This window comes from Mobula hypostoma, unplaced genomic scaffold, assembly GCF_963921235.1.
Source record: "Mobula hypostoma unplaced genomic scaffold, sMobHyp1.1 scaffold_105, whole genome shotgun sequence".
Taxonomy (NCBI): domain Eukaryota; kingdom Metazoa; phylum Chordata; class Chondrichthyes; order Myliobatiformes; family Myliobatidae; genus Mobula; species Mobula hypostoma.
The window spans coordinates 37229-109317 of NW_026948228.1; the positions used below are offsets into that span (position 1 = coordinate 37229).

Below are 72089 nucleotides of genomic sequence, written 5' to 3' on the forward strand. Positions count from 1 at the left end.
GTGATGTAGGGGTTGGAAGGGTTTTCACAGATGGCGAGTGCTGTCGGGGTCGGAGATGTTTACAGAAACGGGGAGTGATGTAGGGGTTGGAAGGGTTTTCACAGATGGCGAGTGCTGTCGGGGTCGGAGATGTTTACAGAAACGGGGAGTGATGTAGGGGTTGGAAGGGTTTTCACAGATAGCGAGTCCTGTTGGGGTGGGAGATGTTTACAGAAACGGGGAGTGATGTAGGGGTTGGAAGGGTTTTCACAGATGGTGAGTGCTGTCGGGGTCGGAGATGTTTACAGAAACGGGGAGTGATGTAGGGGTTGGAAGGGTTTTCACAGATGGCGAGTGCTGTCGGGGTCGGAGATGTTTACAGAAACGGGGAGTGATGTAGGGGTTGGAAGGGTTTTCACAGATGGCGAGTGCTGTCGGGGTCGGAGATGTTTACAGAAACGGGGAGTGATGTAGGGGTTGGAAGGGTTTTCACAGATGGCGAGTGCTGTTGGGGTCGGAGATGTTTACAGAAACGGGGAGTGATGTAGGGGTTGGAAGGGTTTTCACAGATGGCGAGTGCTGTTGGGGTCGGAGATGTTTACAGAAACGGGGAGTGATGTAGGGGTTGGAAGGGTTTTCACAGATGACGAGTGCTGTCGGGGTCGGGGATGTTTACAGAAACGGGGAGTGATGTAGGGGTTGGAAGGGTTTTCACAGATGGCGAATGCTGTTGTGGTTGGACATGTTTACAGAAACGGGGAGTGATGTAGGGGTTGGAAGGGTTTTCACAGATGGTGAATGCTGTCGGGGTCGGAGATGTTTACAGAAACGGGGAGTGATGTAGGGGTTGGAAGGGTTTTCACAGATGGCGAGTGCTGTCGGGGTCGGAGATGTTTACAGAAACGGGGAGTGATGTAGGGGTTGGAAGGGTTTTCACAGATGGCGAGTGCTGTCGGGGTCGGAGATGTTTACAGAAACGGGGAGTGATGTAGGGGTTGGAAGGGTTTTCACAGATGGTGGGTGCTATCGGGGTCGGAGATGTTTACAGAAACGGGGAGTGATGTAGGGGTTGGAAGGGTTTTCACAGATGGCGAGTGCTGTCGGGGTCGGAGATGTTTACAGAAACGGGGAGTGATGTAGGGGTTGGAACGGTTTTCACAGATAGCGAGTGCTGTCGGGGTCGGAGATGTTTACAGAAACGGGGAGTGATGTAGGGGTTGGAAGGGTTTTCACAGATGGCGAGTGCTGTCGGGGTCGGAGATGTTTACAGAAACGGGGAGTGATGTAGGGGTTAGAAGGGTTTTCACAGATGGCGAGTGCTGTCGGGGTCGGAGATGTTTACAGAAACGGGGAGTGATGTAGGGGTTGGAACGGTTTTCACAGATGGCGAGTGCTGTCGGGGTCGGAGATGTTTACAGAAACGGGGAGTGATGTAGGGGTTGGAAGGGTTTTCACAGATGACGAGTGCTGTTGTGGTCGGAGATGTTTACAGAAACGGGGAGTGATGTAGGGGTTGGAAGGGTTTTCACAGATGGCGAGTGCTGTCGGGGTCGGAGATGTTTACAGAAACGGGGAGTGATGTAGGGGTTGGATGGGTTTTCACAGATGGCGGGTGCTGTTGGGGTCGGAGATGTTTACAGAAACGGGGAGTGATGTAGGGGTTGGAAGGGTTTTCACAGATGGCGAGTGCTGTCGGGGTCGGAGATGTTTACAGAAACGGGGAGTGATGTAGGGGTTGGAAGGGTTTTCACAGATGGCGAGTGCTGTCGGGGTCGGAGATGTTTACAGAAACGGGGAGTGATGTAGGGGTTGGAACGGTTTTCACAGATGGCGAGTGCTGTTGGGGTCGGAGATGTTTACAGAAACGGGGAGTGATGTAGGGGTTGGAAGGGTTTTCACAGATGGCGAGTGCTGTCGGGGTCGGAGATGTTTACAGAAACGGGGAGTGATGTAGGGGTTGGAAGGGTTTTCACAGATGACCAGTGCTGTTGGGGTCGGAGATGTTTACAGAAACGGGGAGTGATGTAGGGGTTGGAAGGGTTTTCACAGATGGCGAGTGCTGTCGGGGTCGGAGATGTTTACAGAAACGGGGAGTGATGTAGGGGTTGGAAGGGTTTTCACAGATGGCGAGTGCTGTCGGGGTCGGAGATGTTTACAGAAACGGGGAGTGATGTAGGGGTTGGAAGGGTTTTCACAGATGGCGAGTGCTGTTGGGGTCGGAGATGTTTACAGAAACGGGAGTGATGTAGGGGTTGGAAGGGTTTTCACAGATGGCGAGTGCTGTTGGGGTCGGAGATGTTTACATAAACGGGGAGTGATGTAGGGGTTGGAAGGGTTTTCACAGATGGCGAGTGCTGTTGGGGTCGGAGATGTTTACAGAAACGGGGAGTGATGTAGGGGTTGGAAGGGTTTTCACAGATGGCGAGTGCTGTTGGGGTCGGAGATGTTTACAGAAACGGGGAGTGATGTAGGGGTTGGAAGGGTTTTCACAGATGGCGAGTGCTGTTGGGGTCGGAGATGTTTACAGAAACGGGGAGTGATGTAGGGGTTGGAAGGGTTTTCACAGATGGCGAGTGCTGTCGGGGTAGGAGATGTTTACAGAAACGGGGAGTGATGTAGGGGTTGGAAGGGTTTTACTGAGATGGCGAGTCCTGTCGGGGTCGGAGATGTTTACAGAAACGGGGAGTGATGTAGGGGTTGGAAGGGTTTTCACAGATGGCGAGTGCTGTTGGGGTCGGAGATGTTTACAGAAACGGGGAGTGATGTAGGGGTTGGAAGGGTTTTCACAGATGGCGAGTGCTGTCGGGGTAGGAGATGTTTACAGAAACGGGGAGTGATGTAGGGGTTGGAAGGGTTTTCACAGATGGCGAGTGCTGTCGGGGTCGGAGATGTTTACAGAAACGGGGAGTGATGTAGGGGTTGGAAGGGTTTTCACAGATGGCGAGTGCTGTCGGGGTCGGAGATGTTTACAGAAACGGGGAGTGATGTAGGGGTTGGAAGGGTTTTCACAGATGGCGAGTGCTGTCGGGGTCGGAGATGTTTACAGAAACGGGGAGTGATGTAGGGGTTGGAAGGGTTTTCACAGATGGCGAGTGCTGTCGGGGTCGGAGATGTTTACAGAAACGGGGAGTGATGTAGGGGTTGGAAGGGTTTTCACAGATGGCGAGTGCTGTCGGGGTCGGAGATGTTTACAGAAACGGGGAGTGATGTAGGGGTTGGAAGGGTTTTCACAGATGGCGAGTCCTGTCGGGGTCGGAGATGTTTACAGAAACGGGGAGTGATGTAGGGGTTGGAAGGGTTTTCACAGATGGCGAGTGCTGTCGGGGTCGGAGATGTTTACAGAAACGGGGAGTGATGTAGGGGTTGGAAGGGTTTTCACAGATGGCGAGTGCTGTCGGGGTCGGAGATGTTTACAGAAACGGGGAGTGATGTAGGGGTTGGAAGGGTTTTCACAGATGGCGAGTGCTGTCGGGGTCGGAGATGTTTACAGAAACGGGGAGTGATGTAGGGGTTGGAAGGGTTTTCACAGATGGCGAGTGCTGTCGGGGTCGGAGAGCTTTACAGAAACGGAGTGCGATGTAGGGGTTAGAAAGGTTTTCACAGATGGCGTGGGGTTTTTGTTTCTTTTTAAATCTTTTGATTAAATTTTCAAAATTATAAACACAGTAAAAATGTTGATACAAAGAGGTGGGAATAATCTTTATAAGTATGTACAAAAAATATTTTAAGTAACATGGGTATAATAGACTTCCAAACTCATAATGTAATTAGATATATAAAAAAGGAAATAAAAAGAAATATGTATAAACAAAGAAAAAAACAGAAAAGAAAAAGAACAAAAAACTAAATATTATCCCCCCCCCCAAAAAAAAGAGCAAAACATGGCTAGACCATTATCTTGAATCAGACACGTTCAGTAATGTCATCAACTCCGCTCCTCTATTCATATAACTTAAGTTAATAAAAAGGATTCGGAAAGATCATCATATGAAAATGTTGCATTAGAGGTTTCCAAGTTTCTTCAAATTTAACCTAAGGATCGGAAATATCACCTCTAATTTTTGTCTAAATTTAAACTTAATATAGTTTGAGAAAACCATTGGAATATAGTAGGAGGATTGGTTTCCTTCCAGTTCAATAAAATAGATCTTCTGGCCATTAAAGTGACAAATGCTATCATCCGACAGGCTGAAGAAGACAAAGATCTATGTTCTAACATTGGCAAACCAAAAATTGCCGCAATAGGATGGGGTTGTAAATCAAGACATAGAACTGTTGATATAATATCAAAAATATCTTTCCAATATTTTTCCAAAAGAAGACAGGACCAAAACATATGCGTTAAAGAAGCCACCTCAGAGTGACATCTATCACAAATAGGGTTTATATGGGAATAAAAACGGGCTAATATATCTTTGGACATATGGGCTCTATGCACAACTTTAAATTGTATTAATGTATTCTTAGCACATATAGAAGAAGTACTAATTGAAAAAAAAATATCCCATTTCTCTGTAGGTAGACTAAGTTGAAGTTCCCTTTCCCATTCATTTTTAATTTTATCGGATATACCTGGGTGTAATTTCATATTTATATCATAGATAATTGCTATTAATCCCTTCTGAAAGGGATTTAAACCTCAAATTTTATCAATTATATCAGTAGGCGTGGGGTTTTTGAAAGCGTCTCCAACACGGTAGAAATATTCTTTAGTTGTAGTACCAAAATGCCACTTCTGTCTGTAACAAAATGAAACCCGTATTGTATCGGAGTGTTTTGCTAACAATGTTCATGAAACACTATGCCGAATGAACCTGAGTACCTGACTGTAGACAGCAGTCGCTACACTGTATTTTATCTGGCACTTCATTGTCTGTTCTCCAAACCTGTCCAAGTCCTTCTGCAGACACCCGCTTAGCTCTAAGCTACCTGCCCCGCACCTACCCTCCAACAGATTTCCGAGACAAGATTTTCCCTCCAGGAAACCATGATGACTTTGCCCGATATTATTGTGTGCCAGGTACCCCGAAGAAACATCCTGAATGGACTCCACCCACTGAGGTCAGAAACTGTCATATAATTTCCTTCCTTCTGCCTACCTCACTTCTTAAAGAATAGAGCGACATTTGCAACTTTCTAGCCCGCCAGAGCCATTTCCCAAGTCTGGTGATTCTTGAAAGGTCATTACCCATTCTTTAAGATAGACACGAGAGTGAACGTCTTCCCTCAGAGTTGGTGAGAATGTGTAATGCGCTGCCAGAGCAAGTGGCAGGGGCGATTTCAACATTTAAGCAAAGTTTGGATGGGTGCATGAAAGGAAGGGAATGGAGGTTGCTGGAACTAGGCAGATAAATACTTTAGCACAGACTAGATTGTAGTGTTCTATGACTCTAATCCCTTCACAAGCTCTTCAGCTACCATTTTCTGAATCCTGGGGCATACACTATCTGGTCCAGGAGCTTTATCTACTTCCAGGCCTTTCAGCTTCCAAAGCAAATTTTCTCCTTAGTAATAGTACCTATACCCACTTCTACCCCTGTGTACATACATCTATTGAAGCTTCTGGACACATCTTCAGTGATGTTCCTGGAATCATCGGGTGTTTCGGGTCTTTCAACATCATACAACCTCCTCCAGGTGACCCAGCCGGGGCTGATCAGACCCCAGCTTGTGTCCAGATGGCTAGCTACTTATGACTCCATGGCTCCCCTCTTTTGAGCCACAGCCATCTTGAGGCCCTCTCTGCCGCATCGGTGGTACTGTGGATGGCTCTCTCCCTCGATGCCCAAAATGCTGAAAATGCTGAGGCTCTAACAAAAGAACGGGCTACAAATGCCCTACAACCAACCTCCACTGGGAGACACCTCGCTCTCCATCCAGCCTGCTGACAGTTGCTGACCAGTCCTGCGTACTTGGAGAGCTTCCTTTCAAAGGCCTCTCGATACTCTTGAAGTGTTGACATTTTTTTTTTGTGGGGGGGAAGATGAGAAGTGAGAGTAAGAAATGTAATGGGGGGGGGGAGAGAATTAAGTAAAATATCTCCTAAGAATATATTTTCCTTAACGAAACCTATTCTTTCGGAAAAATATCTTGGTTCCATTCCGAAATGGAACTTTACAAAGAAAAATAAGAACTGAAATGACAAATTTAGAAAACAGTATCTACACTGAAGCAGTTAGATCAACACTACTTAGGACAGAAGCAGGATGAGGAGTTGCAGACATTAAAAACTTACACAACAGTCAGATAAAACTCCAAAGTATATACCTTCTTCAAAAATAAAGCAGGATTCAGCACTCCATGCACGCATATGCATTTGTGAAATGATGTACATACCAGAAAACTTAAATGAGCGGCCAACTCAGAAAAAAATCAATCATCACTATCATAGAAAATGTTAACCAGTGGAATGATTATGACCCTCCATGGAAGACACGCCAATGATTTGAGCAGACTAGATGTTTATCAAGGAAGCATCGAATGCCCGACTCAAAGTGGGAGACGTCTTTACAGAAATAGAGGTTCCTTGCAGAAATACAGGACAGGGTGGTTAACATAAAAAATATCAAAAATACATTAAAGACTAACAAACAAGGTGATGAATGCAGAAAATGCCATGAGAAACCAGACACATTCCAATGCTTTCCGGGATATCCTGCAGCAGTTTAACTCAATCTGATTACTTACAAATGTACAATCAAGTAGCAAATATAATTCACCAAAATCTTGCTTTAAGCTCATGAATAACCACCATAACTTCATAAAGACACCATAAATTAAAGCCTGATCCAGTTTTAGAGTCAAAATCTTACAAATTATAGGTAATCAATAGATTATTATAGAAAGGACAATCTGTCATAACCATCTGGATATAATATTACAGGATAAACAAGCAGGAACAGCTTCCTCAATAAATAAAACCATTCCCAACACACACGCCCCTTGACCAGTGGAGCACCTCACCACAGGCATTGTTTGTCATCAGTCAGACAAACAAATTATTTTCTCTGTCAGTCATCTTTGAAATGCTACTACACTGTCATTCGTTGCCATGACCTGCTGCTGATTCCCTTCTCCTCATCATACATTCTTACCCCGACCACCATCCAGAGCCCCAAACTCTGCCCTGTGCAGACCCGCCTCTGGTTTCTGACACTACTTCGTCAAAAATCCAACTGATGGTTTCCCATTCTGCTTACAGTGTGTAGAGGGCAGCACTGTTTCCGAACAACACTTTAGAAGCAGGGAAAATGACCCATAATGTGGGAATGAATCGCGATTAAGGAGGTCAACTACCAATGTCATTCTTCCTCAGCCCAGAGATTAGAGGGGCGAAGAACATCTCAGACAGAACTGCAGTCAGCTCCACTTCTTCAGTCTGCAGAAAATTCAAGGGAAACCTCTTCACCCACAGAGTGGTGACTGTTTGGAACCCATCACCACAGGGAGAGTGAGAGGGGAAATAAAGGGGAGGATTTAAAAGGACTGTTGTGGAACAGAATCACTGGCAGGGTCCAACCGGCCTGAGTTGACTCTCTACTCTACACTAGGTGTGTTATAAATTCACTAAGTACCGGAGACAGAGTTTAAAATAAAGTGATTTATTCGTCTCAGGTGCAGAAGATTAAACTCCAGTCCCATTAAAGGTGAATATGCAGCAGAAGAAACTCCTCCCATGTCCAGAGACCAGGGTGCAGAACTGGGTGTGGTGATCAGCAGCAATAATTGCAGAGTTCAGCACCGACAGTCACTCTCGAAATTGCATTCAGCAATGGTGATGGATAAATATCCAGCATGCAGCTTATTGAAACTTTCTCCCCAGTGTGAACCCGGTAGTGTGTCATAAGTATAACACGCTGTAAGTTTCACTGCTCATGTAACGGCCTCTCTGTAATGTTTCACTGTTGAGGTAATGGTTTCTCTGTAGCAGCAATGTTTAGGTTACGACTAGAGATAACAGGCTTTTGGTGTGCGGGGCTATCCAATGACAGAAATGTTCTTCCTTGTGAGTCTGGAAGAAAGATTTTCATGGTCATTTGCTGGGGAGAGATGAGAAGACGCGAATAAAGAGAGTGGGCCCTTTTCTTTGTTTACTTCAGTAACCCTATAGTCAATGTAAAAATTATAAAGCTCAATTGTTTAATCACATATTGTGTACTGTTTGTTATTTTGGGGTACTGATTTGTAACAGGGGACACATCGCGCAGCATCCACCCAAATGAGGTTTCTTAAGTTTGGCCGGGCTGGGGGTATTACCCCCTATATTAATCTGCTAGCTGAAGCGAGAGTTACATAAGGTTAGATGACTGAGTGACTCACTTCCCACATTCAGAGCAGGTGAAAAGCCACTGCCCAGTGTGAACCTGGTAGTGTGTCATATGGATAGATAACTGAATGAATCTGTTACGTACATGCAATGGTTTAAATGAACCAGCAGCAGTAGAGCACACCTGGAGTCTGGTTTTGATGTTAAAAACCATTATATATTAGTAACTACTTAATATAGTAACTTAAACCAAGTAAATCAAATGTTAGTAGTTATGCATAAATATGTATGTAAATATAATTCACAAAATCATTAAAGCTCCGGTAGCAAGAGTTAAGGTCTTACGATGGTAATGCAAGGAAGTTCAATTCATTCCAAAGAATTGTTGTGAGAGAAAGAGACGTATTTTAATCCAAGGTGAAAACCACAATAGGAGAAGAACGAGTAAACAGGTGACGTTCATCTTCCGTCATCAGGTTCCAAATCCACTTTCGAGTCAGCCAAACATAGCTTATCACTAAGGGGACCATCTTCGAGGGTAAGCTACCACCCAGGCAGGGGTAGACACACCGGTAGCCTCCACAGGGTCACCCTTCTACACACCATGATAGCCACTGATCGATTCTTCTGATCGATCCTCAACCCACCCTTGTGAGCACTCAGAAGTTCCCCCAGTGACTCTTCTGTTACTGGCCTCCTTTCATTGACTGTTTGCCTTAACTGGTGTTCCGCTGTGTGTCTCTGGGACCTTGCTAAAATAAACACGCTGTGAAGCAACTGTGAACATCAAACTGTCCATCACATAACTCCACTTCTCTCTCACCATAGCAACCAAGAAACAGGCAGCAGTACTGCATTAGTTTCTCTCTCTCTCTCTTAAAGGCACAGTCCATGTCCATCACAAATCCTTCACCACATTCACAGCAGGTGAATGGCCTCACCCCAGTGTGAACTCAATGATGCACATTTTGTTGATTTGGCTGAGAAAATTTCTTCCCAAAGTCTGAGCAGGTGAATGGCCTCTCCCCTGTGAGAAATCGCTGATGTTCCTTCAGTTGAGATGACTGAATGAATCCCTTCCCACAGTCTGAGCAGGTGAATAGCCATGTCCCTGTTGGGCTGACTGGTGTGTCAGTAGGTGAAATGAGCAATTGAACCCCTTCCCACAAACTGAGCAGTTGAGTGGCTACTCCCTGGTATGAACTGACTTGTGTCTCAGTAGATGAGATGACGAAGTGAATCCCTTCCCACAGACTGAGCAGGTGAATGGCCTCTCCCCGGTGTGAACTGACTGGTGTCTCAGTAGGTGAGATGAAGAAGTGAATCCCTTCCCACAGACTGAGCAGGTGAATGGCCTCTCCCCGGTGTGAACTTGCTGATGTACCTTCAGATGAGATGACCGAGTGAATCCCTTCCCACAGTCTGAGCAGGTGAATGGCCTCTCCCCAGTGTGAACTCGTTGGTGTGCCTTCAGTTGAGATGAATCAGTGCATCCCTTCCCACAGTCTGAACAGGTGAATGGCCTCTTGCCAGTGTGAACTGACTGGTGTCTCAGTAGAACAGATGACTGTGTGAAACCCTTCCCACAGACTGAGCAGGTGAACGGCCTCTCCCCGGTGTGAATTCTCTGATGTACCTTCAGTTTACTTGACATAGTGAATCCCTTCCCACATTCTGAGCAGATGAACGGCCTCTCCCCAGTGTGAACTTGCTGGTGTCTCTGTAGGGTGGACGACTGAGTGAATCCCTTCCCACATTCTGAGCAGATGAACGGCCTCACCCCAGTGTGAACTCGCTGATGTACCTTAAGTTGCGATGACAAAGTAAATTGCTTCCCACAGTCCAAGCAGGTGAACGGCCTCTCCCCAGTGTGAACTCGCTGGTGTTTCTGTAGGTTGGATGAGTGAGTGAATCCCTTCCCGCAGTCTGAGCAGGTGAATGGCCTCTCCTCGGTGTGAACTTGCTGATGGACCTTCAGTTGAGATGACTCAGTGAATCCCTTCCCACAGCGTGAACAGGTGAATGGCCTCTCCCCTGTGTGAATTCGCTGGTGTGTCAGCAGGTGAGCGAACCGTTTGAATCCCTTCCCACAGTCTGAGCAGGTGAATGGCCTCTCCCCAGTGTGAACTTGCTGGTGTCTCTGAAGGGTGGATGACTGAGAGAATCCCTTCCCACAGTCTGAGCAGGTGAATGGCCTCTCCCCAGTGTGAACTCGCTGGTGTGCCATCAGTTGAAATGACACAGTGAATCCCTTCCCACAGTCTGAGCAGATGAATGGCCTCTCCCCAGTATGGACTGACCAGTGTGCTTGTAGGCTAGCTAACTGTGTGAATCCCTTCCCACAGTCTGAGCAGGTGAACGGCTTCTCCCCCGTGTGAATTCGCTGATGTACCTTCAGTTGAGATGACAAAGTGAATCCCTTCCCACAGTCTGAGCAGGAAAATGGCCTCTCTCCGGTGTGAACTCGCTGGTGTGCCTTCAGTTCAAATGAATCAGTGCATCCCTTCCCACAGACTGAGCAGGTGAATGGCCTCTTGCCAGTGTGAACTGACTGGTGTCTCCGTAGAGCAGATGACCGTGTGAATCCCTTCCCACAATCTGAGCAGGTGAACGGCCTCTCCCCAGTGTGAACTCTCTGATGTACCTTCAGTCTATATGACTTAGTGAATCCCTTCCCACAGTTTGAGCAGGTGAATGGCCTCTCCCAAGTATGAACTTGCTGATGTACCTTCAGTTGGGATGAGCAAGTAAATCGCTTCCCACAGTCTGAGCAGGTGAATGGCCTCTCCCCGGAGTGAACTCGCTGATGTACCTTCAGTTGAGATGACTGAGTGAATCCCTTTCCACAGTCTGAGCAGGTGAATGGCCTCTCCCCGGTGTGAACTCGCTGATGTACCTTCAGTTGAGATGGCTCAGTGAATCCCTTCCCACAGTCTGAGCAGGTGAATGGCCTCTCCCCAGTGTGAACTGACCGGTGTGTCAGCAGGTGAGCTAACCGTTTGAATCCCTTCCCACAGTCTGAACAGGTGAATGGCCTCTCCCCAGTGTGAACTTGCTGGTGTGCCTTCAGTTGAAATGATTCAATGAATCCCTTCCCACAGTCTGAGCAGGTGAAAGGCCTCTCCCCAGTGTGAACTCGCTGATGTACCTTCAGTTGAGATGACCGAGTGAATCCCTTCCCACAGTCTGAGCAGGTGAATGGCCTCTCTCCAGTGTGAACTCGCTGATGTATCTTCAGATGGGATGACCAAGTAAATTGCTTCCCACAGTCTGAGCAGGTGAATGGCCACTCTCCGGTGTGAACTGACTGGTGTCTCTGTAGGGAGGATGGCAAAGTGAATCCCTTCCCACAGAGTGAGCAGGTGTGTGGCCACTCTCCGGTGTGAACTGACTGGTGTCTCAGTAGGCGAGATGACAAAGGGAATCCCTTCCCACAGACTGAGCAGGTGAAGGGCCTCTCCCCAGTGTGAACTCTCTGATGTTCCTTCAGTTGGGATGACGAAGTGAATCTCTTCCCACAGTCTGAGCAGGTGAACGGCCTCTCCCCAGTGTGAACTCGCTGATGTACCTTCAGTTTAGATGAACAAGTGAATCCCTTCCCACAGTCCGAGCAGGTGAACAGCCGCTCCCTGGTGTGAACTCGCTGGTGAGCCATTAGGTCAGATGACTGAGTGAATCCTTCCCCACAAGTTCAGCAGATGACCAGCCTCTGCCCAGTGTGAACTGACTGGTGTGTCCACAGGTGGGAAGGCCGACTGAATCCCTTCCCACACACAGGACAGGTGAATGGCCTTGTCCAGTGTGAATTTGCTGATTTACCTTCATGAGATGAGCTTGAATCCCCACAGTTTAAAAAGGTGAACAGCCTCTCTCTTCTGTAAACTGACAGGCATGCCAGTCGGTCAGATGATCGAGTGAATCTCTCCTCACAGTCTGAGCAGGAAGGATGATTGAGTGAATCCCTTGCTCCACTTCTTATATACGTGGACAGAGAGAGCAAAACTGGCGCGTTTTGTTTGAGATTCCCGTAGATAAATTCCTTGTCGTTTTTAACCTGAAAAAAAGATTTATAAAATCCATCAATGAGTGAAGGACAACATTTCAGATGAGATCACTTGAGTTGCCAAAGTGTGATCTGGCATCACACTGTAACAGTGAGGTTCAACACAAGTTGCAGAGAGAAATCATCTTCTAACTGGGCACAGTACTGGTATCTGGAATGACCAACAAACTCTCTGACTCTCTTCCTGTCCCTATAAGAATGGGGCATTTCTGCCATCTCTAGTCTGTGATTTGGTTCAGTTTAGCACTCACCATTGGTATTATTCCCTGTTCCCACTGAGCTGCATGGGTGCCTGGCCCCACCGTAACTGAAACACTCTCACACAAATAGCCTTTGTTGACATGCAGCTGGGATTTTCTTTTATCTACTGTCAATGTAAAGTGCCACAGTTTTATAGCCATGTAAACATTTCCTGCCCAGATGAATAGTTGGTCTGCACAGCTGTTAAAAGGAATTACACAAATATTAGTATTATTTCCTGTCCTTGTCACAGAGTCATAGAAAAGTACAACACAGAAACAGGCCCTTTGGCCCATCTAGTTTGTGTTGAACTATTTAAACTGTTTACCCCCGTACCCCTACCATCCAGGTACTTATACAAACTCTTAAATGTTGAAATTGAGCTCACATGCACCAGTTGGGCTGTCTGCTCATTCCACACCTGGATGCTCATCTGTGTGAAGAAGTTTCCCCTCATGTTCCCCTTAATGTTTCACCTTTCACCTTCAACCCATGGCCTCTGGTTGTAGTCCCAACCAATCTCATTGGAAAAAGCCATCTTGCATCTACCCCATCTATAACCCTCATAATTTTGGTACACCTCCATCAAATCTCCCCTCAATCTTCTACATTCCAAAGAATAAAGCCCAGACCTGTTCAATCTCTCCTTATAACCCAAGACCTCCAGACCAGGCAAAATCCTTGTGAATTTTCTCTGAGCTCTTTCAAACTCTTTTACATCTTTCTTGTAGGTTGGTGACCAAAACTGCACACAATACTCCAAATTATGCCTCACCAATGTCTTGTACAAAGTCAACATAACATCCATCTCCTCTGCTTAGCACTTTCGTTTATGAAGGCTAATATGCCAAAATCTTTTTTTTCCATCCTGTTGAACTGTGACACCACTTTCAGTGAAATATAGACCTGTATTCCCAGATCCCTTTGTTCTATAATACTTCTCAGTGCCCTACCAGTCACTGTGTAAGACCTACCCTGGTAGGTCCTACCAAAGCACAACACGTCATACTTGTCTGCATTAAATTCCATTTTCCATTTCTCAACCCATTTTTTCCAGCGGTCCAGATCGCACTGCAATCCATGATAGTCGTCCTCGCTGTCCACTGCACCACTAATCCTGGTGTCATCCACAAATTTGCTGATCCAATTAACGACACTATCATCCAGATTACTGATATAGATGACAAACAACAACAGATCCAACACTGATCCATGTGGCACTCCACTAGTCACGGGTTTTCAGTCAGAAAGGCAACTATCTGCTACAACACTCTGGTGATGAAGTTTTAAGGGTATTGGGGGATGTAAGAAACGATTCTTGGACTCTTGTAAATAATGGGTTAAAACTAAGTCCAAACTTATGTGTGCTCTGTTCCAGATAGTGCGCAAATTTCTGTTCTGTCCTTCACTGAGGAATCTGTTTGCAGCTTGTTTAGATTAACGACTCACAGATGTCTCTTGGGAACGTTATGTAGAGTTGAGTTCTCATGAGACACAAATTGAACAAAGTGTCTAACGAAAGAGAATAACTGATAAAGATTGGACAGAACATTCATTTGTAATTAAAACCATGATCTAGTGGACTCTCTTATCTAAGAAATTAAGTTTTGCTCCAACAGCCTTGGTGGGACCAGTTGAACTAAAGTGCTCTTCATTTTGTTGGTTCTATAACCGTAACGTTTCTGCATGTTAGACTGAGATTCATCATGAGTAGCCAGAGGGAGAGGAATTGTGTCTCTCTCATGCTTGGCTCCGAGCTTCTCGCCGGCTGAGTTTGAATAAATAAACTGGTGAAAAGGATAAAGTACAGAACTGTTTGTAGTGTGGTTATTCATCCGGCGAATTTAAGTTTACACCATAAAAAGTATCCCATCCGGATACTTCACACCTTTGCACAGCTACTCTCTTCTTTTGACTTAAAGAAATAGAAGAGAACTGTGGACACATCATGGAAACAAGCCTCCCCTCCATGGACTCTCTCTATACTTCCTGCAGCCTCAGTAAATCAGCCAACATAATTAAAGATTCCCAGAACTCCAGACCAGACATTCTCGATTCTCAACCACCCATCGGGTTGAAGATAAATGAAAACAAAAGAATAAAAACATACCACCAGACCTAGGGACATTTTGCATTCTGCTGTTATAAGCAAACTGAATATTCCTCAGCATTATAAGATGGACTCTTCACTTCATAATGTAACTCAATGTGACTTTGCAACATATGTCTACCTGCAGTGGATATTCTCTGTAACCAGAATGCTTTGTTACACTCTGTTAATGTTTTACCATTATCTACTGTTGTAATGTGTTGATCTGAGAGGATGGTATGCAAGACAAGATTTTCACTGAACCTCGGTACATGACAGTAATAAATGATTCCCCACTTTAATTGTGTGGAAATATTAGACAGACTGAGCTTCTCCTCTGGAACTTCCAGAGGGAGATTTCACTGAAATGTACATATGCTTGAGAAGCCCAGAAAAGCAGAAAAGGCTTCCTTCCTGCATTAATTGGGTTATATACCGTGAAACATTGGCTGCCCTTCGGCAAGTTGTAACAGTGGAATGAAGTCAATGAAAAAAATCCCCAACCACAATGATAGGACGTGACAGATCTGGATCTCTCTCTCTTGTCTGAATGGAAGAAAGATTAAACAGCACAAACACGAGAAACAAACCCACAGACATAAGGCAGTGGTCCTCAACCACCGGTGCGCAGTCCACTGGAGATGAGAGAGAGTGACGGTGAAGGACACAGAGAGACAGGAAACAATATAATTTGGTGATATGAGTCAGCTGCACCTTTCCTCATTCCCTGTCACACAATGTTGAACTTGAACATGCCCCCTACACCCTACCCGTCGGCCAATATTAAAAACCGGTCCACAGTGCAAAAAAGTTTGGGGAACCCTGACGTAAGGAACCGCACACACGACGCCAGACCCTGGCGTAGCAAACCCATGCATGACATCAGGCTTGTGACGGAGGGAGGGAAGGAGAGGGGTAAGACTTTTTGTTCCATGGCTCTCTTCCAGTGAAGGTGGGACCTGTACAGAAAGGACCACAGCAAAAGAGAAGGTTCCCAGGAAACTGAAGATCTGAAGGCAGATAAGTCACCTGGACCTGATGGGTTATGCCCACAGTTCTGAAAGAGATGGCCAGAGAGATTGTGGAGGCATTAGTAATGATCCTTCAAGAATCACTTAATTCAGGAATGGTTCTGGAAGAATGGAATATTGCAAATGTCACTCCTCTCTTCAAGAAGGGAGAGAGGCAGAAGAAAGGAAACTATAGGCCACTCAGTCTGACAGTGGTTGGGAAGATGTTGGAGTCGATTGTTAAGGATGTGAGTTCAAGGTACTTGGAGGCACAAGATAAAATAGGCCGGAGTCAGCATTGTTTCCTCAAGGGAAAATCTTGTCTGATAAATTTGTTGGAATGCTTTGAAGAAATAATAAGCAGGGTAGACAAAGGAGAATTGGTTGATGTTGTGTGCTTGGATTTTCAGGCCTTTGACAAGGTGCCACACGTGAGGCTCCTTAACGAGCTCTGAGCCTATGTTATTACAGGAAAAAGGTTGTGGCTGATCGGCAGGAGGAAATGAGTGGGAATACAGATAACCTTTTCTGGCTGGCTATCAGTTTCTAGTGGAGTTCCACAGGGGTCTATGTTGGGAACGATTCTTTTCATGTTATATGCCAATGATTTGGATGATGGAACTGATGGCTTTGTTGCAAAGTTTGCAGGGGATGTAAAGATAGGTGGAGGGGCAGGTCATTTTGGGGAAGCAGAGAGGCTACAGAAAGATCAGGAAAATTGGCAAGGAAATGGCAGATAGAATACTGTGTTGGGAGGTGAATGACGATACACTTCACCAGAAGAAATGAAAGGGTTGACTATTCTCTAAATGGAGAGAATGTACAGAAAAAAAATCTGAGGTGCAAATGGACTTGGGAGTCCTTGTGCAGGATTCCCTAAAGGTTATTTTGTGGGTTGAGTCTGTGGTGAGGAAGGCAAACATGATGTTCACATTCAGTTCAGGAAGACTAAAATACAAAAGTTAGGATGTAATGTTGAAACTTTATAAAGCTCTTGGATTATTCTCAGCAGTTTTGGGCCCCTTGGGCTCCATTGGAGAGAGTTCCAAGGACGTTTATGAAAATGAGTACAGAATTGAATGGCCTGTCACATGAAGAGCATTTGATGGCTCTGGACCTGTATTCAGAGGAATGAAGGATGATTTCATTGAATCCTATCAAACGGTAAATGGCCTTGATCGACTGGATGTGGAGAGGATGTTTCCTGTATTGGGAGAGTCCAGGACCAGAGGATGTAGTCTCAGAATAAAGGGGGCAGTGGGACGTCCTTTTAGAAAGGTGAATGAGGGGGAATTTCTTTAGCCAGAGAGTGGTGAATCTGTGGAATCCTTTGCCATGGGCGGCTGTGAAGGCCAAGTATTTATGGATATCAAAGGCAGAGGTTGCTAGATTCTTGATTGATGACAGTTTATGGGCAAAAGGAGGGAGACTGGGACTGTGGACAATTGGAGCAGGCATGATTAAATGGCAGAGCAGGTGTGATGGGCCAAATGGCCTAATTTTGCTCCTACAGTATATTTTATGGTTTTATGTGGGGGCACCAGAATGACATCACATGTGGGTGAGAGTTTGTATTCAAAGGCTGCTTAATGGACATTCTTAATGATTATCAGGGTGTGAACGAAGGAAACTTAACAGGTTTCATCAATGAATCCAACCTTGTGTGATTTAAAGTCCCCTGCAAGATACCCTGCTCTGTCATGTTGTCCGTAGAGCAGGGTATCTCTGAAGCAGGTGGGGCGGGGGGGGGGGGATGTGGGTTTACGGGACTGGACAGTGGTTGAACAAAATGGGCAGGGATAAGTAGATGGAACCAGGTGGGAGATGGGATCAAGGACAATCACTGATGGTCCTCCAGCAATACACAGATACTGAATTAATAGCACATACTACTGTATAAAAATTCTAAAATGACAAAGTTAGAACAAACAACAAGAACTTTCACATATACTTTGATCCTCACCCAATCTCACTTCATCAACACATCATCCTATCTGGACACTTCACACCTTTGCATGGTAACTACTCTGCCCGTGACTGCGAGGAATTGCAGAGACCTTTGGATATAGATCAGCACATCACAGAAACCATTCTCCCTTCTAGACTTCCCAGTCCCCCGGTAAAGCAGGCAGTGAACTCAAAGATCCCCACAAGCTGGGACATTCTCCTTCCTCACCCAGCTCAATCTGGGAAAAGACATAACAGCCAGAAAGCTCAGGACATATGCGACGAGCTTTAGGAAGTGAGGCGAGTTGGGGGAAGTTAATGGGACTCAGTGGCCAAAATCAGATTTCCCCAACACAATATGGAGGAAGCATCACTACCCATCCGGGGACTGAATAAACATACCACCTGATTTGCGTCACAAAGCAGAGGGCGGGGCAGATCTGCGCACACAGCCTCATGTGATCTGTTGGCGGGACTTCCATTTCAATTTTGCGGAAATAGACAGCCCGGGCTCCTGGTTTGGATCGTTCAATGCAGATTAAGTGAAGTCTACGCATTTTTGACAAGCCCAGATAACTGGGAAATCAATGAGGAGCTGGCCCTCAGTTCGGGGCTCACGGCCAACATCGGATCTCCCCGCTCGGGATCGGTCTCAATACTCACCGATGGGAAAGTGATATCTTCGGCGGCAGACAGTGATCGCGACCCCTCGCTCCCAACCCAAGAGGCGAGGATCCCTTCCCGAGCCCGCAGATGATCGGCTTCTGCGCTGAGCGGAAAGGAAAACACTGAGCATGCGCAAAGTGAATGTTGCGTCATCCGGAGGGCGGGGCCTCTGAAACACGCGCAGATGCTGCCCATCTGCAGTTAAATGGGAGGGGCAAACGGGATCACGTGACCGGTAGATGCTCCCACCGCGGGCAGAGCAAGTTTGTCCAAACTTTTGCTTTAACTCATGCCCTCTAATCCAGGCAATATCCTGGTAAACCTCTTCAGCACCCTCTCCAATGCCACGACATCCTTCCTAGAATGGGGCGACCAGAACTGTATGAAACACTCCCGATGTGGTCTAACTAGTTTTACAAAGCTGCAACACAACTTCCCGACTTTTGAACTCATTGCTTCAACTAATAAAGACAACCATAAACATTTGCCCTCTTAACCACCCGATCAATCTGTGCAGTCTCTTTCAGGGAGCGATGAACTAGGAGTCTAAGATCCCTCTGATCATCAACACTGTTCAGCGTTTTGCATTTAACAGTGTACTGTCTCATACATTCGACCTACAGAGCTGTCAAGATGATCATCACTAATCAAATCTCACTGAGTTTTCTCAGGACGCATTGAATTTATTGCCAAGTGCACAAGTACGGGAAGGTACAGGTACAGAGAAACACTGACTTGTGGCAGCATCACAGGCAAGTACATTCAGATAACACACGGAACACAAATTATATGATTCTCTGTCAGCAACAATCTATAAATATGTTTTATGTCATTAACAATATACAAAATACATTGTGTCCTGATCAATATTAAAATGTGCATTTTGTGTCAATAACTGACTTGGAAATGTTGAATTTGGTCCCTGTCTCCATTCCTCATGTAGTCCACAACCAGCTCCTTTGTTTTTTGTCACCATGAGGGAGAGGTTGTTTTCTTGACACCACTGTGTCGGGGTGATGACTTCTCGTTATTATTTGAAATTGGGCTAATCAATGTAGTGTCGTCAGCGAATTTGATTAGCAGATTGGAGCTGTGGGTGGCGACACAAGTCATGGGTATAAAGAGAGTAAAGGAGGGGGCCAGGGAGACAACCCTGTGGGGTATGTGTGCTGAGGGTCAGAGAGACAGAGGTGAGGGAGCCCACTCTTACCACCTGCCGGCGATCTGACAGGAAGTCCAGGATCCAGCTGCACAAGGCAGGGTGAAGTCCGAGGTCTCTGTGCTTCTTGTCGATACTTCACGCCTTCGTGTGGCTACTGCTCTGCCCATGACTGCAAGGAACCGCAGAGAACTTTGGAGAGCAGAGAACATCAGAGAAACACGCCTCCCCTCCATGGACTCTTCCTACACTTCCCCTGCGTCGGAAAAGCAGGCCGTGTACTCAAAGATGGCAACAACTTTGGGCATTCTTGTTGCAAACCCGCTCCCCCAGCGGGGAAGAGATACAAAATCCTGAAAGCGCGTAACACCGGGCTCAAGGACGGCTTCCTGTCTGCGGTTGTAAGCCAAGTGAATCGTCCCCAGTCCGATAAAATGGACTCGACCTAACAATGTAACCTGACGTGACCCTGCACCATATGTCTATCTGCACTGCACTTTCTCTGCAGCCATAATGCTTTGTTACAGTTATTGTTTTGTCGTATATCAGCTCAATGTACAGTCGTAATGCAGAAAGAAACCAACTTGCAGCTCACATCTCCTCTCATCTTAAATGTGTTAGACATTTCAACCCCCAGGAAAAATATATCGTCTGTCCACTCTATCTCTACCTCTCGTAATCTTATAAACGTCTATCCAGTCTCACCCCAGCCTGCGCCGCTCGGGAGAAAACAACCCAAGTTTGTCCAACCTCTCGTTACAGCTCATGCCCTCTAATCCAGGCAGTATCCTGGTAAACCTCTTCTGCGCTCTCTACAAATTCACATACGAGTTATCAGCGAAAGTGACGTGTCACAGGAATATCGTTTGCCACACACCATACTCAGGCAAGGGTTAACACAAGCGGTCCCCCAAGATATTCCAAAATTCACTCCTATGGATATTATGAAGTGACAACCACACACATTCGTTGTGGTTCCGTGTACCGATGATCAACTCACTCTTCTGGGCATAGGAGAGTTCCAAACCTCAGCTGCGACAAACTGAAGCTATCAGCTTTTCCAATCCCCCTCTCTCTCTCTCTAGACTGGCCGACTGCCTGTCTGCAGATCGCTCTCTCTCTCTTATGGTTAAATCCACAGTCAGCGCCGTCAGCCTGTGACTGACGTCATAGTCCCGCCTCCTCACTCCGGCGCTCTTAAAGACACAGTCACAGTCCGACCGCAGGCTCGCAACAGCCGCAACACAACTTCCCGACTTTTCAACTCAGTGCTTCAACTAATAAACACAACCACACCATTTGCCTTCTTAACCACCCGATCAATCTGTGCAGTCTCTTTCAGGGAGCGATGAACTTGGAGTCTAAGATCCCTCTGATCATCAACACTGTTCAGGGTTTTACATTTAACAGTGTACTGTCTCATACATTCGACCTACCGAGCTGCCAAGATGATCATCACTAATCAAATCTCACTGAGATTTCTCAGGTCCTGTTGAATTTATTGCCAAGTGCACAAGTACGGGAAGGTACAGGTACAGAGAAACACTGACTTGTGGCAGCATCACAGGCAAGTACATTCAGATAACACACGGAACACAAATTGTACGATTGTCTGTCAGTAACAATCTATAAATATGTTTAATGTTATTAACAATATATAAAATACATTGTGTTACGATCAATATTTAAATGTGCATTTTGTGTCAATAACAGACTTCGAAATGTTGAATTTTGGTCCCTGTCTCCATTCCTCCTGTAGTCCACAACCAGCTCCTCTGTTTTTGTCACCATGAGGGAGAGGTTGTTTTCTTGACACCACTGTGTCGGGGTGATGACTTCTTCTCTGTAGGCTGCCTCGTTATTATTTGAGATTAGGCCAGTCAGTGTAGTGTCATCAACAAATTTAATCATCAGATTGGAGCTGTGGGTGGCGACACAAGTCATGGGAATACAGAGAGTAAAGGAGGGGCCAAGGAGACAACCCTGCTCGTATGAGTGCTGAGGGTCAGAGATACAGAGGTGAGGGAGCCCACTCTTACCACCTGCCGGCGATCTGACAGGATGCCCAGGATCCAGCTACACGAGGCAGGGTGAAGGCCGAGGTCTCTGTGCTTCTTGTCGATACTTCACGCCTTCGTATGGCTACTGCTCTGCCCATGACTGCAAGGAACTGCAGAGAACTTTGGAGAGCAGAGAACATCAGAGAAACGAGCCTCCCCTCCATGGACTCTTCCTGCACTTCCCCTGCGTCGGAAAAGCAGGCCATGTACTCAAAGATCCCCACAACCCTGACATTCTTGCTGCAAACCCGCTCCCCCATCGGGGAAGAGATACAAAAGCCTTAAAGCCCGTACCACCAGGCTCAAGGACGGCTTCCTGTCTGCGGTTATAAGCCAAATGAATGGTCTCCAGTCCGATAAAATGGACTCGACCTCACAATGTAACTCGACGTGGCCCTGCACCATATGTCTATCTGCACTGCACTTTCTCTGCAGCCATAATGCTTTGTTACAGTTATTGTTTTGTCGTATATCAGCTCAATAACTGTTGTAATGTATTGATCTGTGTGGATAGTACGTCAGGCAAGATTTTCACTGTAGCTCAGTACGTGATACAAATAAACAAATTCCCCATTTTAATTGTGTGGAAATATTAGACAGACTGAGCTTCTGCTTTGGAACCTTGGAAGGAAACTTAACTTAATTGTTGTCATTTCTGAGGAATGCAGATAAATAGAAAAGGCTTCAATCTCGCATTACGATCTGCGGTAACTGGGATCAGGTGACCAGTGGTGGGTCTCCCATATCAATATCAGAATCAGGTTTAATAGCACCGGCATATGTCATGAAATTCGTTGTCTCTGCGGCAGCAGTAGAACCTAATTCAGAACAATAGATTTTAACAACTATGTATTACAATAATATACATATTAAATAGTTAAATTATATTAGCAGTGCAAAACTAAAAATAAAAAAATGTAATAAACTCTTAGTTGTGTGGAAATTCTGGAGCAAAGCTTAACTAAACTGTACACATTTACGAGAAGCTCAGAAAAATAGAAAAGGCTAAATTCTCACATGAATGGCTCTGTGTTAAATGTTTGACCAACATGGTGACTGAAGGCAGCTGCAGGTTCATGAGGGACTGTTACTGTCAGATTCTGCAGTTCTTGCGGCTGCTCATCGCACCCAGGACTGAACCCTGGTCACTGAGCATTGGAGGAGTCCGTTCTGCTGATGTTAGCCTTAAACTAGACTGGTGTTTAATACTGTGGATCTGTGAAAGATAAATTAGTTCTGTATCAAATCCCCTGTCTCAGGTACTTACTGTATCTACCACACTCACAATGTACACTAGGGAGGCCACTCGGCCCATCTGGTCCCTGCCCATGTCCCTGTCCCATATCAGTATATCAAACTGTATCCCTGCCGTTCCCCTCTCACTCTCCGTGTGATTACAGGTTGTAACTAGTCACCACTCCTTGGGATAGGAGAGTTCCCTTGAATTTCATAGAATCATAGAAATCTTCAGCTCATTACAGACCCTTCGGCCCACAATGTTGTTCCGACCATGTAACTTACTCTAGAAACTGCCTAGAACTGCGATGAGGTGGAGGATAAATGCGTGGCTGAGGGATTGGAGCAGGGGGCAGGGATTCAAGTTTTTGGATCATTGGGACCTCTTTTGGCGCAGGCGTGACCTGTACAAAAAGGACGGGTTACACTTGAATCCTAGGGGGACCAATATCCTGGCAGGGAGATTGGCGGGGGCTACTGAGGTGACTTTAAACTAGAATGGTTGGGGGGTGGGAATCAAATTAAAGAGGCTAGGCGTGAGGAGGTTAGTTCACAACAGAGGGATGGGAACCAGTGCAGAGAGACAGAGGGGTGTAAAGTGAGCGTAGAAGCAGAAAGTACAAAGGAGAAAAGTAAAAGTGGCAGGCCGACAAATCCAGGGCAAGCATTAAAAAGGGCCACTTTTCAACATAATTGTACAAGGGCTAAGAGAGTTGTAAAAGAGCGCTTGAAGGCTTTATGTGTCAATGCAAGGAGCATTCGTAATAAGGTGGATGAATTGAAAGTGCAGATTGTTATTAATGATTATGATATAGTTGGGATCACAGAGACATGGCTCCAGGGTGACCAGGCATGGGAGCTCAACTTACAGGGATATTCAATATTCAGGAGGGATAGACATGAAGGAAGGGGAGGTGGGGTGGCGTTGCTGGTTAAAGAAGAGATTAACGCAATAGAAAGGAAGGACATAAGCCGGGAAGATGTGGAATCGATATGGGTAGAGCTGCGTAAAACTAAGGGGCAGAAGACGCTGGTGGGAGTTGTGTACAGGCCACCTAACAGTAGTAGTGAGGTTGGAGATGGTATTAAACAGGAAATTAGAAATGTGTGCAATAAAGGAACAGCAGTTATAATGGGTGACTTCAATCTACATGAAGACTGGGTGAACCAAATTGGTAAAGGTGCTGAGGAAGAGGATTTCTTGGAATGTATGCGGGATGGTTTTTTGAACCAACATGCCGAGGAACCACCTAGAGAGCAGGCTATTCTGGACTGGGTTTTGAGCAATGAGGAAGGGTTAATTAGCGATCTTGTCGTGAGAGGCCCCTTGGGTAAGAGTGACCATAATATGGTGGAATTCTTCATTAATATGGAGAGTGACATAGTTAATTCAGAAACAAAGGTTCTGAACTTAAAGAGGGATAACTTTGAAGGTATGAGACGTGAATTAGCTAAGATAGACTGGCAAATGACACTTAAAGGATTGACGGTGGATATGCAATGGCAAGCATTTGAAGGTTGCATGGATGAACTACAACAATTGTTCATCCCAGTTTGGCAAAAGAATAAATCAAGGAAGGTAGTGCACCCGTGGCTGACAAGAGAAATTAGGGATAGTATCAATTCCAAAGAAGTAGCATACAAATTAGCCAGAGAAAGTGGCTCACCTGAGGACTGGGAGAAATTCAGAGTTCAGCAGAGGAGGACAAAGGGCTTAATTAGGAAGGGGAAAAAAGATTATGAGAGAAACCTGGCAGAGAACATAAAAACGGACTGTAAAAGCTTTTATAGATATGTAAAAAGGAAAAGACTGGTAAAGAAAAATGTAGGTCCCCTGCAGACAGAAACAGGTGAATTGATTATGGGGAGCAAGGACATGGCAGACCAATTGAATAATTACTTTGCTTCTGTCTTCACTAAGGAGGACATAAATAATCTTCCAGAAATAGTAAGGGACAGAGGGTCCAGTGAGATGGAGGAACTGAGTGAAATACATGTTAGTAGGGAAGTGGTGTGAGGTAAATTGAAGGGATTGAAGGCAGATAAATCCCCAGGGCCAGATGGTCTGCATCCTAGAGTGCTTAAGGAAGTAGCCCAAGAAATAGTGGATGCATTAGTGATAATTTTTCAAAACTCGTTAGATTCTGGACTAGTTCCTGAGGATTGGAGGGTGGCTAATGTAACCCCACTTTTTAAAAAAGGAGGGAGAGCGAAACCGGGGAATTATAGACCGGTTAGCCTAACGTCGGTGGTGGGGAAACTGCTGGAGTCAGTTATCAAGGATGTGATAACAGCACATTTGGAAAGCGGTGAAATGATCGGACAAAGTCAGCATGGATTTGTGAAAGGAAAATCATGTCTGACGAATCTCATAGAATTTTTTGAGGATGTAACTAGTAGAGTGGATAGGGGAGAACCAGTGGATGTGGTATATTTGGATTTTCAAAAGGCTTTTGACAAGGTCCCACACAGGAGATTAGTGTGCAAACTTAAAGCACACGGTATTGGGGGTAAGGTATTGGTGTGGGTGGAGAACTGGTTAGCAGACAGGAAGCAAAGAGTGGGAATAAACGGGACCTTTTCAGAATGGCAGGCGGTGACTAGTGGGGTACCGTAAGGCTCAGTGCTGGGACCCCAGTTGTTTACAATATATATTAATGACTTGGATGAGGGAATTAAATGCAGCATCTCCAAGTTTGCGGATGACACGAAGCTGGGTGGCAGTGTTAGCAGTGAGGAGGATGCTAAGAGGATGCAGGGTGACTTGGATAGGTTGGGTGAGTGGGCAAACTCATGGCAGATGCAAATTAATGTGGATAAATGTGAAGTTATCCACTTTGGTGGCAAAAATAGGAAAACAGATTGTTATCTGAATGGTGGCCGATTAGGAAAAGGGGAGGTGCAACGAGACCTGGGTGTCATTATACACCAGTCATTGAAAGTGGGCATGCAGGTACAGCAGGCGGTGAAAAAGGCGAATGGTATGCTGGCATTTATAGCGAGAGGATTCGAGTACAGGAGCAGGGAGGTACTACTGCAGTTGTACAAGGCCTTGGTGAGACCACACCTGGAGTATTGTGTGCAGTTTTGGTCCCCTAATCTGAGGAAAGACATCTTTGCCATAGAGAGAGTACAAAGAAGGTTCACCAGATTGATTCCTGGGATGGCAGGACTTTCATATGAAGAAAGACTGAATGAATTGGGCTTGTACTCGTTGGAATTTAGAAGATTGAGGGGGGATCTGATTGAAACGTATAAAATCCTAAAGGGATTGGACAGGCTAGATGCAGGAAGATTGTTCCCGATGTTGGGGAAGTCCAGAACGAGGGGTCACAGTTTGAGGATAGAAGGGAAGCCTTTTAGGACCGAGATTAGGAAAAACTTCTTCACACAGAGAGTGGTGAATCTGTGGAATTCTCTGTCACAGCAAACTGTTGAGGCCAGTTCATTGGCTATGTTTAAGAGGGAGTTAGATATGGCCCTTGTGGCTACAGGGGTCAGGGGGTATGGAGGGAAGGCTGGGACGGGGTTCTGAGTTGGATGATCAGCCATGATCATAATAAATGGCGGTGCAGGCTCGAAGGGCCGAATGGCCTACTCCTGCACCTATTTTCTATGTTTCTATGTTTCTATGTAATTACCCTACCGCATCGCCCTCTATTTTCCTAATCTCCATGTACCTATCTGAGAGTCTCTTAAAAGACCCTGTTGTATCCACCTCTACCAGCGTCGCAGGCAGTGCATTCCACACACACACCACACTTTGTTTAAAAAACTTAGCTCTGACATCTCCTCTGTACCGACTTCCAAGCACCTTAAACCTATGCCCCCTCGTGTTAGCCATTTCAGCCCTGGGAAAAAGCCTCTGACTATCCACACGACCAATGCCTCTCATCATCCTATACACCTGCATGAATTTCCTGCATGCTTCTCTCCAGGCTGAATAACACGATGAGCTCACTGTGGTTTCAACGTTCTTCAGAGCTCTGGTCTAAGGTGGTTAAGCTCCTTCTTATAACCATATAACAATTATAGCATGGAAACAGGCCATCTCAGCCCTTCTAGTCCGTGCCGAACTCTTACCCTATCCTAGTCCCACTGACCTGCACTCAGCCCATAACCCTCCATTCCTTTCCTGTCCATATAGCTGTCCAATTTAACTTTAAACGACAACATAGAACCTGCCTCAACCACTTCTGCTGGAAGCTCGTTCCACACAGCCACCACTCTCAGAGTAAAGAAGTTCCCTCTCATGTTACCCCTAAACTTTTGTCCTCCAATTCTCAACCCATGCCCTCTGAAAAAGTCTAACCACGTCAACTCTATCAATCCCCCTCATAATTTTAAACACCTCTATTAAGTCCCCTCTCAACCTTCTACGCTCCAAAGAATAAAAACCTAACTTGTTCAACCTTTCTCTGTAACTTAGGAGATGAAACCCAGGCAACATTTTAGTAAACCTTCTCTGTACTCTCTTAACTTTATTGACATCTTTCCTATAATTCGGTGACCAGAACTGTATACAATACTCCAGATTTGGCCTTACCAATGCCTCGTACAAATTCAACATTACATCCCAACTCCTATACTCAATGCTCTGATTAATAAAGTCCAGCAAACCAAAAGCTTTCTTCACCACCCTATCCCTTTCTTCCCTGATCTTTTTCAATGTTTTGTGTCATTTTCACTCATTTCAAAGGGCTGTGCCCCAGACAGCTGGGTTGTTGCAATGCGCCTCTAAAGTCTGACAGCAGACTAGCAAATGAACCTTCGATGGTGTAGAGTCAGAAACCAATGAGTTACCAGCCTGAATCAGGGCTTTGGGGCTCCAGAAAGAGATGGGACTTAAAATTTACGAAGAGGAGGAAGAGGAATCAGACCAGCAGGGTGTGGCTACAAATGAAAGATCAGAAACATTTTGAAACTGTTTAATTGAAAAAAAAGGTGGTTAATTTCTACAAAATACTGGAGGAAATCAACAGATCAGGCCGCAAATGTGGAGAGGAATAAATAGACAACGATTAGGCTGAGCCCCTTCAGCATGCCAAGACTGAGTACCCCTCTGCTTAGCTGCTGCCTGAACTGCAGAGTTCTTCCAGCATTTTGTGTGTATGTGTCTGCATTTCCAGCAACAGCAGAATCTCGTGTTTTATATCTGCGTTTGGAAGAAGGTTCTACTTTGGCATCAGACACACGGAATGTTTGCTGATATGAAGTGTATTGTTTATGGGAGCTGCTTTCTGCGTTAAAAGAGCTACTGAGTTTTCTACGGAAGAAAAAAACTGAAGTACGGACAACCGGTGCTTACAGAAACTTTTAATGGCACCGTGATTACCCAGAAAGCTCGCTGAAGCGCAGATCGAATGCGCAGGCGTCAGGGCTGCGGATGTTCCCGAATATCGCGCATGCGCACAGTAAACAAAAGGAGTCGGGATGATCGGCACAGGTAAGAGTGTATCTCCGGGGAGAAAATTCAAAACCGACTGAGGGGCAATTGCTGTGAACCCAGCCACCGTGACCCAATCCCGGGACAGTCCTGATCTCTTCCCTTTCTCTCAGCCCCACCATCCGTACACGGGCCCCGGGGAGCTTCCGGCTGATGAGGGAATGGGAACCGATGGATCTCTCAGACAGAGCTGAGCTCCAGCTGTCTAAATGCAAGGATTGGGAACTCGGAGAAAGGGAACAAAATCTTTTACATCAGCAGTTGAGAAAATCACCTTTGTTCTACCTCCGATCACAAACAAGAGAAGGTCTGCAGTTGTTGAAAATCCAAGCAACGCACACAAATTGCTGGAGGAACTCAGTATTAGTACACTTTTCCATAGATGCTGCCTACCCTGCTGAGCTCCTGAAGCATTTTGTGTGTGTTGCTTGTTCCACCTCCTCTTGTTCTGGACTTTTCTAGTCGTGAGAACATGTTTTGACCCATTCACTCTGGGTGTACAAGTAGTTCTCACATCACAAATGTGTGAGACTCCAATGAGACAGAGTAGTTCATATTCATTGGCATTGCCATCACTGAGTTCACCACCGTTAGTCTCCTGGGGGAGGGTTCAGGGGAAATATTTATGTACAATATAGAAACTGGTGTTACCTGTGTGTATTGTGGTGATGCAAAAGTTGCTGGAAAATTTGCAAGTGGGAGGAAGTGGAGTGACATTTGGAAATCTGACTTTTCAAAGTGTAATTTAGCAAGCAAACCACATAGGGACAGTGTGCAAAAGCTCTGGTGAGAAAATCCTTCATTACCCGTTATAAGCCTGCTACATAGGATGTGTGAGAGTGCAGATGAACTCGATCAAGCCCAGAGGGGATCAAAGTTCTTACCGACAGTGATTTGCTAGCTGTGAAAATGAATACCTCTCTATTTAAAATTCACTGTGCACATGTTCTCACTGGGTGAAAAATGCACAGTACAAGATTTATGTGCACACTGGTCTTAACAAATTAAGGGGGACATTGGTGGGAAGGTGGGGAGACCTCCAGTGTCCCTGATGCCCTCACCTACAAGATGTGCATTCAGCTGCAGCTTGTAACCCCGCACTTTAAGGGGCTGAAGCTGGAAATGGATGAGTTCCGGATCATCCAGGAGTTGGAGGGGGTGATAGATATGACATGAAGAGAGGTGAGTTACACCCAAGGTGCAGGACACAGGAAGCTGGGTGAGAGTCATTAAGCGGAATGAGGTTAAATAGCCATCGCAGAGTACTGTTGGTGCTATCCCCCACAACGACAGGTGGACCACTTTAGAAAGTGTTGCAGGGAATTAGTTAGGGCAACAGAACTAGAAGGGGACTAATATCCTAGGGATAAGGCTGGCTATTGCTAGTGGGGGGGGGGGGGGAAAGAGGTTAAACTAAAGTTTCAGTGGGGATGGGAGCCAGAATGACAGAACAGTTAGTGGAGAGGGTGAGTTGAATTCAATTGACTTTATTACTTGTATCCTTCATATACACGAGGAGCAAAAATCTTTATGTTACATATCCATCTAAATGTGCAATGTGCAATTTATAGTAATTTATAATAAATTGTATATACAACAGGACAGTCAATATAACACAGAAATACAATCGTTTCAGCATTGAATTAGTCAGCCTGATGTACTGGTGGAGGATGCTATCCCAGAGAGGTTGTTTTATTGACACCACACAGATGTTGTTCAGACCTCAGACAAAGTCAGCAATCAAATGGTGTGACGACTGTCCTGAACTGTGTATATCACAATGCAGGAAGCATCATAGGAAAGCCAAATAAGCTCAGGACAGGGAATTATGAAATTGTATCCATTACTGGGACTTGGTTGTACCCAACAGTCTGAGGGATTAAGAGGAACAAATTTGTAGAGGGATCGCAGACTAGGCCAAGAAACAAAGGTTGATTTAGGAAGTGATTTCAACTTCCCATATATTGACTGGGACCCCCAGACTGTAAAAGGACTAGATGGGGTAGAGTTTGTCAAATATGCCCTTAATCAGTACATAGAATTCCTGACGTAGAAGTGTGCAATAAGCTATCAGGAAATGATCCAGGGCTAGTGACAGAAATTAGTGTATGGGAACACTTTGTGTCTAATGATCATAATGTCATGAGGTTCCAAGTAAATATGGAAAACGAGAGGTCTGGACAACGGGTTGAGATTCTAAGTTGGAGAAAGGTCAATTTTGGTGGTATCAGAAAGGATCTGACAAGTGTGGTTTGGGACAGGCTGTTTTCTGCCAAAGGAGTACTTGGTAAGTGGGAGGCCTTCAGAAATGAAATTTTGAGGGTGTCCAGTTTGTATGAGCCTGCCAAAATAAAAGGTAAAAGGTAACTGGTGCAGGGAACCTGGGTTTTCAGGAGATATTGAGGCCCCGGATATTTTGTTCCTCTAATGGGTGCTACCAAGACTCATTAATGACTACAATATCATGAGTCCATGCACTGAGCTGATCTGACTTTTTTTTAAGTTGTCTTCTGTTGGTTTCTAAAAGCGTCCCAATAGTTTTTGGTCATTATTTACCCTCTCTTTGGCTTTCATATTGGCTTTGGCTTCTCATTTCAGCCACGGTTGTGTCCTGCCTTTCCACTGCTTCCACTTCTTTGGGATGTATCTATCACTCAGCTCCCGAATTGGTCCCACAAACTCCAGCCATTGCTGCTCCATTGTCACTCCCACCTTTTCCCTTCCAAACAAGTCTGGCCAGCTTCTCTGTCATAGAAACATGGAGAAGTTCAGTACAGAAACAGGCTATTTGACCCATCTAGTTAATGCTGAAAAAACATTTAAGCTTTCTAATGCAATTACCTGCACCGGGACCATCGCCCTCCATACCTCTACCATCCGGGTACCTATCCAAACTTCTTTTAAATGGTGACACCGAGCTCATATTCACCACTTGTGCTGGCATCTCATTCCAAATTCTCATGACCATTTCAGTAAAGAGCTTTTCCACATGTTCCTGTTAAATTTTCACCTCTCCCACATACCCATGACCTCTGGTTGTCGTCCCACCCAACCTCAGTGGAAAAAGCTGCTTGCATTTACCCTATCTATACCCTCAAAATTTTGTATACTAACAAATCTTCAATGTATAATTTCCTTGTTTATGTTCAGAGCCTTTTTTAGATGTATAAGATGATGAGGGGCATTTATCGTGCAGACAGCCAGAGGTTTTTTCCCAGGGCGGAAATGGCTAGCATGAGGGGCATAGTTTTAAGGTGCTTGGAAACAGATACCGAGGGGGATGTCAAGAGAAAGTGTTTTTACACAGAGAGTGGTGGTGCGTGGAATGCACTGCCAGCTATTTGTGTGAGAGTTGTTCAGTTACTGTGGGGCCAGGAACCCATGCAGTTCAATGGGAACAAGGAATAATACCAATGGAGAGAGTCAAACTCAGCCAGGTCACAGATTGGAGACCGTAGAAATGCCCCATTCTTTTAGAGACAGGAAAAGCATCAGAGAATTTGATGGTCATTCCAGATACCAGCGCTGTGCCCAGTTAGAAGGTGATTTCTCTCCCCAGCTTGGGTTGAACCTCTCTGTAACAGTGTGTTGTCAGATCATTCCTGGTCAACTCAAGTGATCTCATCTGAAATACTGTCCTTCACCCATTGATGGATTTTGTAAATCTTTTTACAGGTTAAAAATGACAAGGAATTTGTCTACGGGAATCTCGAACACAACACACTAGTTTTGCTGTCTCTGTCCAAATAATTAAGAAGTGGAGCAAGGGATTCACTCGATCATCCTTCCTGCTCAGACTGTGGGGAGGGATTCACTCGATCATCTGAACGACTGGCATGCCTGTCAGTTTACACAGGGGGGGACCCATTCATCTGATTAGACAGTGGGAATGGATTCAGTCGGTCATTTCAACTGAAGGTGCATCAGCAAGTTCACACTGGGGCAAGGCCATTCACCTGTTCTGTGTGTGAGAAGGGATTCAGTCGGTCTTCCCACCTATGGACACACCAGTCAGTTCACACTGGGCAGAGGCTGGTCATCTGCTGAATTTGTGGGGAAAGATTCATTCAGTCATCTGACCTAATGGCTCACCAGCGAGTTCACACTGGAGAGAGGCCGTTCACCTGCTCAGACTGTGGGAAGGGATTCACTTGGTCATCCCAACTGAAGGTACATCAGCGAATTCACACTGGAGAGAGGCCATTCACCTGCTCAGACTGTGGGAAGGGATTCACTCAGTCATCCACCCTCATGGCTCACCAGCGAGTTCACACTGGAGAGAGGCCATTCACCTGCTCAGTCTGTGGGAAGGGATTCACTGAATCATCCTCCTTAAAGAGACACCAGTCAATTCACACAGGGGAGCGGCCGTTCACCTGCTTAATCTGTGGGAAGGGTTTCACTGAATCATCCTCCCTACTGGGACACCAGTCAGATCACACCGGGGAGTGGCCATTCACCTGCTCAGACTGTGGGAAGGGATTCACCTTCTCATCTCAACTGAAGGTACATCAGCGAGTTCACACTGGAGAGAGGTCGTTCACCTGCTTAGACTGTGGGAAAGGATTCACTTGCTCATCTAAACTGAAGGAACATCAGCGAGTTCACACTGGAGAGAGGCCGTTCACCTGCTCAGACTGTGGGAAGGGATTCACTCAGTCATCCCACCTACAAGCACATCGGTCAGTTCACACTGAAAAGAGGGATTTCACCTGCTCAGAATGTGGGAAGGGGTTCCCTTGCTCATATAAACTGAAGGTACATCAGCGAGTTCACACTGCAGAGAGGGATTTCAACTGCTCAGAATGTGGGAAGGGATTCACTTGCTCATATAAACTGAAGGTACATCAGCGAGTTCACACTGCAGAGAGGCCATTCACTTGCAAAGACTGTGGGAAGGGATTCACTTGGTCATCTAATCTGAAGGACCATCAGCGAGTTCACACTGGAGAGCGGCCGTTCACCTGCTCAGACTGTGGGAAGGGATTCACTTGCTCATCTAAACTGAAGGAACATCAGCGAGTTCACACTGGAGAGAGGCCATTCACCTGCTCAGACTGCGGGAAGGGATTCACTCAGTCATCCACCCTAAAGGCTCACCAGCGACTTCACACTGGGGAGAGGCCATTCACCTGCTCATTCTGTGGGAAGGGATTCACTTGCTCATCTAAACTGAAGGTACATCAGCGAGTTCACACCGGAGAGAGGCTGTTCACCTGCTCAGACTGTGGGAAGGGATTCACTTTGTCATCTCAGCGACTGAGACACCAGTCACTTCACACCGGGGAGTGGGCATTCACCTGCTTAGTTTGTGGGAATGGATTCACTCGGTCTTACTACCTACTGGTACCCCAGTGAGTTCACACTGGGGAGAGGCCGTTCACCTGTTCAGACTGTTGGAAGGGATTCACTCGGTCATCTCAACTACTGAGACACCAGCGAGTTCACACTGGTCCGATCCCCTACTAAGAGTTAAGGAAGAGATTCTCTCAGCCAAATCAAGCATCATTGAGTTCCCACTGGGGAGAAACTGTTCACCTGCTGTGAATGTGGGAAGTGATTCACTCAGTTATCTAACCTTGTGACACCTTACGGGGTTCACACTGGGGAGAAAGTTTCAGTAAGCTGCATGCTGGATATTTATGCATCACCGTTGCTGAATGCTATTTCGAGAGTGTCTGACGGTGCTGAACTGTGTAATTATTGCTGTTCCGCACCCTGGTCACTGGGCATGGGAGGAGTTTCTTCTGCTGCACATTCACCTTTAATGGGACTGGAGTTTAGTATTCTGGATCTGAGATAAATAAATCAGTTCTATTTTAAACTCTGTCTCTGGTACTTAGTGAATTTACAACACAACTAGTGTACAGTAGAGAATCAACTCAGGCCGGCTGGACCCTGCCAGTGATTCAGTTCCACAACAGTCCTTTTAAATCCTCCCCTGTTGTTCATCTCTCACTCTCCCTGTGGTGATGGGTTCCAAACAGTCACCACTCTGTGGGTGAAGAGGTTTCCTTGAATTTTCTGCAGACTGAAAAAGTCAAGCTGACTGCAGTTCTGTCTGAGATGTTCTTCACCCCTCTAATCTCTGGGCTGAGGAAGAATGACATTGGGAGGTAACCTTATTCAGGGCTCATTTCCACATTATGGGTCATTTTCCCTGCTTGTAAAGGGTTGTTAGAAAAAAAACACTGTCCTCTAAAGACTGAAAGCAGAATGGGAAACCATCAGTTGGATGTTCAACAAAGCAGGGTCAGAAACCAGAGGCTGGTCTGAATAGGGCAGAGTTTGGGGCTCTGGACAATGGTCGGGGTAAGAATGTATGATGAGGAGAAGGGAATCAGCAGCGGGGCGTGGCAACGAATGACAGAGTAACAACATTTGGAAGCTGATTGACAGAGAAAATAATTTGGTTGTCTGACTGATGACACAAACAATACCTGTGGTGAGGTGCTCCACTGGTCGAGGAACATGTGTGTGTTGAGAATGGTTTTATCTATTGAGGGAGTTGTTCCTGCTTGTTTGTCCTGTAATATTATATCCGGATGGTTATTTTAGATTATCCTATCAGTAATGATGTATTGATTATCATATAAATTGTGAGATTCTGTCCCTAACTGGATCTGGCTTGAATTTATGGTGCCTTAATGAAGTTATGGTGGTCATTCATGAGTAGGTATTTTAAAGCAAGATTTTGGTGAATGATATTTGCCACTTGATTGTACCTGCATAAGTAATCAGATTGAGTTTACCTGCTGCAGGATCCTGGAACGTGTTGGATTGTGTCTGGTTTCTCTTGGCAATTTCTGCATTTATTGCCTTGTTTGTTTGGTTTGTATGTTTTTTTTTGTTAACCACCTTGTCCAGTATTTCTGCAAGGAAACCCTCTGTTTCTGGGAAGAGGTCTCCAACTCTCAGTCAGGTGCTCGATGCTTCCTTGTCACCATCTCGTCTGCTCAGATTGTTGGGATGTCTCCCATGGAGGGTCATACTCATTCCACTGGTTAATGTTTTCTTCCATAGTGATGATTCATTTTTCTCAGTTGGACTCTCATTTAAGTTTTCTGGTCTGTATTTCATGTCACGATTGCATATGCACATGGAGCACTGAATCCTGTTATTTTTTGATGAAAATATATACTTAGAAGTTTTCTCTGACTGTTGTGTGATTTTTTTTCATGTGTGTTATTCTTCCTCCTTCTATCCAGGGTAGTGTTAATCTAAGTGGGTTTCAGTGTAAATAGTCTTTTCTAAATTTGTCATTTCGGTTCTTATTTATCTTTGTAAATTTTACTGATTGACTTCTTAATGAAAATATCTTGGTCCCATTTCAATGTCAGTATTGATGAGAGGGTTTATTGCCTTTGTTGTATTTGTTAACTATTGAACTCTGTTTGGCAGGTTTTTTTAAGCCTTGAACTAAATTTTGTAAAAGGTTTTTCCAATTTTGCACCACTTTCTATTGTTTTTGCTTGTTGATTTTCAGATATGTCGGTATCAAGAGTCCCGATGAAGGGTCTTGGCCCGAAATATTGATTCCCATCCGTAGATGCTGCCTGACATGCTGAGCTCCTCCAGCACTTTGTGTGTATCTCTCTAGATTTCCAGCATCTGCAGGTCCTTTTGTTTCCCAGATACTTATGTGTTTCTTGAAAGAACAAGCCAAGAACAAGCTGGTAGTGGGGTTGTGTGGCCCTGTTGGTAAAATATTAAATGAAATCATTAGAAAGACGTGGCATAGGGTTGGAAGGTGTAGAATCTGTGGGTAGAACAGCAAATGTAAAAAAAAATCCCTGATGGGAATCGTATAGAGGCTCCCAAACAGTGGGAAGTATGTGGTCCACAAATTACAATGGGAGATAGAAAATGCATGCCAAAAGGACAATGTTACAATAGTCATGGGGGATTGTCATGCAGGTGATTAGGAAAATTAGGATCATGTTGGTCTCAAGAGGAGGAATTCCTGGAATGCCTTCAAGATGCTTTTTTTAGAACAGCTCTTGGTTGAGTCCACTTGGGGATCAGCTGTTCTGGATTGGGTGTTGTAATGAACCGGACTTAATTAGGTCACTTTAAGTTCGAAGAACCCTTAGGGGCAAGTGATCTTAATCTGAGTGACATTAGAGAAGGAGAAGCTAAAGTCAGATATGGAATAAAGAGAATTTAAGAGCAAGAGAGAAGAAATAGTCAAATTTGATTTGAAAAGAACATGGGCAGGGATGAACACAGAGCAGTGATAGCAATTCTGGAAGCAATTCGGAAGGCAGAGGATAGACACATCACAAAGAAGTAGTATTTCTAAAGGTAAGGTGACAAAACTGGCTGATAAGAGAAATCAACGACAACTTAAAAACCAAAGAGAGGGCATAGAGCAAAATTTACTAGGAAGATAGAGGATTGGGAAGCTTTTAAAAACCAACAGAATGCAACTAAAATAATTAAGAGGGAAAAGATGGAATACATAGGTGAGCTAGCCAGTAGTGTTAAAGAGGATACCAAATTTTTCTTCAGGTGCATAGAGTGTAAAAGGGAGGTGGAAGTGGATATCAAACCACTAGAAAATGATGCTGGAGAGTTAGCAATGAGGTGGGGTGCAAGGTGATGGTAGATGAACTGAATATACATTGTACATCTCTCTTATCTGTCGAAGACCCTGGCAGGAATATGGAAGTTCCAGATGTCAGTGGTCAGAATGTGTAAAGTTACGTTACCTGGGAGAAGGTTCTTGGGAAACAGAGATGGTCTGAAGGTAAATAGGTGACCTGGACCACCCCAGAGGTCTGAAAGAGATGGCTGAAGAGATGTGGAGGCATTAGCAATGATCTTTCGAGAATCGTTAAGGAAATTATATCCTCAGAAGTGTTTTCCTTCACTACTCCCCATCTCCCAGTTTCACCTATCACCTACCACTTCTTCCACCCCTCTCACCCCCACACTTCTTCATCTGACGTCTCATCTTTTTTCCCAGTCACGATGAAGGGTCTTGGCCCGAAACATCAACTGTTTACTATTTCCCATATATGCTGCCTGGCCTCCTAGGTTCCTCCAGCTTTTTGTGTATGTGTTGCTTGGATTTCCAGCATCCACAGATTTTCTCCTGTTTTTGATCAAAGAGTGAGGTCATGTAATATAGCAAGAAAGTAGTGGGAAGATAGAGGATTGGGAAGGTTTTACATAACCAACAGGAGACAACTAAAAAAAAAAACACACAGGAGAGATAAAATGAAAAATTAAGGTAAGTGAGCCAATAATATCAAGTACCAAAAGTTATTCAGAGATATAAAGAGTGAAAGAGTGGCAAGAGTTGATATTGTAACACTGGAAGATGATGCTGGAGAGTCAGTAATAGAGCAAAGAAATAGCGGCCGAGCGTAATAAGTATTTTGTGTCAATATTCACTCTGTAAGACACTAGCAGTATAAGACCATAAGACACAGGAGCAGAATTAGACCATTCAGCCCCATCGAGTCTGCTCCGCTGTTCTATCATGTCTGATCCTGGTTCTCACTCAGCCCCATGCACCTGTCTCCTCGGTATATCCTGTAATGCCCTGACTGATCAGCAAACTATTATCTTCTGCCTTAAATGTACCCACAGACTTGGCCCCCACCACAGTCTGTGTCGGAGAATTCCACAGATTCACTGCTCTCTGACTAAATAAAATCCTCCCTAACTACTCTAAAAGGTCTCTCCTCAGTTTTGAGGCTGTGCCCTCTGTTATGGATACAAAAAACATACGAAATATCCTCTCCTCACCCCCAACACCCAACACATCTCCTGTCCCCACTGTGCCCGGACCATTGGCCCCGCTTGCAGGGCAACAGTCTGCCGGTGTTTGCCCCCCAATGTGGTGAATCGCCACCACCGTGGGCTCAGACATTTCCACAGATGAGCCCCTCCTGTCCCCACCGGGACAAACATCCTGTCCGCCCCCTCTCTCACCGTCTTCATCCTTTCAATAAAATCCCCTTCTCCCTCCCCGGGGAACCGGCATCAAACCGACGGGCCGAGCGGTCTCCTCCTACCTCTCAGCGACACATCAGACTCCGGCCGCAGGAGACGCTTCACAAACGCCCCAACTTCCCTCGGAGGGAAATGGAAATAAATCAGAAAGCGGACATTTACTTTGGGATTTGTTCCGCTCTGATGAGGAGTTTGTCTTTTGGGCGGCGAACGGAGTCAGCGGGTAACGCCCTCTCTGCTGGTCCGCCTCCGCGATTGGTTGTAACCGGTGATTGACAACGCTTCGCACCAATGGGAATAGCGCAGTGCCTGAATCCTCTGTTGACAGCGGTGGGGGATGAGGCTGGTCACGTGATTAGTAGCCCAGCCGTTAAACCGATAAAGCTCGAGCACAGCAGCGCGTGGGTGACGTAAGACACCGTGCACGTGAGGGCAGATGCCGGTGTGGGGAGCCCATGTGTGACGTCAGGCGCGTAGGTGCGCCTGTGTGACGTCACCTGTGGGGGAGCGCTCGTATTTAAAAGCACCTGAATGGACGTTTCTTATGATTTCAGTGGGACAACAACATTAATCCCGGGTTTCATCACTGAATCCAGTGTTGTGAGATGTAAAGTCCCCTGTTATGTGTCCGGCTGTGCCGTGTTGTTGGTGGAGTGGGCAGCGTGGTGTTTGTCTCGATTCGGGTCACAACACCAGAATTGCCAGCGGGGTCCACACACAGTGTATTAGTGAACAGAAAACCTCCCGTCCCTGCAGTCTCTGTCTCCTGGTAAACTCAACACCCTGACAATGTGGACCATAGATACCCCTTCCTCTCAGAGTCAGGGAATCACTCAGACAGCTGATCAAAGAGAGGAATTATATTTATTGGTCATTAAAGTTCACCCAGATTCGTTTGGACGGATTTGATGTGGAGTTCGGGGGTCACAGTGAAAGGGCCGGACGGCCGAACTCTCTCCGTTGTCCAAACATCCTTCCAGGTGAGGCGACACTTCACCTGTGAATCTTCCGGGGTCGCCCGTTGTGTCCGCTGCTCCCGATGCGGCTCCTCTACACCGGTGACACCGGCTCCTCCGCAGTTGTGCGGGGTCGGGTTGTTTTTTTGGGGGGATCGATGTTATTTTTCCCTTTTGTGGGAGGGGTGGGTTTTGGGGGGTTGATGATCGGGATGCCGTTCATTTTTATACGGGGTTGGGCTGGGAGTTTGATTGTTTTCTCTCTGAAAGTCTTTTTCTTTCTTTGTTTCGTGACTCTCTGGAGGAGAAAAAAAAAGTCAGAGTTATTTATGGATATCTGCTTTGATAATAAATTAACCTTTGAACTATCCGTCCAGAGCGGGACGTTCCGGTGTCCAAACATTTTCATTCCGATTCCCATTCCCGTTGCGACGTGTCAACCATCGCCTCCTCTTGTACCAAGATGAGGCCACCCACAGGGTCCAGGATCAGCACCTCATATTCCGTCTGGGTTCTCTCTCTCTCTTTAGACTGTCCGACTGCCTGTCTGCAGATATCTCTCTCTCTCTCTCAGCTCCAGCAGTCAGTGTAGTGACGTCATACTCCCGCCTCCTGCAGACTCTCTTAAAGTAACACCCACAGCAAAATGAAACCTGTGATCTCGTAACACTTGCCGCTCACATCTCCTCTCACCATAAATATATTAGACATTTCAACCCCCAGGAAAAATACATCGTCTGTCAGCTTTACCTATTCATCTCGTAATATTGTAAACGTCTATCCAGTCTCACCCCAGCCTGCGCCGCTCTGGAGAAAACAACACAAGTTTGTCCAGCCTCTCGTTGTAGCTCTCTTAACCACCCGATCAATCTGTGCAGTCTCTTTCAGGGAGCTGTGAACTTGGACTCCAATATCCCTCTGCTCATCGACACTGTTCAGGGTCTTGCATTTAACAGTGTACTGTCTCTTTACATTTAGCAGTGTACTGTCTCTCTACATTTGACCGACCGAGCTGCCAAGATGATCATCACTAATCAAATCTCACTGAGATTTCTCAGCTCCTGCTGAATTTATTGCCAAGTGCACAAGTACGGGAAGGTACAGGTACAGAGAAACACTGACTTGTGGCAGCATCACAGGCAAGTACATTCAGATAACACACGGAACACAAATTATACGATTCTCTGTCAGTAACAATCTATAAATATGTTGTGTCCTGATCAATATTAAAGTGTGCATTTTGTGTCAATAACAGACTTGGAAATGTTGAATTTGGTCCCTGTCTCCATTCCTCCTGTAATCCACAACCAGCTCCTTTGTTTTTGTCACCATGAGGGAGAGGTTGTTTTCTTGACACCAGTGTGTCGGGGTGATGACTTCTTCTCTGTAGGCTGCCTCGTTATTATTTGAGATTAGGCCAATCAGTGAAGTATCGTCAGGGAATGTAATTAGCAGATTGGAGCTGTGGGTGGCTACACAAGTCATGGGAATACAGGGAGTAAAGGGGGGGGGTAAGGAGACAACCCTGTGGGGTATGTGTGCTGAGGGTCAGAGAGACAGAGGTGAGGGAGCCCACTCTTACCACCTGCCGGCGATCTGACAGGAAGTCCAGGATCCAGCTACACAAGGCAGGGTGAAGGCCGAGGTCTCTGAGCTTCTTGTCGATACTTCACGCCTTCGTATGGCTACTGCTCTGCCCATGACCGCAAGGAAAAGCAGGCCATGTACTCAAAGATCCTCATAACCGGCACATTCTTGCTGCATTCCCCCCCCTCCCCATTTTAATTGTGTGGAAATATTAGACAGACTGAGCTTCTGTTTTGAAACCTCAGAAGGAAACTTATCTGAACTATTGTCATTTCTGAGGAATGCAGGTAAGTAGAAAAGGCTTCAATCTCGCATTACAATCTGCGGTAACTGGGATCAGGTGACCGGTGGGGGTCTCCCATATCAATATCAAAATCAGGTTTAATAGCACCGGCAAATGTCATGATATTCTTTGTCTCTGCGGCAGCAGTAGAACCTAATTCATAACAATAGATTTTAACAATTGTGAATTACAATAATATACATATTAAATAGTTAAATTACGTAAGTGGTGCAAAACTAAAAATTAAAAAAAATGTAATAAACTCTTTTAATTGTGTGGAAATTCTGGAGCAAAGCTTAACTAAACTGTACACATTTACGAGAAGCTCAGAAAAATAGAAAGGTCTAAATTCTCAAATGCATGGCTTTGTGTTAAATGTTTCACCAATATGGTGACTGAAGGCAGCTGCAGGTTCATGAGGGACTGTTACTGTCAGATTCTGCAGTTCTTGCGGCTGCTCATCGCACCCAGGACTGAACCCTGGTCACTGAGCATTGGAGGAGTCTGTTCTGCTGATGTTAGCCTTAAACTACACTGGTGTTTAATATTGTGGATCTGTGAAAGATAAATCAGTTCTGAATCAAATGCCGAGTCTCAGGTACTTACTGTCTCTACCACACTCACGATGTACACTAGAGAGTCCTCTCGGCCCATCTGGTCCCTGCCCATGTTTCTGTTCCATATCAGTATCTCAAAATCTATCCATGCTGTTCCCCTCTCACTCTCCGTGTGATGACAGGTTGCAACTAGTCACCACTCCGTGGGACAGGAGATTTTCCATGAATTTCAGAGAATCATAGAAATCTGCAGCACATTACAGACCCTTTGGCTCAAAATGATGTCACGACCATGTAATTTACTCTAGAAACTGCCTGGAATTACCCTACCGCATAGCCCTCTATTTTCCTAATCTCCATGTACCTATCTAAGAGTCTCTTAAAAGACCCTATTGTATCCGCCTCTACCACCATCGCCGGCAGTGCATTCCACACACACACACACACACACACACACACACACACACACTTTGTTTAAAAAACGTAGCTCTGACATCTCCTCTGTACCTACCTCCAAGCACCTTAAGCCTATGCCCCCCTCATGTTAGCCATTTCAGCCCTAGGAAAAAGCCTCTGGCTATCGACAGGACCAATGCCTCTCATCCCAGTTTGGCAAAAGAATAAATCAAGGAAGGTAGTGCACCCGTGGCTGACAGGAGAAATTAGGGATAGTATCAATTCCAAAGAAGAAGCATACAAATTAGCCAGAGAAAGTGGCTCACCTGAGGACTGGGAGAAATTCAGAGTTCAGCAGAGGAGGACAAAGGGCTTAATTAGGAAGGGGAAAAAAGATTATGAGAGAAAACTGGCAGGGAACATAAAAACTGACTGTAAAAGCTTTTATAGATATGTAAAAAGGAAAAGACTGGTAAAGACAAATGTAGGTCCCCTACAGACAGAAACAGGTGAATTGATTATGGGGAGCAAGAGCATGGCAGACCAATTGAATAATTACTTTGGTTCTGTCTTCACTAAGGAGGACATAAATAATCTTCCAGAAATAGTAGGGGACAGAGGGTCCAGTGAGACGGAGGAACTGAGCGAAATACATGTTAGTAGGGAAGTGGTGTTGGCTAAATTGAAGGGATTAAAGGCAGATAAATCCCCAGGGCCAGATGGTCTGCATCCCAGAGTGCTTAAGGAAGTAGCCCAGGAAATAGTGGATGCATTGGTGATAATTTTTCAAAACTCGTTAAATTCTGGACTAGTTCCTGAGGATTGGAGGGTGGCTAATGTAACCCCACTTTTTAAAAAAGGACGGAGAGAGAAACCGGGGAATTATAGACCGGTTAGCCTAACATCGGTGTTGGGGAAACTGCTGGAGTCAGTTATCAAAGATGTGATAACAGCAGATTTGGAAAGCGGTGATATCATCGGACAAAGTCAGCATGGATTTGTGAAAGGAAAATCATGTCTGACGAATCTCATAGAATTTTTTTGAGAATGTAACTAGTGGAGTGGATAGGGGAGACCCAGTGGATGTGGTATATTTAGATTTTCAAAAGGCTTTTGACAAGGTCCCACACAGGAGATTAGTGTGCAAACTTGAAGCACACGGTATTGGGGGTAAGGTATTGATGTGGATAGAGAATTGGTTAGCAGACAGGAAGCAAAGAGTGGGAATAAACGGGACCTTTTCAAAATGGCAGGCGGTGACTCGTGGGGTACCACAAGGCTCAGTGCTGGGACCCCAGTTGTTTACAATATATATTAATGACTTGGATGAGGGAATTAAATGCAGCATCTCCAAGTTTGCGGATGATACGAAGCTGGGCGGCAGTGTTAGCTGTGAGGAGGATGCTAAGAGGATGCAGGGTGACTTGGAAAGGTTGGGTGAGTGGGCAAATTCATGGCAGATGCAATTTAATGTGGATAAATGTGAAGTTATCCACTTTGGTGGCAAAAATAGGAAAACAGATTATTATCTGAATGGTGGCCGATTAGGAAAAGGGGAGGTGCAACGAGACCTGGGTGTCATTATACACCAGTCATTGAAAGTGGGCATGCAGGTACAGCAGGCGGTGAAAAAGGCGAATGGTATGCTGGCATTTATAGCGAGAGGATTCGAGTACAGGAGCAGGGAGGTACTACTGCAGTTGTACAAGGCCTTGGTGAGACCACACCTGGAGTATTGTGTGCAGTTTTGCTCCCCTAATCTGAGGAAAGACATCTTTGCCATAGAGAGAGTACAAAGAAGGTTCACCAGATTGATTCCTGGGATGGCAGGACTTTCATATGAAGACGGACTGGATGAATTGGGCTTGTACTCGTTGGAATTTAGAAGATTGAAGGGGGATCTGATTGAAACGTATAAGATCCAAAAGGGATTGGACAGGCTAGATGCAGGAAGATTGTTCCCGATGTTGGGGAAGTCCAGAACGAGGGGTCACAGTTTGAGGATAAAGGGGAAGCCTTTTAGGACCGAGATTAGGAAAAACTTCTTCATACAGAGAGTGGTGAATCTGTGGAATTCTCTGCCACAGGAAACAGTTGAGGCCAGTTCATTGGATATATTTAAGAGGGAGTTAGATATGGCCCTTGTGGCTACGGGGATCAGGGGGTATGGAGGGAAGGCTGGGGCGGGGTTCTGAGCTGGATGATCAGCCATGATCATAATAAATGGCGGTGCAGGCTCGAAGGGCCGAATGGCCTACTCCTGCTCCTATTTTCTATCATCCTATACACCTGCATGAATTTCCTGCATGCTTCTGTCCAGGCTGAATAACACAATGAGCTCACTGTGGTTTTAACGTTCTTCAGGGCTCTGGTCTGAGGTGGTTAAGCTCCTTCTTCCCTGCTCTTTTCAAAGTTTTGTGTCATTTTCACTCATTTCAAATGTCTGTGCCTCAGAGAGCTGGGTTGCTTAAATGCGCCTCTAAAGTCTGACAGCAGATGAGCAAGTGAATCTTCGATTGTGTAGAGTCAGACACCAAAGAGTTACCAGCTTGAATCAGGGCGTTGGGGCTCCAGAAAGAGATGGGAATTAAGAGTTTACAAGGACGAGGAGGAAGAGGAATCCAACCAGCAGAATATGGCTACAAATGAAAGATCAGAAACATTTTGAAACTGTTTGATTGAAAAAAAAAGGTGGTTAATTTCAGCAAAATACTGGAGGAAATCAACAGATCAGGCCGCAAATGTGGAGAGCAGTAAATAGGCAACGTTTAGGCCGAGTCCCTTCAGCATGCCTAGATTGTGTACTCCTCTGCTTAGTTGCTGCCTGAACTGCGGAGTTCTTTCAGCATTATGTGTGTGTGTATTTACATTTCCAGCAACAGTAGAATCTCGTGTTTTATATCTGCATTTGTAACAAGGTTCTACTTTGGCATTAGACACGCGGGAAGTTTGCTGATAGTTTATGTATTGCTTATGGGAGCTGCTTTCTGCATTAAAAGAGCTGCTGAGTTTTCTACACACAAACAAACCTGAGGTATGGACATAGAACCGGTGCTTGCAGAAACTTTTAATGGCTGCGTGATTACCCAGAAGGCTCTGCGCAACAATTTTCACTGTCGCTGAAACACCGATCGAATACAGGCTGTTCCTGAATATCGCGCATGCGCGCAGTACACAAAGCCCGCGAGAAATCGGCTCCAGGTAAGAGATTTTCCCCGGCTGCGGGTGGGGGTTTTCAACACCGAATTTGGGACAATTGTTGTGAGCTCCGGACACCGTGGCCCGTAATCCCGGGACAGTCCTGTTCTCTTCCCTCTCTCTCAGCCCCACGATCCGTACACGGGCCCCGGGGAGCTTCCGGCTGATGAGGGAATGGGAACCGATGGATCTCTCAGACAGAGCTGAGCTCCAGCTATCTAAATGCAAGGATTAGGAACTCGGAGAAAGGGAACAAAATCTTTTACATCACCAGCGGATAAAAAAAAAACACCTCTGTTCTGCCTTCAATCACAAACGAGAAAACCTGCAGATATTGAAAATCCAAGCAACACACACAAAATGCTGGAGGAACTCAGCATTAGTACTCTTTTCCATAAATGCTGCCTGGCTTGCTGATTTCCTCCAGCATTTTGTGTGTGTTGCTTGTTCTACCTCCTCTTGTTCTGGACCTTTGTACCCGTGGGAACATGTTTTGACCCATTCTCTCTGGGTACATAATGATATCAAACGCCTTTGTCCTGATCAACAAGTAGCTTTCACATCACAAATGTGCCATTCTCCAATGAGACCTGCCCTTCCGTTCATATTCTTTGGTCATCAGTCCCCTGGGGGAGGATTCAGGGGAAATATTTATGTACAATACAGAAACCGGTGTTACCTGTGTGTATTGTGGCAATGCAAAAGTTGCTGGAGAATTTGCAAGTGCGAGGAAGTGGAGTGATTTTGGAAATCTGACTTTTTAAAGCATCATTTAGCGAGCAAATCAGATATGGACGGTGTGCAAAAGGTCTGGCGAGAAAATCCTTCATAACCCTCTACAGGCCTGCTATATAGGTTGTGTGACAGTGCAGATGAACTCAATCAAACCCAGAGGGCATCAGAGTTCTCATTTGCTAGCTGTTAAAATAAATACCTCTCTATTTAAAGTTCAGTTTGCACATGTTGTTGTCAATGGGTAAAAATTGCACAGGCAAGATTTTTTGGCACACCGATCATTACAAATTAGATGGGACATTGGTGGGAAGCTGGAGAGACTTCCAGTGTCCTTGACACCCTCACCTATAAGATGTGCATCCAGCTGCAGCTTGTAACCCTGCACGTTCGGGAGTTGGAGCTGGAAATGGATGAATTCCAGATCATCCAGGAGTTGAAGGGAGTGATAGATATGTCATGAAGAGAGGTGCATTGCACCCAAGGTGCAGGACACACGAAACTGGGTGAGAGTTAGAAAGGACCCTGTACAGATTACAGATGTGGAGGTGTTTGTTGTCTTAAGGCAAATTACCATGGATAAATCCCCAGGGCCTGACAAGTTGTTCACTGGGACGCTGCAGAAGACAAGTGCAAAAATTCTCGGGGCCCAAGCACAAATATTTAAATCATCCTTAGTGACAGGTGAGGTACTGGAGGATTGGAGGACAGCCAGTGTTGTTCTGCTGTTCAAGAAAGGCTCTAAAGATAAACGAGGAAATTTTATGTTAGTGAGCTTGACATCAGTAGTGGGAGAGTTATTGGAACATATGTGCAGCAACTGGATATATAAGTATTTGGATAGATGTGTTCTGATTAGAGATAGGCAGCATGGTTTTGTGCACGGTAGGTCATGTCTAACCAATCTTATAGAGACTCTCGAGGATGTTATCAGGAAAGTGGATGAAGGCAAGGCAGTGGATGTTGTCTACATGGACTTTATCAAGGCACTTGACAAAGTCTTAGATGGGAGGTTGGTCAAGAAGGTTCAGTCACTCAGCATTCAAGATGAGATAGTAAATTGGATGATACACTGTCTTTGGGAGAAGCCAGACTGTGGTAGCAGATGGTTGCCTCTCTGACCGGAGGCCTGTGACTAGTGGTGTGCCACAGGGATCAGTGTTGGATCTGTTGTTTGTCATCTACATCAGTAATCCGGATGATAGTGTGGTTAACTGTATCAGCAAAGTTGTGGATGACACCAAGATTGGTGGTGTAGTGGACAGCGAGGAAGACTATCATGGCTTGCAGTGCGATCTGGACCAGCTGGGAAAATGGGTTGAGAAACAGAAATTGGAATTTAATGCTCACAAGTGTGAAGTGTTGCACCTTGGTAGGACCTAGAATTGCACAGTGACTGGTAGGGCACCGAGAAGTGTTGTAGAAGAAAGGGGTCTGGGAATACAGGTCTATATTTCACTGAAAGTGGTGTCACAGTTTGATAGGGATGGAAAGAAAGATTTTGGCACATTGGCCTTCATAAACCAAAGTACTGAGTACAGGAGATGGATGTTATGCTGATGTTGTACAAGACATTGGTGAGGACTAACTTGGAGTATTGTGTGCAGTTTGGTCACAAACCTACAGGAAGATGTAAAAGAGGTTGAAAGAGTTCAGAGAAAATTTGCAAGGTTGTTGCCAGGTCTGGAGGACTTGGGTTATGAGGAGAGATTGAACAGGTCTGGGCTTTATTCCTTGGAATGTAGAAGATTGAGGCAAGATTTAATGGAAGTGTATCAAAATTGTGAGGGTTATAGATGGGGTAAGCGCAAGCTGGCCTTTTCCACTGAGATGGTGTGGGACTCCAAACAGAGGCCATGGGTTGAGGGTGAAAGGTGAAATATTAAGGGGAACATGCAGGTAAACGTCTTCACACAGACAGTCATCCAGGTGTGGAATGAGCAGACAGCCCAACTGGTGCATGTGAGCACAATTTCAACATTTAAGAGGTTTGTATTGGTATCTGGATGGTAGGGGTATGGGTGTAGATAGGTTAAATAGTTCAACACAAACTAGATGGGCCAAAGGGCCTGTTTCTGTGTTGTACTTTTCTATGACTCTGTGACAAGCACAAGAAATAATACTAATGTCGATTTAATTCCTTTTAACAGCTGTGAAGACCAACCATTCATCCGGGCAGGAAATGTTTACATGGCGTTAAAACTGTGGCACTGTAAATTGACAGTAGATAAAAGAAAATCCCAGCTGCACGCCGTCAACATAGGCTATTTGTGTGAGAGTCTTTCACTTACTGTGGGGCCAGGAACCCATGCGGCTCAGTGGGAACAGGGAATAATACCAATGGAGAGAGTCAAACTGAGCCAGGTCACAGATTGGAGACGGCAGAAATGCCCCATTCTTATAGAGACAAGAAGAGCATCAGAGAGTTTGATTGTCATTCCAGATACCAGCACTGTGCCCAGATAGAAGATGATTTCTCTCTCCAGCTTTGGTTGAACTTCACTGTAACAGTTTGAGGTCAGATCACACCTTGCAACTCAAGTGATCTCATCTGAAATGTTGTCCTTCACCCACTGATGGATTTTATAAATCTTTTTTCAGGTTAAAAACGACAAGGAATTTATCTACGGGGATCTCGAACACAACACGCCAGTTTTGCTGTCTCTGTCCACGCGTATAAGAAGTGGAGCAAGGGATTCACTCGATCATCCTTCCTGCTCAGACTGTGGTGAGGGATTCACTCGATCATCTGACCGACTGGCACGCCTGTCATTTTACACAGGGGAGAGGCTGTTCACCTTTTTAAACTGTGGGGATTCAAGGTCAATTCATGAAGGTACATCAGCAAGTTCACACTGGGACAAGGCCATTCACCTGTTCTGTGTGTGAGAAGGGATTCAGTCAGTCTTCCCACCCGTGGACACACCAGTCAGTTCACACTGGGCAGAGGCTGGTCATCTGCTGAATTTGTGGGGAAGGATTCACTTGGTCATCTGACCTAATGGCTCACCAGCGAGTTCACACGGGCGAGTGGCCATTCACCTGCCCAGAAGGTGAGAAGGGATTTACTTGCTCTTCTAAACTGAAGGTACATCAGAGAGTTCACACTGGAGAGAGGCCATTCTCCTGCTCAGACTGTGGGAAGGGATTCAGTCAGTCATCCACTCTACTGACTCACCAGCGAGTTCACACTGGAGAGAGGCCATTCATCTGCTTGGACTGTGGGAAGGGATTCAATTCTTCATCTAATCTACAGAGAAACCAGCGAGTTCACACTGGAGAGAGACTGTTTACCTGCTTCGATTGTGGGAAGGGATTCACTGAGTCGACTAGCCTACAAGCACACCAGTCAGTTCACACTGGAGAGAGGCCATTCACCTGCTCAGTGTGTGGGAAGGGATTCACTCGATCAGCTCAGCTGAAGGAACATCAGAGAGTTCACACTGGAGAGAGGCCATTCACCTGCTCAGGCTGTGGGAAGGGATTCACTCGGTCATCTGACCTAATGGCACACCATCGAGTTCACACCAGGGAGCGGTCGTTCGTCTGCTCGGACTGTGGGAAGGGATTCACTTGGTTATCTAATCTGAAGGTACACCAGAGAGTTCACACTGGGGAGAGGCCGTTCACATGCTCAGTCTGTGGGAAGGGATTCAGTCAGGCATCAAACCTGCAAGAGCACCAGAGAATTCACACTGGGGAGTGGCCGTTCACCTGCTTGGACTGTGGGAAGGGATTCACTTGCTCATCCCAACTGAAGGTACATCACAGAGTTCACACTGGGGAGAGGCCATTCACCTGCTCAGACTGTGGGAAAGGATTCAATTCATCATCCCAACTGAAGGTGCATCAGAGAGTTCACACTGGGGAGAGGCCGTTCACCTGCTCAGACTGTGGGAAGGGATTCATGCAGTCATCCGAACTAAAGGTACATCAGCGAGTACATACCGGAGAGAGGCCGTTCACCTGCTCAATTTGTGGGAAGGGATTCACTTTGTCATCTAAACTGAAGGTACATGAGCGAGTTCACAACAGAGTGAGGCCATTCACCTGCTCAGACTGTGGGAAGGGATTCACTTTGTCTTCTCACCTACTGAAACACCAGTCACTTCACACCGGGGAGTGGCCATTCACCTGCTCAGTCTGTGGGAAGGGATTCACTTTGTCTTCTCATCTACTGAAACACCAGTCACTTCACACCGGGGAGTGGCCATTCACCTGTTCAGTCTGTGGGAAGGGATTCACTGAATCATCCTCCCTACAGAGACATCAGTCAGTTCACACTGGGGAGACGCTGTTCACCTGCTCAGACTTTGGGAAGAGATTCTCTCAGCCATATCAACCATATGTGCATCATTGAGTTCATTGAGCTGGAATGAGGCTGTTCACCTGCTCTGAATGTGGCAAGCAATTCACTCAGTCGTCTGGACATATGTAACTCTCGCTTAGGCTAGCAGCTTAATATTGGTGGTGATAGCCCCCCAGCCCAATCTTATCTAATTCTACTTTAGTCTGTTTTTTAAGCTTAGCTGAATAAGAAATTATCTGACCACGCAAAAATGCTTTAAATGTATCCCATATAATTAATTTGGACGTACCCACTATATCATTAAAATGAAAGAATTCTTTTATCTGGGTTTCAATAAAACCAACAAAGTCAGAGTTTTGAAATAATGTCTGAGACATGTGCCATGTGCTATGTTGGGCGGGCAAGAATGACATAATCAAATTCAAAACACAAACTCAAAGGTGCATGATTAGATATAGCAATAGTGTCATTTTCACAATTTTTAACACTAGGCAGGAAGTGGGGATTGATTATATTATAATTTTTAAACATGTGAAAAGAAAGAATATTCTCTGTTATCGGGGTGCAGATATCTCCATAATTCGATCAATCCAAAATCGATCAAAAAGGAGTTAATAAGTGACACAGAGTGAGTGGAAGTCACTGATTGGTTGAGCTCTTGTCAATCATAGGATTTAAACAACAGTTAAAATCCCCGCCCATTATCACATATATTCATTTGAATCAGGCAGTAAAGCAAATATCTTTTCTAAAAAAAGGATCATCTAAGTTAGGACCAGACAGATTGACCAAAGCAACTTTTCTGTTACAGATCACTCCTTTGACAATTGAAAATCTACCATTCGAATCTGACTCAATATCCTCTTGAATAAATATATTAGATTTAATAAAGATGGACATGCCTTTAGTTTTACTCTGAGAAGTAGAGTGGAACTGCAAACCTCTCCACCATCCAAAAAAAATCTATTTAGATCTCCTGCCCTGATGTGTGTCTCTTGAGCAAAAATTATATCAGGTTGGAATCGGTTAATAGTTTTGTCTATTTTTCGTTTAATAGGATGATTCCAAATACATGCATTCCAACTTATAACATTAATCTGTTTAAATACCATATTATAATTTTATTCTACTTTATACCTGCACAGAGCACGTACCAATACGGGATGATCAAAAATGGTGGTGATGAAGAATACAACCACATAGAAAACACCCATGATCCAGAACCACCCAAGAGGAAAAAACTCCTAGTTCTAACCCCACCCACCTCCCTGAAAGCCCAAAATAAAAGGCAAGCAACCTAGGATAGCATACGAAGCCAGGGACCGCTCTGTCTGTACAGACTCTTGATGCCCAAATTACTGAAGCCGAAATTCATAAAGCTATTTTTTCAATGCAATCTGGTAAGGCCCCTGGACTTGATGGCTGTCCTGTAGAATTTTATAAAAAAATTGGAAAATTGCTTTTTCCGGATATATGTTGGAAATGTTTAAGGATTCTGTTTTGAAAGGTGATTTACCCTCTACTTTCTATGAGGCTTCTATTTCTTTAATTCTTAAAAAGGATAAAGATCCTACTGACCGTGCCTCATATAGACCTATTTCATTATTGAAAGTCGATGCTAAGATTCTGTCAAAGATGATGGCCAATTGGTTAGATAATATTTTGGGTAAAATTATTTTTAAGGATCAAATAGGCTTTATAAAGGGTCGTTATTCCTTTTCAAATGTTCAGAGACTACTTAACATTATATATTTATCCTCTTTTAAAACTCCACAATGCGTCGTCTCTTTGGATGCTGAAAAAGCATTTGATCGAGTTGAAATATTTCTTTAATGTTTCAGAGAAATTTGGCTTTGGTGTTAATTTTAATAATTGGTTTGGAACGATATATAAAGCTCCTATTGCTACTGTTGTCAATAACAACTGTAGGTTTCCTTTTTTTCAGATTTCACAGGGGACAAGACAAGGTTGTCCATCAAGTCCTTTGTAATTTACTTTAATATTAGAACCCCTTGCTATTGCTCTTCGTGAAGCTAAAAATATTCATGGGATTTTTGTGAATGAGACCATTCATAAGATTTCTCTTTACGCTGACTATTTATTGGTTTATGTATCTAATCCCGAAGAATCTATTCCTGCCTTGCTAAAATTATTCAATAAATTTGGAGATTTTTCAGGATATAAAGTAAATTTTAGTAAAAGTGAATGGTTTCCTTTAAATGAACCTGCCTCTATATATGATAATACTCCTTTCAAAGTCACAGATTCTTTTAGATATTTAGGTGTTATAATCACTAAAAAAAATAAGGATCTTTATAAAGCCAATTTTGTTCCTTTGGTAGACTCTATGAAGTATTGATTTAATAGATGGAGTCCACTTACCTTTTCACTTGTCGGTCATATCCATACAGTTAGAATGATGATTTTCCCAAAATTTTTATATTTATTTCAGAATATCCTTGTTTTATTGACTAAGAAGTTTCTTTGATCAGATTGATTCTATTATTTTAACTTTTATTTGGAATAATAAAAGATCAAGAATTAGTAAATGTCACTTACAAAAGTTGAAAAGGGATGGAGGTCTCACTTTGCCTAATTTAAGAATGTATTACTGGGCGGTTAATGTGTGATACATGTCCTTTTGGTTATATTGGGTTGATAAGAACGATTGGCCAATTTGGGTAGACCTGGAATTGAAAGCTGTGAAACAGTTTTACTTAACCTCGTTATTCGGAGTTGCTTTACCTATACAATTAGCTAAAGTTGTTAATTTAAATCTATACCCTGTGATTAAGCATTCATTACACACTTGGCTCCAGTTTTGCAATTTTTAAAAATTTTAATCTTAAAAAATTTAAACTTTTTAGTTTAATTTATCAAAATTACTTTTTTAAGCCGCCTTTGAGTGATCCAATTTTTTTACTTTGGAAAAATAAAGGTATTAATTTTTTTTTGTTTTTTTCAAAGAAGATAGATTGGTGTCTTCTGAACAATTAGTTGATAAATATTATCTTTCATACTCACACTTTTTACAATACCTTCAAGTTAGACGTTTCTTACAAAGATATTTAAGTAATTTTCCTTGCGTATTGGAAGCTGACCTGTTAGATACTATTATGAGTATGAACCCTTTGACGAAGGGTTCTATTGGAAGAATTTATATTTTTTTATTACAATGGGATAAGTGTTCTTTATTTAAGATTAAACAAGATTGGGAGAAGGAACTCAATTTATCTTTTATGACGGAGGATTGGACACGGATTCTGAAGCTGAACTTTTCTTCAATATGCGCTCGTCATTCACTATTCAATTTAAAATTGTACATCATTACCCTTTGACGAAGGAGAGACTGTCTAAAATATTTCCTAATGTTGATAGTTATTGTGATAGATGTAAAACTGAGACAGCTATGCTGACACACGTGTTTTGCTCTTGTTCTATACAGGAACAGTTCTGGAAGTCAGTTTTTTCGACAATTTCTAAAGCACTTTAAATTAATTTACAACTTAACAAATTAACTGTGCTTTTTGGAATAATTCCTCAAAATATCCGTGGTATCTCTATATCTGACCAACATGTTATTGCATTTGTTACATTGATAGCTGGGAGGGCCATTTTGTTGAAATGGAAGGATACATCAGCTCCCACTTTGTCACAATGGTTCTCTCAAGTGATGCTATGTCTTAGTTTGGAGAAAATTCGAAGTCGAACCTTTGAACCTTTATTTGATTTTGAGAAAAGATGGGATTCATTTGCTCGTTATTATCATTTGAGTTAATTGGTAGATTTCCTCCACGATCTAATTGTAAAATTTGGTATATATTTTTTTTTCTTGCTGGCGGATTGCTGTTTATTTTTAGAAGCTATTTGTATGACGCATGGCTCTGGGTTGTACACCTAATGGGGTTTCCCCCCACTTTTTCCTGCTGAGTAGGGTTTCTATTTATTATCAACAAAATTTTTCAATCTAGAAAATAATGTTTTTTTCCTTGAGACATTGTAAGTGTTGCTTACTTTGATGTACTCGTGTTATTTTTGAATAATATAATAATAATAAACAGATTTGAAAAGAAAGAAAGAAACTGCCAAGATACAGTCAGCTAAGAACCAAGTGCTGATAAATGGGACCAGTGTAGAATTGATGAAGTTCCTGTCTCTTCTTCCATTAATGTTGCCTCCTTATGGCAAAACTAACCCTCTCACTGTGTCAGAATCAGTGTTTAAATCCAGCCCCAAACACTGTGCTTTCATCCCTGCACATTATAACTTGAACCATCTCACTGAGGGTCTGATGGAGACACAACCTCTGCCCTCTGCACATGTGATCACATCTCCCCTGCTTCTGACATTTCAAATACCCTCAGAATGGTTTTCTGATTCAGTCTGAAGGTTATGGTACATTCAGCTCATCGTCAGACCTGACAAACCATGTCTTCCCACAGCTGGTTCCACCTGTTGGTGTGTCCTCTTTCCTCCACCTCCAGGGAAGCTGCATCTCCACACAAACCCCTCACTTGAGACGACTGTCTGTACCCGTGACACAGGAAATCACATCACTGTCACTCTCCTGATACCATCCGGGAAGCGGTACCGCAACATAAAAGCCAGGACCAACAGGCTCCGGGACAGCTTCTTCCACCAGGCCGTCAGACTGATGAACTCACGCTGATTTGAGTGTACTCTATATTACATTGTCTGTTTTATTTATTATAAACTATTATAAATTACTATGATTGCACGTTGCATAATTTAGATGGAGACGTAATGTAAAGATTTTTACTCCTGATGGATGTAAGAGATAAAGTCAATTCAATTCAATTCCTGATTCCGTGTCTGAGCTGCTCGCCTCCGGGTATCCTCCGTCAACAAGCTTCTTCCTCAGTCACCATCTGTCAGATTATAAAAAACAATTAAAACGATCTATCAGACAGCTCCTGTACCCCTCCACCCCTGAACAGGTTCCCCTGTTAAAACTCTCTGCTCAGCCCCTTCCCTATTCCCTTTCCCTTTCAGACTCCCGATGTGCCAGCAGATCCGAATTCACCGTGTGGACATTTCTACCCCACAGGAGGCTGTACAAACCCGTGTCCTTCTCTGATGCACAGCTCAGTGACCCCAATCCCTGTCTGCACTCGCAGCCCATGACGGTGACAGCTGTCCTAGACTCTGTAACTCACAATCTTGTAACACAGAATCTTGTTCACAGCAAGTTTAGACAGTCATTAATATGAAGAGAGAATTGTTGTTTCCTGAAAGGACAGGCGAGCGAAGCTGTCTGATCCAATTCACCAGATGGTCCGGTGTTTACAAGTTAATTTGTGCCGGGACCCACACCCACACCCACTCATAACCCCGACCCACACAGACAGACAGACTGTCCCTTCGCCCCAAACCCCCTGCACAACCACAAGGAATTGATCCACGGCCCGGGCTCGGTGGCAAAGTGAAAACCGGGGCTGAGGAGAGCCCGGAGACAAACACCCCGCTGCCCACTCCACCAACAACACGGCACAGCCGGACACATCTCACAACACCGGATCCGCTCCCGATGAAACCCGAATTTAATTTTGTTGTTCCAGATCGGACCCAACAAAAGGTGTTTTAAAACTGAAGCGCTCCCCCTCACGTGACGTCACACAGCAGACCCCCCCCCACGGGCCTGACGTCACCCATGGTCTCCCCGTATCGGCATCTGCTGTCACGAGCACGGTGCCTTACGTCACACACGCGCTGCTGTGCTCGAGCTTTTTCGGTTTAACGGCTGAGCTACTGAGCACGAGCCACGCCCCCCCCCCCCCCCACCGATCAGTCAACAGAGGAATTGAATTGATTGCAGAGCTGCCCTATTCCCATTGGTACGAAGCGATGTCAATCAATGGTTACAACCAATAGTGGAGGCGGACCAGCCGAGAGGGCGTTACCCCGTCTGCTGCTGCAAATCCCAAAGTAAATGTCCGCTTTCTGATTTATTTCCATTTCCCTCCGAGGGAAGTTGGGGCGTTTGTGAAGCGTCTCCTGCGGCCGGAGTCTGATGTATCGCTGAGAGGTAGGAGGAGACCGCTCGGCCCGTCGGTTTGATGCCGGTTCCCCGGGGAGGGAGAGGGGGATTTTATTGAAAGGATGAAGACGGTGAGAGAGGGGGCGGACAGGATGTTTGTCCCGGTGGGGACAGGAGGGGCTCATCTGTGGAAATGTCTGAGCCCACGGTGGTGGCGATTCACCACATTGGGGGGCAAACACCGGCAGACTGTTGCCCTGCAAGCGGGGCCAATGGTCCGGGCAAAGTGGGGATGGGAGTGGTGTTGGGGGTCCGGGTCTTATTGAATGACAGGACGGTGTGGAGGGGCCGAATGGCCTTCTCCAGTTCCTGGTCTCTGTGTGTTTAAATACAAGGAGTAACCAGACCCTTCCCGGGCCTGCAGGATGTCCCAGTCGGTGTTGTAGGGACTAATGCTTTGAACCCAGTTGTTCCCAGACTGTGTCAACGATTTGGCTGAGAGACCATATCCAACATTTCCAAATCTGTTACTGACACAAAATGTATGTTCATAGAAACATAGAAAACCTACAACACAATTCAGACCCTTCAGCCCACAAAGCTGTGCCAAACATGTCCTTACCTTAAAATTACCCAGGGTTACCCATAGCCCTCTAATTTTCTCAGCTCCATGTACCTATCCAAAAGTCTGTTAAAACACCCTATCGTATCCGCCTCCACCACCATTGTGGGCAGCCAATTTCACCCACTCACCATTCTCTGAGTAAAATACTTACCCCTGACAATCTCCTCTGTCTCTACTCCCCAGCACCTTAAACCTGTGTCCTCTTGTGATAGCAATTTCAACCCTCGGAAAAGCCTCTGACTATCCACACGATCAATGCCTCTCATCATCGTATACACCCCTATCAGGTCACCTCTCATCCTCCATCTGTCACTTCTCAGCCAAGTTTTGCATCCTATCAAAGTCCCGCTGTAACCTGTCCTCCGTCGCTCCAAGGAGAAAAGGCCGAGTTCACTCAACCTATTCTCATAGAGCATGCTCCCCAATCCAGGCAACATCCTTGTAAATCTCCTCTGCACCCTTTCTATGGTTTCCACATCCTTCCTGCAGTGAGGCAACCAGGATTGAGCACAGTTCTCCAAGTGGGGTCTGACCAGGGTCCTATATAGCTGCAACATTACCTCTCGGCTCCTAAATTCAATTCCACGATTGATGAAGGCCAATGCACCATATGCCCTTTTAACCACAGAGTCAACGTGCGTAGCAGCTTTGAGTGTCCTATAGACTCGGACCCCAAGGTCGCTCTGATCCTCGACACCGCCAAGAGTCTTACCATTAATACTATATTCTGCTATCATATTTGACCTACCAAAATGAGCCACTTCACACTTATCTGGGGTTAACTCCATCTGCCACTTCTCAGCCCGGTTTTGCATCCTATCAATGTCCCGATGTAACCTCTGACAGCCCTCCACACTATTCACAACACCCCCAACCTTTTTTGTCATAAGCAAATTTACTAACTTCCTCATCCAGGTCATTTATAAGAAGAGTAGGGGTCCCAGAACAGATCCCTGAGGAACACCACTGGTCACCGACCTCCACGCAGAATATGACCCATCTACAACCACTCTTTGCCTTCTGTGGGAAAGCCAGTTCTGGATCCACAAAACAATGTCGCCTTGTATCGCATGCCTCCTTACTTTCTCAGTGAGCCTTTCATGGGGTACCTTGTTAAAGATCATCTGAAAATCCAGGTCAACAACATCCACTGGCTCTGCTTTATCTATCCTACCTGCTATTTCCTCAAAGTATTCCAAGTGATTTGTCAGACATAATTTCATCTAAAGGATTCCGGCTGACCTTGGCCTACTTCATCAGGTGTCCCCAATTACAGTACCCAAAAAACTCACCCTTAATACACACAAACACCTTCCTGACCACTGTGGTCAGCCGAACTGTCCTATAATTCTCTTTCTTCTGCCTCCCTCTCATTTGTACTTACTAGTCCACCAGAACCATTCCAAAATCTAGTGATTCTTGATACATCATTACTCATTACTTTAAGAGAAAACTAAGGGGGAAGTTATTTGTTTAGAGGCAGGGAGAGTGTGCAACGAGCTGCCAGAGCAAGTGGCAGGAATGATTTCAACCTTTAAGAGAAGTTTGCTTAGGTCCATGGATGAGAAGGATATGGAGGGCTATGGTCCAGGTGGAAGTTGTTGGAACTCGGCAGATTAATGCTTTGGCATGGACTAGATTGGCCGAATGGCATTTTCCTATGTTGTGGTGTTCTACGACTCTAATGCCTTCATAATCTCTTCAGCTACCTCTTTCCGAATCCTGGGGTGTTCACCTTCTGGTCCAGGAGTCTTATCTACCTTCAGGCCTTTCAGCTTCCAAAACACCTTCGCTCCTTGGTAAAAAGCATGTATCCTCACTTCTGCCCCAGATACTCCCGAATGGTTGGCATTTATGTAATAAATTTAATGACACAATTGTAGTGCGTGACTTCAATCTGCAGGACAATTGAGAAAGTCAGATTTGTGTCAGATCACAAGAGAGGGAATGTATTGAATTCCTGCGAAAGGGCTTTTTAGAGCAGCTGATGGTGGAGCCTACTCGGGGAACTACAATCTTTGATTGGGTATTGTGTAATAACCCAGATCTTATTAGGAAGGTTAATGTAAAGGAACCATTAGAAGGCAGGGACAATAATATGATTCAATTCCTACTGAAATTTCTGAGGGAGAAGCATAGGTCACATGCGTAGTATCGCAATGGAACAAAGGGAATTACACAGGCATGAGAGAGGTGATTCCCCAGGTGGATTGGAGAAGGATACTCGTGGCGATGATGCCAGAGCAGAAATGGCTGACGTTTCTGAGAATAGTTCATAATGTACAGGATAGATATGTCCCGATGAAGTAGCTCTCAAACAGCGGGGCTAGGCTACCGTGGCTGACAAAGGAAGTTAAAGACTGTATAAAAGTGAAGTAAAGTGCATATAAGGTAGCAAAAGTGAGTAGGAAGTTAGATAATTGGGTAGCTTTTAAAATCCAAAACAGGCAACGAAAAATCTATAAGAATGCTGAAGGTAAAATAAGAGGGCAAACTAGACAATAATATAAACTAGTTATAAAAATGCGAAAGGGAGGTGAGAGTTGACATTGGACCGCTGGAAAATGATGCTCATGAGGTAGAAATGGAGAAGAGTTGGTAGATGAACTTGATAGGTACTTTGCATCGTCTTCTCTGTGGAAGACACTGGCAGTGTGCCAGAGATCTGTGAGTGTCAGGGAGCAGGAGTGAGTGCCATTGCTATTACAAAGGAAAACGTGCTAGGCAAACTCAGGTTCTTAACATGGATAAGTCAACTGGACCAGATGGACTACATCCCAGAGTCCTGGTAGAGGTTGCTGAAGAGATAACAGATGCATTGGCCATGACCTGTCAAGAATCACTTGATTCTGGCATGGTCCCAGAGGTCAGGAAGATTGCAAATGTCAATCCACTCTTTGAGAAGGGAGGAAGGCAAAAGAAAGCATAGTCCTGTTAGCCTAATGTCAGTGGTGGGGGAAGGGTTGGAGTCTATTATAACAGATGAGGTTTTGGGGTACTAGGAGACTTATGATGAAATAGGTCAAAGCCAGCATAGCTTCTGTGCAGGGAAATATTGCCTGATCAGTCAGGGCATTACAGGTTATGCCGAGGAGGCAGATGCATGGGGTTGAGTGAGAACCGGGATCAGCCATGGTAGAACGGCGGAGCAGACTTGATGGGGCTGAATGGCCTAATTCTGCTCCGATCTCTTCTGGTCTGATACTGCTGGTGTCCTACAGAGTGAAGATTGACACAAAATACTTATTACATTCGGCCGCTATTTCTTTGTTCTATTACTAACTCGCCAGCATCACCTTCCAGCAGCACAATATCCATACTTGCTTCTCTTTTACTCTTTATATATCTGAAAAATAAATTTTTATACTTGATATCATTGGCTCACTTATCTTAATTTTTCATCTTGTCTCTTCCTGTGTGTCTTTTTTTGTTGTGTCCTGTTGGCTATGTAAAAGTTTCCAATCCTCTAAATTCCCACTATTTTCTTGCTATACTATATGACCCCGCTTTTGCTTTTATTATCAAAAACAGGAGAAAATCTGTGGATGCTGGAAATCCAAGCAACACATACACAAAATGCAGGAGGAATCTAGCAGGCCAGGCAGCATATATGGGAAACAGTAAACAGACAATGTTTCAGGCCGAGACCCTTTATCAGGACTGGGGGAGAAAAAAGATGAGATGTCAGAGGAAGAAGTGTGGGGGTGAGAGGGGTTGAAAAAGTGGTAGGTGATAGGTGAAACTGGGAGAGGGGGAGTAGTGAAGGGAAAAACTTTCTAGGATATCATTTCCTTAATGATTCTCGAAAGATCATCGCCAATGACTCTACATCTCTTCAGCCACCTCTTTCAGATCTCTGGGGTGAACACCATCTGGTCCAGGTGACCTACTTACCTTCAGACCATCTCTGTTCTTCTCCTGAGTAATGTAACTTTACACATTCTGACCACTGACATCTGGGACTTCCATATTCCTGCCAGTGTCTTCGACAGATAAGAGTGATGTACAATACTTATTCAGTTCATCTGTCATCACCTTGCACCCCACCCCATTACTACCTCTCCAGCACCACTTTTCAGTGGTCCGATATCCACTTCCGCCTCTCTTTTACACTATATGTACCTGAAGAAAAATTTGGTATCCTTTTTAATATTACTGGCTAGCTCACCTATGTATTCCATCTATCCCTACTTATTTATTTTAGTTGCATTCTGTTGGTTTTTAAAAGCTTTCTAATCCTTTAACTTCCTAGTAATTTTTGCTCCATGCCCTCTCTTTGGTATTTATGTTGTCTTTGATTTCTCTTATCAGTCACGGTTTTGTCACCTCACCTTTAGAATACTACTTCCTCTTTGTGATTTATATATCCTGGGCCTTTCGAATTGCTTCCAGAAATTCCAGCCATTGCTGCTCTGTTTTCATCCCTACCCATGTTCTTTTCAAATCAATTTTGATCTTTTCTTCTCTCATGCTTCTCTAATTCTCCTTATTGCACATCTGACATTAGCTTCTCCTTCTCGAAGGTCAGGGTGAATTTGATCATATTAAGATCACTTGCCCCTAAGGGTTCTTTGAACTGAAGTGACCTAATTAAATCCGGTTCATTACAACACCCAATCCAGAATAGCTGATCCCCAAGTGGGCTCAATCACGAGCTGCTCTAAAAAAGCGTCTTGTACGCATTCTAGGAATTCCTCCTCTTGAGATCAACACTATCCTAATTTTCCTAATCACCTGCATGATAATCCCCCATGACGATTGTAACATTGCCCTTTTGGCACGCACTTTCTATCTCCCATTGTAATTTGTGGACCACATACTCACTACTGTTTGGAGGTCTCTATACAATTCCCATCAGGGATTTTTTTTAAATTTGCTGTTCCTTAATTCTACCCACAAGTTCTACACCTTCCAACCCTATGCTACCTCTTTCTAATAATTTTATTTAATATTTTACAAACACAGCCACAGAAAGCCACTACCAGCTTGTTCTTTCAAGAAGCATGTAGGTATCTGGGAAACAAGAGGACCTGCAGATGCTAGAAATCTAGAGAACTACACACAAAGTGCTGGAGGAGCTCAGCATGTCAGGCAGCATCTATGGATGGGAATCAACATTTCGGGCCAAGACGCTTCATTGGGACTCTTGATACCCATGTCTCTGGAATATGAACAAGCAAAGAAAATTGAAAGTAGTGCGAAATAGGGAAAACCTTTGACAAAATTTCATTCAAGGCTTTAAAAAACCTGCCAAACAGAGTTCAAAGTTAACAAATACAACAAAGGTAATAAACACTTGTATCAATACTGATATTGACTTCTTTAATATAAAAATATCTTTGTCCCATTTCAATCAGTAAAATTTACAAAGATAAATAACTCTAGAAAACTTTAGAAAAGACTATTTACACTCAAACACACTTAGATTAACACTACCTTGGACAGACTAAGGTAGAGAAATAACACACTTGAAAAAAAAATCACACAACAGAAAGTATATATTTTCATCAAAAATGAACAGAATTCAGCACTCCATGTGTGTCTATGCAATTGTTATAAGAAATACAGAGCAGAAAACTTAAATGAGAGGGCAACTCAGAAAAATGAATCATCACTATGGAAGAAAACATTAACCAGTGGAATGAGTATGACCCTCCATGAGGGGTTCTTTGCAGAAATACAGGACAAGGTGATTAAAAAAAGGGGGGGAAAAAATCGAAAATACAGGAAATACAAACGAACAAGGCAGTAAGTGCAGAAAATGCCAAGAGAAACCAGACACAATCCAACATATTCCAGGATCCTGCAGCAATGTGATGCAGACCGGCCTCTGATTTCTGACCCTGCTTCATTGAACATCCAACTGATGGTTTCCCATTCTGCTTTCAGTCTTTAGAGGACAGTGGTGTTTTCTAACAAGCCTTTAGAAGCAGGGAAAATGACCCATAATGTGGAAATGAGCTGTCAATAAGGTTAACTACCAATGTTATTCTTCCTCAGCCGAGAGATTAGAGGGGCAAAGAATGTCTCAGACAGAACTGCAGTCAGCTTAATTTTGTCAGTCTGCAGAAAATTCAAGGGAAACCTCTTCAACCACAGAGTGGTGACTGTTTGGAACCCATCACCACAGGGCGAGCGAGAGATGAACAACAGGGGAGGATTTAAACGGACTGTCATGGAACAGAATCACTGGCTGGGTCCAGCCGGCCTGAGTTGCCTCTTTACTCTACATTAGGTGTGTTATAAATACACTAAGTACCGGAGACAGACTTCAAAATAGAACTGATTTATTTGTCTCAGATCCAGAATATTAAACTCCAGTCCCATTAAAGGTGAATATGTAGCTGATGAAACTCCTCCCATGCCCAGTGACCAGGGTGCAGAACTGGGTGTGGTGAGCAGCAGCAATAATTGCAGAGTTCAGCACTGACAGTCACTCTCAAAATTGCATTCAGCAACAGTGATGGACAAAGATCCAGCATGCAGCTTATTGAAACTTTCTCCCCAGTGTGAACCCGGTAGCATGTCACAAGGTTAGATTACTGAGTGAATCCCTTCTCACATTCACAGCAGGTGAGCGGCCTCTCCCCAGTGTGAACTCAATGATGCACATTTGATGGAGATGGCTGAGAGAATCTCTTCCCAATCTCTGAGCAGGTGTATGGCCTCTACCCAGTGTGAACTCGCTGGTGTCTCTGTAGGCAGGATGATTGCAGAAATGCTTTCCCACATTCATAGCAGGGGAGCAGCCACTCCCATATGAACTGACTGGTGTGCCAGTAGTTGGGATGACCAAGTGAATCTCTTCCCACAGTCTGAGCAGGTGAACGGCTTCTCCCCAGTGTGAACTCGCTGATGACACTGTAGATTGGATGACCGAGTGAAGCCCTTCCCACATTCTGAGCAGGTGAACGGCTTCTCCCCAGTGTGAACTCGCTGATGTCTGTGTAGGGTGAATGAATGAGTGAATCCCTTCCCACATTCTGAGCAGGTGAACGGCTTCTCCCCAGTGTGAACTCGCTGATGACTCTCTAGGTTGGATGACCGAGCGAATCTCTTCCCACAGACTGAGCAGCTGAACGGCCTCTCCCCTGTGTGAACAGACTGGTGTCTCTGTAGAGTGGAGGACTGAGTGAACCCCCTCCCACAGTCTGAGCAGGTGAATGGCCTCTCCCCAGTGTGAACTCGCTGGTGTGCCAGTAGGTCGGGTGACCGAGTGAATCCCTTCCCACAGTCTGAGCAGCTGAATGGCCTCTCTCCAGTGTGAACTCTCTGGTGTGCCAGTAGGTCGGGTGACCGAGTGAATCCCTTCCCACAGTCTGAGCAGGTGAATGGCCTCTCTGCAGTGTGAACTCGCTGGTGTACCTTCAGTTGAGATGAGCAAGTGAATCCCTTCCCACAGTCTGAGCAGGTGAATTGGCCTCTCTCCAGTGTGGACATTCCCTTGACAGCCCCTGCTCTTGATGGGAGACCACAAGCCAGGAAACGTGTGTCATGTTTCATGTTTCAGAGTTCCCGTGCTTCATGATTAATTTCACCTTATCTATTCCCTGGGGTCCCTCTCATCTGAGGGTCTCCGTGGTTTCCACAGCATGTCCCTGTTATGGTTGAACTGGGTTGGGCTTGCAGCTGCCATCGGATCTGCCTCTCAGAAGCTTACGGATTTCCCCGGACTGTAATCCGTGTTTCCAAGTCTGCCTCTCACAATTCGAAGTCTTTGACCTATAATGATGTCAAGAACCTTTCCAGGAATATTACAACCGCTTTGAGGCTTTTGGAAAACAGACTGCAAATCACACGCTATGATTGTGCAAAAAAGTTATTCTAGGGATCTGTCTTTCCCTCTCAGCAGCTGAAATGCTGGTCAAGGACAGGTATATTCAAGAGGTTTTCGCTTCATGGATATCAGATCCTGCTTTTCTCCTGCAGGATTGTTTTTTTTTTGTAATCACAAAAGATGGGTGCCTGAGACCTTGTATAGATTATGGGTTCTTTAATAAAATAACAGTATGAATCACTAACAACAGGAATTCTGCAGATGCTGGAAATTCAAGCAACACACATAAAAGTTGCTGGTGAACGCAGCAGGCCAAGCAGCATCTGTAGGAAGAGGTCAGACCAAAAATGTCCAGTATCCCACTCCCAGATATAATGCGGAGAAGAGGGCATATCCTGACTGGTGGACATCCTTGGAGCTTGGAGCAAATTGAGGAATCAGATGTGCAAAGGGAGTTGGGAGTTGATTAAATGTCTGAAAGTCTAAAATTGCAAATGTCACCCTAGTCTTCAAGATGGGAAGGAGACTGTAGCTTGAGCACAGTGGTTGGAAGATGTTAGAGTCGATTAGTAAGGATGAGGTTTTGGTGTACTTGTAGGGACAAGTGAAAATAGGCCGAAGTCTGCATAGTTTTGTTAGGGGAAAATCTTGCCTGGCATATCTGTTGGAATTTGTTGAGGAAATAACGAGCAAGTTGTACAAAGTGGTATCGGTGGATGTTGTATACTTCGATTTTCATAAGGCTTTTGTGGTTATTAAACAGGATAAGGGTGCAGGATATGACAGGAAAAATACTAGCACAGATAAAGCATTGGCTGATTGGCAGCAGACTAAGAATGGGAATAGAGGGAACCTTTCCTGGTTTTCTGCCACAACAGTCTGTGCTGGGATCATTTATATTCATGTTGTATGTCAATGATTTGAATGATGGACTTAATGCCTGATGGCCAAGTTTGCCGACAATACGAAGGTAGGTAGAGGGACAGATAAGGCTGAGGACACAGATTCACTGCAAAGGAATTAGATAGATCAGAAGAATGTGCAAAGCAGTGGAAGATGGAATACAGTGTTGGAAAACATATGTTCATGCATTTTGGTTGTAGGAATAATAGTGTGGACTATTTTCAAAAAGGTGAGAAAATTCAAAAATCCATGGTACAAAAGGACCTCAGTGTCCCTTGTGCAGGATTCCCTAAAGGTTAACTTGCAGGTTGAGACAGTGGTGATGAAGGCCAATACATTGTCAGCATTCATTTGAAGAGGAGTAGGATATAAAGGCGAATATGCACCATTAAAAGTTTACAAGGAGCTGGTGAGAGCACACTAGTGTTTCAAGTAGTTTTGGGCCCGTTATAGAGCAAAGTAAGCGCTGACATTGGGGAGTGTACAAAAGAAGTTCACAAAACTGACTTTGCAATGAAAGGCTTATATAAAGAGCATTTAAATGCACTGGACCTGTATTCACTAGAATTTAGAAAAATGCGGCGTGCTTATAGAAACCCCCGGAATGTTAAAAAGGTAAAACTGGATGCAGAAAGGGTGTTTGTAGTTTGGCAGCCAAAGACCAGAGTACACAGCCTCAGACAAGAGGAACATCAATTTTGAATGGAAATGAGGAAGATTTTTTTTTCACCAAGAGTGTGGTGAATCTATGAAATTCTTTCCCACAGATGGCTGTGGGGCTTTCATCAATGGGTGTATTTAAGGCAAAGGCTGATTATTTCTTGATTGCTCAATGTGTGAGAGATTGCAGGGATGAATAATTCAGCCATGATGATATGGCTGAGCAGAGGTGTTGGACCAAATGGACTAATTCTACCCCCATGTGACAAAGGGTCATAGATTTATGGTGCTTGGAAGTAGGTACAAGGGGGATTGTTGAGGTAAGATTTCTTTTCCACTGAGATTGTGGGTGCGTGGAATGCACTGCCAGTGTCGGTGGTAGGGGCGGATACAATAGGATCTTTTATGAGATTCTTAGATAGGTACATGGAGCTCAGAAAAATCGAAGGAATCCGGTAGGGAAATTCTAGAGAAGGTTACATGTTTGGCTCAACATTGTGGGCTGAAGGGCCTGTTAGATGTTGTAGATATCTTTGTTATATGTCTTATGGTCATGTGGTCTAATTGATTTTGGAAATCAATTGACTTAACAACTTCATTTGAGTACCACAACACAGAATAGGCCATTCAGTCCATGCAGACCTTGCCGGTCTATTCTTCTGCCTGGTCCCACCAACCTATACTGGACCATACACCTCCCACACATGCAGTCACCCAAAGCTCTGATCAATGTTTAAATTGAACTTTTGCTGGGAGCTGATTCCACAAACACATCAACTCTCAGTGATGATGTTCCCTTCAATTCTTCACCTCTCACCATTTCGACAGGTAGTTTCACCCAATCTCAGTAGAAAATTTCAGTCACGCTATCTATACCCCTCACAACCTTTTCACAATTATAAAATCTCCACTTATTCTCAGACCTGAAATTAACTAATTCAAAGTTTCCCTACAACCAAGGTCTTCAAGTATCATAACCGCTTTGTAAACGTCGGGATTGAATTCTTTGAGGGTGTTACAAAGTGTGTTGATGAATTTCGAGCAGCGGATGTGGCTTATATGTATATTAGCAAGGCATTTGATAAGGTTCCTCATGGTAAGCTCATTCAGAGGGTCAGGAGGCATGGGATGCAGGGAGACAGGGCTGTGTGGATACAGGGTTGGATTGGCTTGTCCATAGAAGGCCAGAGGGTGGTTGTAGAGAGAGGGTATTCTGCCTGGACGACACTGACCTGTGGTGCTCTGCAGGGATCTGTGCTGTATTGTTGCCTCTTGTGATTTTTATATCCGTGTAATAAACACCAAAAGCTGGAGGAACTGAACAAATCAGGCACCCTCTATGGAGATGCATGATGAATCGGCGGTGCAGGTGGAGACTCTTTTGTGGACTGGACAGTTAGAGGAAATCAGGGAGAATAGGAATGGAAGGGAAGGAGTACAAGCTGAAATCTGAGTAGGTGGGGAAGGGACATGCCGTAAGACGCTGGGAGGTTATACAGAGAAGAGATAAATGGCTGAAGAAGGTATTTGATAGGAGAGATGTGTTGTCCATGGGAAAATGGCAAGGAAGAGGGGTACCTGATAAAGGCGATGGAGATTTGTGGAAGTGAGAGGGGAAACAGAATGGAGAATGGGAGAAGGGGGATGGGGGTTGAAATTCACAAATTTGGGAAAAATCAAGGTTCATTCTGTAAGATTGGAAAATGAGCAGTGGAGTATGACGTTTTACTCCTCCAGCCGGTGACAAATCAGGAAACAATCAATTTCCACTTTAAATCTATCCACGGACTTTGATTATGCCACACTCCACCGAGTATATCACAGATTCACTCGTCTCCGGCTAAAACGTTCCTCCTAACCTCTGTCCTAAATAGCCGCCCCTCAATTTTGAGGAAATGCCTTCCAGTTCTGGATACCCATACCATAGGAAACATTCTTTCCACATCCACCTTAACTTGGCCTTTAAACATTCGTTAGATTTCAATGAGGTCCCCTTACGTTTCTCCAAATTCCAGTGAGTAGAAGCTCAAAGCTGTTAGACACTCCTGATACGTTAACCCCTTCATTCCCAGAATCATTCTCGTGAACCCTGCATCATCTGTCATAGTGGATAGAGTAAAAGCACTGGACAAAACAGTTCCCCAATCAGTGTCAAGTCTAGTCACTGCAGGGGAGACAGGAAACAGTCGGTGACACTGACACATTCACAGGCGAAGTGTCACTTCATCTGGGGGGCTGTTTGGGACCTTGAATATTAGTAAGTGAGGAGATGAATGGGCGGGAGTAACGCTTGTTGAGACCCAACATAGATTAGAAGTAGAGATTGGACAACGTGTTTTCTCTGGAGCTGCAGAGGTTGAAGGGAGATTTAACAAAAGTTCTAAGATTACAATGTCAGAGATGGAACAGACAATTGTTTCTTTTTGTCCCAGCATTGAAATATCATACACGAGGTGACATGCACAGGAGGTGATCAAGTACAGTCGAGGATGCGCAGGGAATGACTAGTTGGGAAGATATACTTGCAGATGGCATTAGTTCTGTGGGACATTATATGACAAATGAATGACATGTTTCTGGACTGTATCATTCAGTGTTTGTTCATTGGAATATTGTTGCACACTTGGACGTGATACAGAAAATCCCGCTGATTATATCAGTTCTCATGAAATTGTTATCACCATTCTCGCCCTGAGGCAATAAATCAAACTTACAATCCTTTCTTGGCAGTTCCAGGTAAATTTATTATCAAAACATGTCCACTGTACCGCATCCTTCCTGGAGATTCAAATTCCTGTAACTATTGAGAAGAAAAAAAAAACAGATCTTATTAAAAACTTTACAGGACGGGACAAGTTGGAGATACACCCAATGTGCAGGGAAAACAAACATAGAAAACTTTCAGCACAATGCAGGCCCTTTGGCCCACAAAGCTGTGCTTAACATGTTCTTACCTTAGAAATTACCTAGGCTAACCTATAGCCCTCTGTTTTTCTAAGCTCCATGTATCTATCTAGGAGTCTCTGTAAAATACCCTCTTGTTTCTGCCTCCACTGTCGCTGCCGGCAGCCCACTGCACGCACTCTCCGCTCTCTGCGAAAAAAACCTAACCCCTGTCATCCCCTCTGTACCTACTTCCAAGCAGCTTAAAACTATGCCCTCATGTGCTAGCCATTTCAGCGCTGGGAAAAAGCCTCTGACTATCCACATGGTCAATGCCCTCACCATCTTATACACCTCTATCAGGTCACCTCTCATTCTCCGTTGCTCCAAGGAGTAAAGGCTGAGTTCACTCAACCTATTTTCAAAAGGCATGCACCCCAATCCAGGGAACATCCTTTTAAATCTCCTCACCCTTTCTATGGTTGTCACATCCTTCCTGTAGTTAGGCGACCAGAACTGAGGACAGTACTCCAAGTGGGGGTCTGATCAGGGTCCTATATAGCTGCAACATTACCTGTCGGCTCTTAAGCTGAATACCACGATTGATAAAGGCCAATGCACCGTATGCCTTCTTAACCACAGAGTCAACCTGTGTAGCAGCTTTGAGTGTCTTATGGACTCGGATCCCAAGATCCCTCTGATCTTCCACACTGCCAAGAGTCTTACCATTAATACTATATTTTCCCATCTCACACTTTTCTGGGTTGAACTCCATCTGCCACTTCTCATTCCAGTTTTTCATCCTATCAATGTCCAGCTATAACCTCCGACAGCCCTCCACAATATCCACAACAACACCAGCTTTTGTGTCATCAGCAAACATACCAACCCATCCCACCACTTCCTCATCCTGGTCGTTTATAAAAACTATGAATAGTAGGGGTCCCAGAACAGATCCCTGAGGCACACCACTGGTCACGACCTCCATGCAGAATATGACCTGTCCACAACCACTCTTTGCCTTCTGTGGGCAAGCCAGTTCTGCATCCACAAAGAAAAGTCCCCTTGGAACCTATCGCTCCTTACTTTCTCAATAAGCATTGCATGGGGTACCTCGTCAATTGCCTTGCTGAAATCCATTTACACTACATCTACTGCTTGACCTTCATCAATATGTTTAGTCACATCCTCAAAAAATACAATCAGGCTCGTAATGCACTATCTGCTTTTGTTAAAGCAATGCTGACTATTCCTAATCATATTTTGCCTCTCCAAATGTTCATAAATCCTGCCTCTCAGGATCTTCTCCATCAACTTACCAACCACTGAAGTAAGTATTATTTCCGGGGCTACCTCTACTCCCTTTCCTAAATAAGGGAACAACATCCGCCACCCTCCGATCCTCCGGAACCTCTCCCGTACCCATTGATGACGCAAAGATCATCGCCAGAGGCTCAGCAATCTCCTCTGTCACTTCTCACAGTAGACTGTGGTACATCCCGTCCAGTCCTGGTGACTTCTCCAACCTCCTCCTTTCTTAAAGTGTGGAGTCACATTGGCAATTTCCAGTCATCTGGCACCATGCCACAGTCCGATGATTTTTGAAAGATTATTTCTAATGCCATTACAATCTCCAAAGCTACCTCTTTCAGAACCCTAGGGTGCAGTCCCTCTGGTCAGGGTGTCTTATATACTTCTAGGTCTTTCAGGTTTTGAGTTCCTTCTCTCTTGTAACAGTAACTGCACCCACTTCTTTTCTTTCACACACTACAACATCAGGCACACTGCCTGTGTCTTTCACAGTGAGGAGTGATGGAAAATACTCATTTAGTTAATCAACCATCTCTTTGTCCCCCGTTATTATTTCTCCTACCTCATTTCTAGAGATCGTATATCGACTATATCAATACAAGTGAGGTGGAAAATCTAGTCAGGAGGAAGAAGGCAGCATACATGAGGTTTAGGAGGCAAGGATCGGATGGGTCTATTGAATATAGGGAAGCAAGAAAGGAGCTTAAGAAGGGGCTGAGAAGAGCAAGAAGGGGGCATGAGAAGGCCTTGGCGAGTAGGGTAAAGGAAAACCCCAAGGCATTCTTCAATTATGTGAAGAAAAAAAGGATGACAGGAGTGCAGGTAGGACCGATTGGAGATAAAGGTGGGAAGATGTGCCTGGAGGCTGTGGAAGTGAGCGAGGTCCTCAATGAATACTTCTCTTCCGTGTTCACCGATGAGAGGGAACTTTATGATGGTGAGGACAATATGAGTGAGGTTGATGTTCTGGAGCATGCTGATATTAAGGGAGAGGAGGTGTTGGAGTTGTTAAAATACATTAGGACAGATAAGTCTCCGGGGCCTGACAGAATATTCCCCAGGCTGCTCCACGAGGTGAGAGAAGAGATTGCTGAGCCTCTGGCTTCGATCTTTATGTCCTCGTTGTCCATGGGAATGGTACCGGAGGATTGGAGGGAGGCAAATGTAGTTCCCTTGTTCAAAAAAGGTAGTAGGGATAGTCCGGGTAATTATAGACCAGTGAGCCTTACATCTGTGGTGGGAAAGCTGTTGGAAAAGATTCTGAGATAGGATCTATAGGCATTTAGAGAATCATGGTCTGATCAGGTACAGTCAGCATGGCTTTGTGAAGGGCAGATCGTGTCTAACAAGCCTGATAGAGTTATTTGAGGAGGTGACCAGGCATATAGATGGGGGTAGTGCAGTGGATGTGATCTATATGGATTTTAGTAAGGCATTTGACAAGGTTCCACATGGTAGGCTTATTCAGAAAGTTAGAAGGCATGGGATCCAGGGAAGTTTGGCCAGGTGGATTCAGAATTGGCTTGCCTGCAGAAGGCAGAGGGTGGTGGTGGAGGGAGTACATTCAGATTGGAGGATTGTGACTAGTGGTGTCCCATAAGGATCTGTTCTGGGACCTCTACTTTTCGTGATTTTTATTAACGACCTGGATGTTGGGGTAGAAGGGTGGGTTGGCAAGTTTGCAGACGACACAAAGGTTGGTGGTGTTGTAGATAGTGTAGAGTATTGTCAAAGATTGCAGAGAGACATTGATAGGATGCAGAAGTGGGCTGAGAAGTGGCAGATAGAGT

The 72089-nt window shown here is 44.8% G+C and overlaps 3 protein-coding genes across 6 annotated transcripts; 2 read left to right on the forward strand and 1 right to left on the reverse strand.

Annotated features, from left to right (window-relative positions):
* Nucleotides 1–3455: 3455 nt before the first annotated feature.
* LOC134342040 (zinc finger protein 850-like) lies at nucleotides 3456–19106 on the reverse strand. Its single transcript, XM_063039978.1, has 2 exons — nucleotides 18258–19106; nucleotides 3456–12299 (listed from the first exon to the last, which is right to left on the reverse strand). The coding sequence occupies exon 2, from the start codon at nucleotides 11898–11900 to the stop codon at nucleotides 9432–9434; it is 2469 nt and encodes an 822-aa protein (XP_062896048.1). The 5' UTR covers nucleotides 11901–12299; nucleotides 18258–19106; the 3' UTR covers nucleotides 3456–9431.
* Nucleotides 19107–28018: 8912 nt separating this feature from the next.
* Nucleotides 28019–35303, forward strand: LOC134342043 (zinc finger protein 229-like). The gene is made up of 2 exons (XM_063039981.1): nucleotides 28019–28161; nucleotides 31837–35303. The coding sequence occupies exon 2, from the start codon at nucleotides 32245–32247 to the stop codon at nucleotides 33517–33519; it is 1275 nt and encodes a 424-aa protein (XP_062896051.1). The 5' UTR covers nucleotides 28019–28161; nucleotides 31837–32244; the 3' UTR covers nucleotides 33520–35303.
* Nucleotides 35304–47792: 12489 nt separating this feature from the next.
* LOC134342039 (zinc finger protein 239-like) lies at nucleotides 47793–55638 on the forward strand. 4 transcript variants are annotated; one of them, XR_010016923.1, is made up of 4 exons: nucleotides 47793–47821; nucleotides 48435–49845; nucleotides 51288–51542; nucleotides 54585–55638. XR_010016923.1 is itself a non-coding variant. In XM_063039977.1 (3 exons), the coding sequence occupies exons 2-3, from the start codon at nucleotides 48835–48837 to the stop codon at nucleotides 51441–51443; spliced, it is 1167 nt and encodes a 388-aa protein (XP_062896047.1). In that variant the 5' UTR covers nucleotides 47793–47821; nucleotides 48435–48834; the 3' UTR covers nucleotides 51444–53480. The 4 variants fall into 4 exon arrangements, 2 of the variants coding, with proteins under 2 accessions (XP_062896047.1, XP_062896046.1); XR_010016924.1 differs by lacking the exon at nucleotides 54585–55638 and adding an exon at nucleotides 53343–53475; XM_063039977.1 differs by lacking the exon at nucleotides 54585–55638 and having other exon boundaries at nucleotides 51288–53480.
* Nucleotides 55639–72089: the final 16451 nt, after the last annotated feature.

Coding starts and splice junctions, on each gene's coding strand:
- LOC134342039 (XM_063039976.1), top strand. CDS start 48,835: ATGGCTCACCAGCGAGTTCACACGGGCGAGTGGCCATTCACCTGCCCA.
- LOC134342043 (XM_063039981.1), top strand. CDS start 32,245: ATGGCTCACCAGCGAGTTCACACTGGAGAGAGGCCGTTCACCTGCTCA.
- LOC134342040 (XM_063039978.1), bottom strand. CDS start 11,900: ATGGCTCACCAGCGAGTTCACACCAGGGAGCGGCTGTTCACCTGCTCG.